The 69,948-nt window shown below is 41.3% G+C and overlaps 3 protein-coding genes across 11 annotated transcripts; 2 read left to right on the top strand and 1 right to left on the bottom strand.

Moving 5' to 3' along the window:
* The first annotated feature begins 4,052 nt into the window (after positions 1-4,052).
* PRDX1 (peroxiredoxin 1) lies at positions 4,053-18,655 on the top strand. 3 transcript variants are annotated; one of them, XM_029946970.1, is made up of 6 exons: positions 4,053-4,157; positions 6,287-6,403; positions 9,198-9,351; positions 9,713-9,835; positions 11,182-11,312; positions 18,302-18,655. In XM_029946970.1, the coding sequence occupies exons 2-6, from the start codon at positions 6,298-6,300 to the stop codon at positions 18,385-18,387; spliced, it is 600 nt and encodes a 199-aa protein (XP_029802830.1). In that variant the 5' UTR covers positions 4,053-4,157; positions 6,287-6,297; the 3' UTR covers positions 18,388-18,655. The 3 variants fall into 3 exon arrangements, with proteins under 3 accessions (XP_029802830.1, XP_029802831.1, XP_029802832.1); XM_029946971.1 differs by lacking the exon at positions 4,053-4,157 and adding an exon at positions 4,187-4,290; XM_029946972.1 differs by lacking the exon at positions 4,053-4,157 and adding an exon at positions 4,521-4,542.
* A 783-nt stretch (positions 18,656-19,438) lies between these two features.
* MMACHC (metabolism of cobalamin associated C) lies at positions 19,439-24,442 on the bottom strand. 4 transcript variants are annotated; one of them, XM_029946967.1, is made up of 4 exons: positions 24,271-24,442; positions 21,902-22,096; positions 20,959-21,000; positions 19,439-20,350 (listed from the first exon to the last, which is right to left on the bottom strand). In XM_029946967.1, the coding sequence occupies exons 1-4, from the start codon at positions 24,349-24,351 to the stop codon at positions 19,931-19,933; spliced, it is 738 nt and encodes a 245-aa protein (XP_029802827.1). In that variant the 5' UTR covers positions 24,352-24,442; the 3' UTR covers positions 19,439-19,930. The 4 variants fall into 4 exon arrangements, with proteins under 4 accessions (XP_029802827.1, XP_029802826.1, XP_029802829.1 ...); XM_029946966.1 differs by having other exon boundaries at positions 20,848-21,000; positions 24,271-24,440; XM_029946969.1 differs by lacking the exon at positions 24,271-24,442 and adding an exon at positions 24,112-24,264 and having other exon boundaries at positions 20,848-21,000.
* On the top strand, positions 24,194-28,366 carry CCDC163 (coiled-coil domain containing 163). Of its 4 annotated transcripts, XM_029946964.1 has the most exons (10): positions 24,194-24,279; positions 24,445-24,601; positions 24,955-25,114; positions 25,279-25,312; positions 25,493-25,680; positions 25,793-25,874; positions 26,038-26,224; positions 26,345-26,412; positions 27,710-27,827; positions 28,081-28,366. In XM_029946964.1, exons 2-10 carry the CDS (start codon positions 24,582-24,584, stop codon positions 28,202-28,204), a joined length of 981 nt encoding a protein of 326 aa, XP_029802824.1. In that variant the 5' UTR covers positions 24,194-24,279; positions 24,445-24,581; the 3' UTR covers positions 28,205-28,366. The 4 variants fall into 4 exon arrangements, with proteins under 4 accessions (XP_029802824.1, XP_029802821.1, XP_029802822.1 ...); XM_029946961.1 differs by lacking the exon at positions 24,194-24,279 and having other exon boundaries at positions 24,600-24,689; positions 24,990-25,114; positions 27,710-27,847; positions 28,091-28,366; XM_029946962.1 differs by lacking the exons at positions 24,194-24,279; positions 24,445-24,601 and adding an exon at positions 24,622-24,689 and having other exon boundaries at positions 27,710-27,847; positions 28,091-28,366.
* Positions 28,367-69,948: the final 41,582 nt, after the last annotated feature.

Consider the following 69,948-nt stretch of genomic DNA (forward strand, 5'->3'; position numbering starts at 1 on the left):
CAAATCCACATCTCCGATGGTGACCTCTGGACACCTCTACTTGGATGTCTGAAGAGCATCTTAGTGTTGTTTACCTCAAACCAAACTGCTTACCTTATCCATTGAGAAAAGAGTCAATGAATCACTAAATTCTACTCCTGATGCCATTATTATCCTATATGTTAACTAACTTGGATTTAAATAAAATTTAAAAAGTAATAAAATGAAATAAAAATAAAATAAAATAAAGAAGGGAGTCAGTATAGTAATAGAGTGGACTCCAGAGTCATAAAGCCTGGCCAGACCACAGTAAGGTACAACTCCAGAGGGCACCATTTATATTATAGTCTATATAAGTGTCACATTTGCATATTGTGCAACAAGATGGTTCTGCTGCCTAGGATGGTATCTGGCCCAACACTTCTTAGCTATGACTTCGGACAATTAAATTCTTTAGGCATCAGGCATTTTGTCTGTAAAACAATACTCAGTAAATGTCATTATTATTTTTTTAAGTTGTATTTATTTTTTGAGAGGGAGAGTGCACAAGCAGGGGAGGGGCAGAGAGGGAGGAGGACAAAGGATCCTAAGAGGGCTCTGCCCGATGGGCTCAGGCTGACAGCAGACAGCAGGGAGTCTGATATGGGGCTCAAACTCACAAACTGCAAAATCATGACCTGAGTTGAAGTTGGATGCTTAACCAACTGAGCCACACAGGCACCCTTGTTTGTCATTTTTAATTTTTTTAATGTTTTATTTATTTTTGAGAGAGAGAGGAAGCATTAGCAAGGGAGGGTCAGGGAGAGAGGGAGACATAGATTCCGAAGACAGGTTCCAGGCTCTGAGCTAGCTGTCAGCACAGAGCCCAATGCTGGGCTTGAACTCATGAGCTGCAAGATCATGACCTGAGCCCAAGCTGGACATTTAACCGACTGAGCCACCCAGGCGCCCCTGTTTGTCATTATTATTTTTTAAATAATTTTTTAATGTTTTATTTATTTTTGATACAGAGAGAGACAGAGCATGAGATGGGGAGGGGCAGAGAGAGAAAGAGACACAGAACCAAAAGCAGCCTCCAGGCTCTGAGCTAGCTGTCAGCACAGAGCCTGACGCGGGGCTCGAACCCACAAACGTGACATCTGACCTGAGCCGAAGCCAGAGGCTTAACGGACTGAGCCACCCAGGTGCCCCTGTTTGTCATTATTTTTAACCTCAAACCTGCTTCTCCTATAGTATCTCCTATGTCACTGGTAAATGACATTACTCCTTTGAAATTTTTTTAAATGTTTATTTTTGAGCGAGACAGAGCTTGGGGGGGCGGGGCAGAGAGAGAGAGAGAGAGACAGACAGACAGACAGACAGACAGAATCTGAGGCAGGCTCCAGTTTCTGAGCTATCAGCACAGAGCCTGACACAGGGCTTGAACTCCTGAACCATGAGATCATGACCTGAGCTGAAGTCAGATGCTTAACTGACTAAGCTACCCAGCCACCCCATGACATTACTCTTTTGTCACCAAGATAAGAAACTAAGGAATCGGATTGAAGGATTAAACTTCTTTCTTCTCACCCTAATTCCAATACAAGGCCTGTAGAAATATTTTTTCTTTCCTTCATCCCATCCTGCTGCCAATGTCATATTACAGTTCTGAGACTTCTCTTGTGGGTCTCTGCTTCTTGTTTCCCAGTCATTATTTTACATATCACATAGCTGCTAGAGTCATCTTCCTAAAACATAGTTCAAATAAGTTAACTTCACATCTCAAAAATCTTTAGTACATTCCAAAATTAATTAAGCATTCCTCCTAGGTCTGTTACTGTGCCAGGTTCTGGTTCTACAAAGATAAGTAAAAAGGTAAAATCCTCCCCAGACCAATGCTAAATAAGGAAGGACAAAACAATGATATATGTATAAACCTAGAGATAGAGGTATATATACTAGGTACTGTAGGAGGATAAAGAAGAAAGACCTTTTGCTCTCATTTCTAAGTCTTTGCTGTTCTGAGGAAAGAGATTCCATAATCACTTAGACAAGTGTTCAAAAGATTTTTTCTCTTTTCAGAACCATCTTGTTGCACAATATGCAAATGTGACACTTATATAGACTATAATATAAATGGTGCCCTCTGGAGTTGTACCTTACTGTGGTCTGGCCAGGCTTATGACTCTGGAGTCCACTCTATTACTATACTGACTCCCTTCTTTATTTTATTTTATTTTTATTTCATTTTATTACTTTTTAAATTTTATTTAAATCCAAGTTAGTTAACATATAGGATAATAATGGCATCAGGAGTAGAATTTAGTGATTTTTATTTTTTATATATATTTTTAAAAGTTTATTTATTTTTGAGAGAGAGAGAGACAGTGTGAGCCGGGGAAGGGAAAAGAGAGGGAGAGGGGTAATCCCAAGGAGGCTTTACACTGTCAGCACGGAGCCCCATCTAGGACTCAAACTCACAAACCCTGAGATCATAATCTGAGCTGATACCCAAGAGCCAGATGCACTGAGCCACTTAGGTGTTCCTTAGTTTTTTTATTTCCATGGGGCTAGGCTGTTAAGATTACTTGGGCCAAGAGAACTCTTTTGGTTCTTGAATGAGCCAAGTAAGCCCAAGTGCCTAGCCCAGGGCTAGATACAATAAGTAGTCTTTTTTTTTTTTTTTGGCTGAAGTAGGACTGTGTGTTGTTGGTTTACCTGCACACAGGAATAACTATCCACTATTAAGCTCTGAACTTCTATATCTTCCCTGCACCTCTGGAAGGAAATGAATAATGGCCAAGTAATTGTTCAGCCTCAGGCTAAGAAGTGAAAAAAACAATTTAAAAAATCACTATTGTTGCAAGGTAGGATAAATGCCAAAACATTTTGAGATGCTCAACCAGCATGACACAGCACATTTCCATTTCCATTTCTTATCCTGCTATAATATCCAAGGGAATTAATAGGGTGGGAGAGTGGAGATGGGAGCATGGGAGCAGAAAGGGGACTTAATATGTTTATCACACACTCCTATTTTATATCAGGTGCACTGATGTGTCTTGGGGACACAGACATGGAAGTAACCCAAACCTTACTTTCCAGAAAGTCTAGCAAGTAGGGGCAGGCATGTAAACCTGTAAAATAGCTTAAGAGATCCTATGTATAGCTCAGGATATTGTTTGGGCAGAAAGGAGGGAATGGTAAATTCCAGGAATTTGCAAAAAGGCCAGAACAGCTTCAGAGGAATTCTGGGGATGAGTCGAAGTCAGGAACAGTTTCAGAGGAAGTCATGCTTCAGCTGAATCTTTAAAGTCATTTTCTCTAGGCCAGCTAGGAGAGAAGAGAGTCTTCATACTTGAACAAAAGCCTTAAGTCTTGAAACAGCCACTCATTGTTCTGGGTATTACAATCAATTTAGGAGCAAGGAAGAATTATAGGAATAATAGCTGACACTAGGAACTGTGCTAAGTAAGCTACGAAGATGACCTCAAAGAATAAATTGTATTCTTATTTTATAGGTGAGGAAAGTACGGTTCTTGCCTGAAGGCCACACATAAAATGACTACGGGTTTTAACTGAGGAAAGTGACTACAGAGCCCCAGTTTTTAAAACCACAAACCAGAGGAGTGAAACAATCAGATTTCAAAAAGATTCCCTCCAGTAGTTGTGGAAGGAGTGGATGGGAGAAGGAAAGCAGCAATCCTGTAATCAGAATAATTAAGGAGGTTGGCTAAATACCGAGGATCAGCAATAGGGCAGAGGCTTTGGGGATCGGGGTGGTATTTTTGAGAAGTATTTGGATAGTTTTCAGTGCTTGGTATGGATCAGACGTGATCTGACGTGGACGGCAACAGAACGGGGGCCCCTCACTGAGATCCAGACTAACCGGGGAATTTGAATTTGAAGACAGTCGCAGTTGGCACTCCGACCCCAACCCCAACCGTCGGTAACAGGGAGGGGTATTGTACTCTCCGCGCCCTAGCCCGCCCACAACCAGGGATAGTGCTGAGTCATTCTGGCGGGGCGCGTTCGGTCGGGGCGGGGCTCGGACCAGATCCCCCTCCTCTCTCCCCCTCCGGCACCCCCGGCCCGCTCTGACTCTCGCGAGAGCCCTACAGGCTATAAAGGCAGCACCTCCCGCGTGCTTCACGCGTCTTCTTCCTGTCTGGCGTTTAGTTTGTTCTGCTTCAGATCTGGTAAGACGCCCTCCCACCCCGCCCCGTTGTCGCCCTTTCCTCATCCTCCCGGGGACCTACCCTACTCAGTTTGGGTTGCTGCGACGCGAGAGGCGGCTGGGCGAAGCGTGACGCGCTCGAGAGTGGTTAGGCGGTACGTGCACCCTCCAGTGGGGCTTCCTTATGGGGGGGGAGACCCGTTTAAACCCCGAAGCCACGTCGGCTCGAATTTCTTCTTCCCCCGACAACCCGAGCAGAGTGCGCTCATTGGCTTGGCCTGGCGACGGGGCGGACTCGTGGTAGTGGTGGGCTCTCCTCAGCAGCCTCCTTCCGGGCGCGGCGGGTTCCGGAAGCTTCTAGAATAGACCTGGAAACTGACCTGAGGCCCGCCCGTTGTGTGGTAAAGGTAAAGGCTGTTCCTGGTCCTCAGCTGTGACCAGATGTGGAGTTTCAGTTATGAAGATTCCCTTCCTTGTTTCTATTTTTTTCATTTACGGAATAGGGTTTGTGGTGGTCCCAAATCCCTCTGTGAAGATTGCACTTTATTTTTTTTGCTGGTGCTTTCCGAAGTGTTACATTGCGGGTGATGATGGGAGTGGCAGCGTACCAGAAGTGGAGTTTGGGAGTGTGGCTTTCACCAGCCACACTTCTTGGAGGAGGAGGCCCTCAAAGGGTTTGAGGTCCAACAACGTTTCCCCGGCTGAGTTGGACTTTAGCGGACGTGGGGCCGCCTGGAAAAGCAGATTTGGACGAGAAGGTCCTTTATGTTAGGGTCACACCCTATATATTTTGTCGCCAAATTGGAGCGTGCCTTAACTAGTTTGTCATTAAGAAAAAACTTTTTTAATGCTTATTTTTGAGAGAGAGAGACAGAGACAGCGACAGCGTGAGCGGGAGAAGGGCAGAGAGAGGGAGAGGGAGAGAGCCAGAATCTGAAACAGGCTCCAGGCTCTGGGCTGTCAGCACAGAGTCCGTCCGAAGCGGGGCTTGAACTCCGGATGGGTGAGATCATGACCCGTTCCAAAGCAGATCGGAAGCTTAACCGCCTGGGCCACACAGGCGCCCCTTTCTTGTTAAGGGTGTTAAGCAGTAAAAAGTTGGCAGTGACTGGGGCACCTAGGTGTCTCAGTAGATTGAGCGTCCGACTTAGGCTCAGGTCGTGAATCTTGTTAGTGCATTTGAGCCCCGCATCGGGTTTCTGCCCCTCCCTCGCTCATGCTCTCTTAAAAATAAACATTAATTTTTTTTTTTTCAGTGCTAGATGCTCGCAGCGTTTCTTTTGGTTGTGGTACTATGCACCAAAAAAAACTTTGGGACTTGGAAAATTAGCTTCTTCTGGCTTTCAAACTGATGGCTTACTGGTTAACTAATCTTTGTTGACCTAGGTGAATGCAATGCAGCCTTGCTTTTTAGCAATAGGTAATTGTCCTGGCCCGAGGTCAGAAACCCATTTTTGAAAGGACTTCAAGCTGGAAAAGAGGTGGTGGTGATGGAGGGGGCACTTGTGGGGAAGAGCACTGGGTGTTTGTTGTATGGAAACCAATTTGACAATAAACTATTAAAAAAAAAAAAAAGGACTTCAAGTGCTTAAACACAAATCCTACTAAAGGTTTAGAATTTAGTAGATGCCAGAATCCTGGTCTTGCATCTTAAAAAATTGGATTGGCGTTAGGGTGTGTGCTCTCTTGGGCAAATACACTGGAGAAAGGTCCAGCATACTTCCTGAATTATGAAGGCAGATGAAGGTGCAGTCCAGGGAAAGGGGAGCAACATGACCACTTGTAGGAATCACATTCTGTGGCATGGTTATTTGGGCTCAGGTTTGGGACTGAACTTAGTTTCTTTTTGCATAATGAAAATACAGAGTAAAATTGCCTTTGCACAAATCCTGTTTCAGAAAAAGTAATAGACGTTACTTCAGTTTATAATGAAATTGTTTTATTTAAGTGAAAATGATATTCAGAGATATGTATCTGGTTTTGTTTCAAAAGATGGAAAGCTCTTACTAATGTAAAAACTAACGTATATATTCAGGACCACTGGACAATTAATTTTATCATTATACAGCTAAGTTTCTAAGTAGATGAAATGTGCTGGTTATCTAAAAAAATAAGGCTTGTTTCTAATTCATTTCCTCTTTCCTTTTTCAGCTGATAGTAAGATGTCTTCAGGAAATGCCAAAATTGGGTATCCCGCCCCTAATTTCAAAGCCACGGCTGTTATGCCAGATGGCCAGTTCAAAGACATCAGCCTATCTGACTACAAAGGTAAGAGTAATTACTTTAGATTCATTAAAATTGAATTATTTTAGAGGAACCTGGGTGGCTCAGTTGGTTGAGCATCCAACTTTGGCTCAGGTCATGATCTCATGGTTTAGGAGTTCAAGCCGCACATTGGGCTCTGTTGACAACTCAGAGCATGGAGCCTGCCTTGGATTCTGTGTCTCCCTCTGTCTCTGCCCCTCCCCTGCCTGTGCTCACTTGCTCTCAAAACAAAACAAAACACTAAAATTGAATTATTTTACAATTTGTGATGGCTCATTAGGTTTTTGTATCTGTTACATTTGATTGTAAAATATTTATATATTCTAGGTCACTATCTTTAGGGTTAGGAGGCTGTTTACCTCCATGTTGAAGGGAAATAGTGATTACCAACCATGATCATGGGTAGATATTTTAGGTTCAGACTGCTATGGAAAAAGCCCATGCTTTAATTATGTCTGGACTTTTTTTTTTTAATGTTTTTATTTATTTTTTGAGACACAGATCATGAGCGGGGAGGGTCAGAGAGAGAGGGAGACACAGAATTGGAAGCAGGCTCCAGGCTGCTCAGAGCCCAACGCGGGGCTTGAACCCACGACTGTGAGATCATGACCTGAGCTGAAGTCAGAGGCTTAACTGACTGAGCCACCCAGGCGCCCCTGGACATGTTGTTAGCTTAGTTATCTTCTCAGTACTCTGTTGTATGGTCTTAGAGATCTTCTCGGTATTTCATTGAAAGGTCAAGTTTTTGCTTGTTAAGTTTACGAAATACGTATATCACAGCTGCTATATTATTAGGCAGAAGGCTTAGGTACATTCCCTTGACTGTTTTGCCCCAAGAGAAGAGTTGATGGTACAGTTGGAACAACTTTTCATGTTACAGTTTCACATAAACACTCGGCAATTTCTACTTTTTTTTTTTAAACCTTATAGTCTTGGAACAGTTTAACAGTTGAGTTTTCTGGATAGTTGATACAAATTCCTTGAACTGGAAGCCCGAAATCAGATGTAACCTTTCTTAGTGGTATAGTAATTAGTTCCTAGACTCAGCTTTTGCTTGGAACATGTGACTAAGGTTTCCTAACCCAGCACACTTGTTTGGAATGAGAAGCAGGTAAGAGGGGCCCTATGGAGGGAAGCTCCTCTGGCAAACAGGATAAGTAGCACCATAGGGAGGTGACCCTGGCCCAAGGGTTTAGAAAGAGCTGCTCTCTGTCCTCCAGGGCTTGACCTGCTGAGGTTTCACAGTGCTTGTTAGGCAAAGCCCTGGAGAAGTTGTTTAGATGAGTGAGTTTCTACGGATTTTGATTTTCAGGGTAAATGTCAAAAGGAGCAGCTTATTTTGATTTTCAGACATTGCTGCTACCTAGAAACACGTGAATATTTGGAACTGTTTCAGTAACTCAGCCTATTAGGTTTTCACTTTACAAGTCAAAAGGCTGCTTGTCCAGTTGAAGATCTATCTACTTCTGTTGGTAACCTGAGTGACCTCAGTAAATTTACACTAGAGATCCTGTTACTATCAGGACTTTTGGAACTTTTGCTTCAAGAAAATTTTCTTTTCCTATTAGTACTGTTAGGAACCTGTTTGTGCTGATTCAGGTGATCACTTTAAACCTTACCTGTCCCCTTGATGTGGTTTATTTTGGAAGAAAAATACAAAAGGCTTTGTTTTGTTTTGATTTTGTCTTTTTATTGCCCTGTAGCACAGAATCCAGTAATGGAGATTCTCCGGTGCATTAATTGTAAGCATTGGCATTTAGGCTGTCTAGTGGGTAATTGCATCCTTGGTTTTGCTTTACTTCATTGGAGAACTTGGTGTATGTACTAAATTAAAAAAAAATATATTTAATGTTTATTTTTGAGAAAGAGTGTGAGTTGGGGAGTGGAGAGAGAGAGGGAGACACAATCTGAAACGGGCTCCAGGCTCTGAGCTGTTAGCACAGAGCCCAACATGGGGCTCCAACTTAGGAATGGGGAGATCATGACCTAGGCTGAAGTCACTTAACCGACTGAGCCAACCAGGTGCTCTGTGCTAATTTCAACTACGTAGAGATGAAAATCAGACTGAACATTGTTTATCTTACAATTGGCAGCTAATGAGGAGGCAGGAAAATAAAGCATAGAACTGAAAGGAACTTTTTTAAATGGAGGCTTTCCTGCCACAAGATGTTTTGAAAGTAATTGCTAGGAGACGTCTGTTGAGTGTTGGCATTTAGCAGTTGTTTTCTATAAAAAGGCATTTTTTTCATAGAAAAATGTCTTTAGGGTTTTACTTTTAAAAAATACTCTGTGGGCGCCTGAGTAGCTCAGTTGGTTGAGCGTCCGATTTCGGCTCAGGTCATGATCTCGCTCTGTTGACAGCTAGGGGCCTGGAGCCTGCTTTGGATTCTGTGTCTCCCTTTCTCTCTGACCCTCCCCCACTCATGCTCTGTTTCTGTCTCAATAATAAACATAAAAAGTCATTCTAACAAAAAATATTTGGAGAGAAAGAGAGGGCATAAGTGAGTGAGAGGCAGAGAGAGGGAGGGAGAGAGAATTCCAGGAGGGCCAGGGAGAGAAAGAAGTGGGGCTTACTCGAAGTGGGGCTTGCACTCTTGAACCTTGAGATCATGACCTGAGCCAGAGTGAGATGCTTAACAACTGAGCCACCCAGGTGGCCCAAGATTTTATGTTTAAGTAATGTCTGCACCCAACATGGGGGACCAAGAGTCTACACACACCACTGAGTCAGCCAGATGTCCTTTTTAAAGCAAGGAAATAGGTTTCAAAGGTAAACCTGTGGCTTTTTCCTCCCTAGGAAAATATGTTGTGTTCTTCTTTTACCCTCTTGACTTCACCTTTGTGTGTCCCACGGAGATCATTGCTTTCAGTGACAGAGCAGAAGAATTTAAGAAACTCAACTGCCAAGTGATTGGTGCTTCTGTGGATTCTCATTTCTGTCACCTGGCATGGTAAATCTCTTGGTCAGCTTTTGCATATGAACTTTGAACTAAGCTGCAGGTGGGATTGGGGGCTTTGATAATAGACTTATTCAAGTATTGCCTTCTGGCTTCTGATGGAAGGAGTGTAAAGGCGGTAACTTCCTCTTGTTGCTCTTTTATTACCTGGCAGCAAAGGAGAAGCAGCCTGGGTTGCAGCCCAGTGTACCCTGGTGACCTTAACTGTCTTCAGGCACTGACTTTACTGCTTGAGAAAGTTTGAAGTCTTTTGGGTATTAGATTAATGTTGAGAAAAGGAAGGAGTAGATAACAATTAGTGCTTTTACTACATGAGTTAAAATGAATGTGATCAAATGTGTGCCTTTTGCTGTAGGATCAACACACCCAAGAAACAAGGAGGACTGGGACCCATGAACATTCCCTTGGTATCAGACCCCAAGCGTACCATTGCTCAGGACTATGGAGTTCTAAAGGCCGATGAAGGCATCTCATTCAGGTATATACCTACCAGAGGGTTCTCATCAAAATTAAGATTGACTTGAGGGCCTTTTTTATTTGGAGAAAGGTAGGGCCCTGATCTATAGACTCCTTTCTTGTTGTTAACTGTCCCCCCCCCACCCCCCAGTTAATTTATTGAGAAATATTGATCTCCATGACTAAGTTTATTTTTTAGCTTTTTCAATTTTACTTATTTATATTTCATTTTTCAAATTTATTTATTTTTGAGAGAGAGCATGAGTGAGGGGAGTACAGAAAGAGGGGGAGAGAGGATCTTAAGCATGCTCAGTTTGAGGGGGAGAGAGAGGATCTCAAGCATGCTCAGTTTGTAGAGCCTGATGAGGCGCTCTGTCTCCTGAACAATGAGAGCAGAACCTGAGCCGACATCAAGAGTGGGATCCTTAACCAACTAAGCCACCTAGGCACCCCTATTTAGATTTTATTTATTTATTTTAAATGTTTGTTTATTCTTGAGAGAGAGAGAGAGACTGAGCATGGGGGTAGGGGCAGAGAGATAGGGACATACAGAATCTGAAGCAGGCTCCAGGCCTCCGAGTTGTCAGCACAGATCCTGACATGGGGTTTGAACTCACAAACTGCAAGATCATGAACTGAGCTAAAGTCAGACACTTAACTGACTGAGCCACTCAGGTGCCCCTAGATTTTATTTTTAAGTAATCTTTATGTTGAATGTGGGGTTCAAACTCCCAGTGTTGAGATTAAGAGTCACATGCTTCACCAATTGAGCCATCTAGGCACCCCTATCACTATGTAAATTTAAAGTTTAATGGGGTGCCTGGGTGACTCACTTGGTTAAGCGTCCAAGTTCGGCTCAGGTCATGATCTCACTGTTTGTGAGTTCGAGCCCTGTGTTGGGCTCTGTGCTGACAGCTCAGAGCCTGGAGCCTGCTTCAGATTCTGTATCTCCCTTTCTCTCTGACCCTCCCACGTTCGTACTTTTTCGGGCTGTCAAAAATAAATATGTTTTTTTTTTTAATTTATTTTTAATTTTTAAAATTAATCTAATCTCCCTCCCTTTCTTCGTCTCTCTTTCTCCTTCTCTTTTTCTCTGTTGTTCCTTCTTTCCTTCATTATGTCTGTACCTAACATGGGGCTCAAACCCACAACCCCAGGGTTAAGAGTCACATGCTCTTCTGGCTGAGCCAGGCAGGTGCCCCTCATTTTGTTTTATGCTAGGGTGGGGGCGGCTGGGTTCATTAGAGGCAAAGCCAGTGCAAGTCTGGGAGGCCAGCACTTTTTCATTTCCATTGTTATCACTGTTCTAACAAAGCTGTTTCTAAACTGATATGCATCTCTCTCAGACCTTCAATCTCTTTTTCCCAGGGGCCTGTTTATCATTGATGATAAAGGTATCCTTCGACAGATCACTGTAAATGACCTTCCTGTTGGGCGTTCTGTGGATGAGACTCTGAGACTAGTTCAGGCCTTCCAGTTTACTGACAAGCATGGGGAAGGTAAGTCAGTTTACCTGGTGACTTGATAATAGAATGGTGGTAGGATAGGAAAGATGGCAGGAACAAGGTCTGTCTATCAAATGAGAAAAATCTGTGTCTCCGTGAAATTGAAGTCTCTGCATTATACTGAGTTGTGGGGGTAAGGTAATAGAAAAGCTTGGAGAGGAATATAAAAGGTTTTTTTGATCCAGTTCCACATTCTAGCTTCTGCCCTGCTCATTTAGAATCACTGCCGCAGCCCTTTAAGTTATTGAAAGGGTGCAGGAGGATTTCCTAGGTGTAGAAGGGCAAAACAAAAGGCTTGAGCATTATACCTAGAGATAAAGCATGCCATTCTTGACAGGTGTTTATTGGGAGAGGAGCTTAATCCTTGTGGTCCATATTTGTTATATTTGTGTTAAAAAAATTGTAAAAGACAAGGTTTGTATTTTGGAAAATAAAAGTAGGACTAAAATAACCTGCTCAAGGACAATGGACAGATACAACTAATGCATTTCTCTCTTAAAATACTTTTTTTGAAAAAATTTTTTTAAATACTTTCTAAAAAATACATATAAAACATTCTGTTGTATAGCGTGGTTGTCATGTCTGTAAGAATTAAAATCTGCAATTAATCAAATTATGTAAATGTTTATGTAAGATCTTTTTTTAGGAAGGTTAGGGATAGAAGGTTTCAAATGAAATATCGAGGTTCTTCATTAGACATTTGAGGATAAAAGAGAATTTTTTTAAGATTTTTTTTTTTTTTATTTAGTTTTGAGAGAGCGCGTGAGTTAGGGGAGGGTCAGAGATAGAGGGAGACACAGAATCCGAAGACAGGTTCTAGGCTCTGGGCTAGCTGTCAGCACAGAGCCTGATGCAGGGTTCTAATCCACGAACTGTGAGATCATGACCTGAGCTAAAGTTGGATGCTCAACCAACTGAGCCATCCAGGAGTCCCAAAAGAGGATTTTTTTTAATTAAAAATTTTTTTAGGGAGTGTGTGAGTGGGGCAGGGGACAGAGAGAGATGTGAAGCATGTTAAGCATGGAGCCTGTTGCAGGGCTCATTTCCATGACCTGAACCTGGGCTCATGACCTGAACCAAAATCAAGAGCAGACACAACTGAGCTTATAGAATCCATACATCACTAAGCAGATTCAAATCTAGGGTTTTTACCTAGCATTTTATAGAGTATAGGCTTCCTCCCCCTATTTTTCCAGCATTAGTACTTTTCTCCTTATATTCTCATGGCGGTGTTGTGATAAGTACTCAACTACTTGATGCCAGCTTTTGAGTTTGTAAGGCTGTAGCTTTTTTTTTTTTTTAAAGTTTATTTTTGAGAGAGTGGGAGGGAGAGAAAATCCCAAGGAAGCTCCAAACTGTCTTTGCAGAGCCTGATGGAGAGCTCAAATTCACAAACTGGGGGCGCCTGGGTGGCTCAATTGTTTAGGCGTCCGACTTCAGCTCAGGTCATGATCTCCCGGTTTGTGAGTTTGAGCCCTATGTCGGGCTCTGTGCCGACAGCTCAGAGCCTGGAGCCTGCTTTGGATTCTGTGTCTCCCTCTGTCTCTGCCTCTCCCCTGATCACACTCTCAAAAAAATAAATGTTAAAAAAAATTAAAAAACAAAACCCCAAAACTGACATGACCTAAGCCAAAGTTGGATGTTTAACCGACTGAGCCACCCAGATGCCCCTAGATTTTGTTTTTTTTTTTTTAAGTTTTATTTTTGAGAGAGAGCATGAGAGCATGTGCACAAGCAGGAAGTGGCAGAGAGAGAGAGCCTGTTTGGGATTCTAGTAGGCTCCATGCTGTCAGCAAAGAGCCTGATGCAGGCTCGATCTCAGACCTTAAAGACTATGACCTCAGTTGAAATCAAGAGTAGAAAGCTTAACTGAGCCACCTGGGTGCTGCAGGGCTGTAGCTTTTTTTTTACTTATTTGCCCTCACTGGAGTATAGTTGTTGCTGGAATGAAAAAGCCTTATGCTAAGAGTTAGTTTAGTTTTTAAGGACTTATCGCCTGAGGCTGCAAGTGCTGGGTATGTGGGGAATGGAGATCTTAAACTTCACACTTTTCCAAGTTTAATGTAATTGAGGATTAGAAAGACAAAGACAGTTACTGTTTGTCTTTTAAAAAAATTTTTTTTAATGTTTATTTTTGAGAGTGAGCACGAGCAGGGGAGGGACAGAGGTGGAGGGAGACATAGAATCCAAAGCAGGTTTCACACCCGGAGCTGTCAGCACAGAGCCAGACATGGAGCTTCAACCCATGAACTGTGAGACCATGACCTGAGCTCAAGTAGGCTGCTTAACCAACTGAGCCACCCAGGTGCCCTGAGGACAAGATAGTTGTGATCAAATGCTACTGATGTCAGATCAAGTACACAGTGTACTTCAATAGATTTGTCTTAATAACATTCCATTTTCTTTCTCTAAATAATAAATAGTTCAGACTAGTTTTCTAAGGCCCATTTCAGCTCTGATCCTGTGATGAAGAATGCTGAAGTTGTTAAAAAGAGTTGGATGCAGGGTCGGCTTTAGCTCAAGCGGTTACTTCACGTCTGGTTGTTCAAAAAAAGAGTTGGATGCGGAAGTTGTTAAAGAGTTGGAATTAGTGGTGTGTCTCTTAGAGGGACCCAAAAGTGGTAGTTTGGGTGAGCACTGATACCCAAAGGCACCATTTGCAGAAGCTTGTGTGGATTTGAAGAGGCTGATGGCTGCTGAGACTGCCTCCTGGTGGGGGATGAGATTCAGCTCAAAGACAAGTTTGTTGAGTGAGGCAAAGCCCTTTGCTAGCACATTGCATATAGGCGAGACTTGAACTCAAGCTTTCATAACTGAAAGTTGCTTCTTCAGACTCTTGGTCTCTTCTTCCGATCCCACTAGAGCAGGATAAGCTTTTTGTGTGTAGCCTTTATGATTTATAAGATAGTGACCTTTTGAGAGCCTATGAATACCAAAAATTCATGGTGGTACTTTGTGTGTGTTATTTGGCATATAGGCTTACGTTTCTATTTTTTGTTGAGATGTAATTGACCTGTACCATCAGTTTTTATTTTTAATGTTTTTTTTTTTAAATTTATTTTTGAGAGACAGAGTGTGTGAGCAGGGGAGGTCAGAGAGAGAGGGAGATACAAAATCCAAAGACAGGCTCCAGGCTCTGAGCCTTGAGCAAGGCTTGAACCCATGAACCGTGAGATCATGACCTGAGCCTACGTCAGATGCTTAACTAACTCAGCCACCCAGGTGCTCTCTTTACCATCAGTTTTAAACGTTCAATGTAATTCAATTTTATTTGTATTTATATATCCCATATTCCTATTTTTTTTAGGTTTTTATTTAAGTTTCAGGTAACATAGTGTAACATTAGTTTCAGGAGTAGAAATTAATGATTTGTCACTTATATACAACACTCAGTGCTCTTCACAAGTGCCCTCCTTCATACCCATCAGCCATTTAACCCGTATCCTACCCCTCTTTTCACATTTCCTTCAGTAACCCTGCTTGTTTTCTATAGTTAAGAACCTACATTGTTACTATTTTTTAAATTTTCTAATGTTTTTATTTTTGAGAGATAGCGTATGAGCAGGGGAGGGTCAGAGAGCGAGGGAGACACAGAATTAGAAGGCAGGCTCCAGGCTCTGAGCTAGCTGTCACCACAGAGCCCAACGCGGGGCTTGAACCCACAGACCGCAAGATCATGACCTGAGCTGAAGTCGTATCCTCAATTGACCGAGCCACCCACGTGCCCCTTAGACTTAAGTGCCATGAGAACTTACTGCCAATGAGAAAAAGTTGGCAAGGGTTTTCTGGTTCATTATTCTTATCTTTGTGTCATGATCTATAATTGGGCTGTTCTTTTAAAGATTACCTGTTTTCTAAGACCCAAATTTTTTTGGTTTCCTGTTCATACTACTGTCAAATTTCTGGCTGGCTCTCAATCTGGTCTTTGCTTATTTGCTGCTCTTTGTTCTTTGTAGCTTTTTTATGTTTAGGGACCTGTATTTTAACCTATTGGTGCTACTAAAGTTAACTGTAACAGTCAAGTGTAGATTTCAGGAAAGTAATGGCAGCTGGGTCCATATTATTTTGTTCCCAGGCACTTAGTTCCTGAGTGACGTCTAAGGCTGTCATCCCTGGACTAAAAAGGGTTCCCCCCCCTCTCCCTTAAGCATGTGAGACTTCTTTATTACTGGACTTTGATGATTACATGTCTCCTAGAAGATGGAATAGCAGATGGAAGTGAAAAATCAGAGATTGGTTCCCTTGCTTTTTGTCTCCTCAGTTTAGCCCAAGGAGCATTGTTGGCTCAGGATTATAGGAAAAAGTTGAAAGCTATGCCGTCTGCATAAATGTATGAAAGATTCAAACTCAGACCTTTGTTTACCATGGGTAGAAGGTAGTCACTTAGTGAAACAAGTAGGGCCTTCTATGGGGGTCCTGCCCCTTTGTATTTCAGGCTGTCCCATTTGGCAGAGTTAAAGAACACTAAGGAGGCCAACGTTGCTATCTTCAGAGCCTTAACTGTTGTACCCAGTTCTAGCTTTGTTTATTTATTTAGCTTATTTCTTGGTATGTGGACAAACCATGAAATTAAAAAAAAATTTTTTTTTTAAGAGCATATAAGCTGGGGAGAGGAGCAGAGGGAGAGAGAATCTTAGGCTCCACGCAGAGCCCAACACAGGGCTCAACCCCACGACCCTGGGATTATGACCTTAGCCAAAATAAAGAGTTGGATGATTAACCAAGCCATCCATCTAAGTTTTAGACTTTTAATGTAATACAATGTGGCATGATTTGATATTTTAAGTATACAGTTTAGTGACATTAATTACATTCACGGTGTTGTAGATCTATCAGCAATGTTTTCTGGATGTTTTTATCATCCCAAATAGGTATAACCACTAAGCAATAACTCCATTCCCCTTTCCTTCCGGCCCTCGGTAGCTTCTAGTTTGTGTCTGTGAGTTTGCCTATTCTAGATATTTCATGTATGTGAAATAAAACAATACTTGTCTATTTATATTTGGTTTCTTTCACTTAGCATAATATGTTTGAGGTTCTCAAGGTTCATGTTGCAGTGGGTATCAAAATGTCATTTTTTTTTGAGGCTGAGTAACACTCCATTTTATGTACATATATTGTGTATTCATTCATCTCTTGATGGACACAGGTTTTTAAACTTTTGGCTGTTGTGAAGAATACTGCTAGTAATGGTGAATGGGTGTCTGGAGCTTTGTATTTTAGGTATATATATTAGAAGTGTAATTGCTGGGTCATGTAGTTCTGTTTAGCTTTTTCAGGAACTTGCTAAACTCTTTTCTATGGCAGCTGCACCATTTTACATTCCCACCAACAATATTAAGGGTTCTTTACAAACTTGCCAACATGTAGTATTTTCTTTTTTTTTAAATACTATATAGCCTGGTGGGTGTGAAGAGGTGTCATTGTGCTTTTGATATGCATGTCTCTAATGATTAGTGATACTATCAAGCATATTTTCATGTGCTTATAGACCATTTGCGTATCTTTGGAGAAATGTCTGCTCAAGTCCTTTGCCCATTTTGAACTGGGTGTCTTTTATTGAGTTGTGGGAGTTCTTTGAAGTTTATTTTGAGAAAGAGTGAGTGGGGGAGGGACAGAGAGAGAAAGAAAAAGAATTGCAAGTAGGCTCCGTACTGTCAGCATAGAGCCTGACATGGGTCTTAACTCAGGGACCATGAGATCATGACCTGAGCTGAAACCAAGAGTCAGATGCTTAACTGACTGAGTCACCCAGGTGAGTTGACTGGGTGTCTTGAATTGTTGGAATTCTTTATAGATACATTTTGTATATTAATCCCTCATCAGATACGTGATGGGTAAATATTTTTTCATATTCTGTGTTAACTCTTAAAAATGTCCTTTTTGGGGTGCCTGTGTGGCTTCAGTTGGTGAAGCATCTGACTCGATTTTGGCTCAGGTCATGATCTTACGGTTTTGGAGTTCCACCTCACATCAGCTCTGTGTAGACACCACAGATCCTACTTGGGATTCTGACTCCCTCTCTCTGCTCCTGCCCTTGCTCTCTCTCAGAATAAATGAGAATAAACTTAAAAAAAAGTCCTTTGTACAAAAGTTCTTAATTTTAATCAAGTCCTGTTTATTTGTTTATTGTTGCATCTGCTTTTATAATCCTGTCTAAGAATGCATTTCCAAATCCAAGGTCATGAAGTTCTCGGTTTTCTCCAGAGTTTGATTTTAGCCCTTATCTTTAGGTTGATCCATTATTGAGTTGAATTTTTTATGTAGTGTAAAGTAGGGATCCACCTTCATTTTTTTTTTTTTTAATATTTTTTTATTTATTTTTGAGAGACAGAGAGATACAGTGCGAGCAGGGGAGGGTCAGAGAGAGAGGGAGACACAGAATCCAAAGCAGGCTCCAGGCTCTGAGCTAGCTGTCAGCACAGAGCCCAATGTGGGGCTCGAACCCATGAACCCTGAGATCATGACCTGAGCTGAAGCTGGTCGCTTAACCGACTGAGCCACTCAGGCGCCCCTCCACCTTCATTCTTTTGCATGTGAAGTCTAGCTGGTCCCAGCACCATTAATTGAAGAGCATTTAAGATTTTTGAAAAGGTATACACGAAGCATACATAAAACAATTTAGGAAATACAAATACCGATTCATCCACTCTCTACTGTTAACAACTTTTTTCCCTGTATGTGCTTTAGGCAGATTATTTCTAGACCAAAGCATTCAATTGAAAATTTTTTAAATTTCAGGTTGCATGAATATTATAGTATTAGGGTTATGGTGAAGATTATATTTCTAGTTAGCCTTGTACTAAAAGGCTTGAGTGATCTCAGTCTGTAGCATAGCATCCTGGTTTCCTGAGTGTTCACCTCTTAAGGTGCCAGATTCGGTTTTGAGCCTTTTGTCCATTTGTCACCCATTTGTCCATGGGAGGAGGGTGGAACTCAACCACTGAGCAGGTTATTAATTGATAGTACTTTTCTCTTGGCAGTGTGCCCAGCTGGCTGGAAGCCTGGCAGTGATACCATCAAGCCTGATGTCCAGAAGAGCAAAGAATATTTCTCTAAGCAGAAGTGAGCACTGGGCCATTTTAGGGCCAGGCTGCATTGGGTGGCGATGAAAACAGAATCTCTTTGTACTCTTGTCATGCTTAAAACACAAGACTTTAGATTCAGTGCAGATGTGGTATGGATAAGACAGGCCTTTCCTGCAGGGGTTGGGGAGGCCAGCCTTTCTTCCTCTGAAGAGATTGGCCTACGCCGTGCTACGGAGCAAGCCAACTGATGTGTACAGTAGTGGGGCATCACTTTTGATCTTTGTTGTTTCTATTAAACTTGAACTGAGACCTTGTTGAGTCTTCATTTTAGCGGGCACTAGCTTTGATTTTTAGAGGAATTTACTCTTTGCTTTCCCTTTATAGGGCCATATGAGAGTGATAGCTGCCTCAGAATCAGAAAGTTATACTGGGTGGGGGCATATGCAAGTAGACACAGGAAAGAAACTGAACCAAGGTGTTAACATTTTCACTACATTTGGGGGAGAAGAGCAAGACCTGTTAGAATATTGGTCAGAGCACTACAGTTTGTCTTTTAGGTGAAGCATAAGTTGCACGTTGCAGATGGAGGCCCCAGTGAGATTACTTGGACATTTCCCTTTATGCTGAGGGCTGCATGAGAACTTGAAGCTTGGCCTCTTACACTAAATACCTGGTACTGACTCTGTAAAAGATCAGAATAAGAGGCTCTGAAACTAAAAGGGGGAGGGAGGGACAAACTGTCCTGGTGTTTGTAGGGGAAGGCTTTCTGTATCAAAAGCACAGTGCTGAGCACTTCCTGGCTTCCTTGGGTCCTAGCTTTTTGATTGGAGTGTAGTCCTATTTTGGCCCTCATTCATCTCCTTGTTCTGAGGAGGGAGGGATGTAAGGGGGATGGAGGTGGGTTTCTCCTGAGTGCTTGTAACTAGGGAAGATGCAAAACAGTCTGGTGTATTGTGTACTCTTCCAGACATAAGCTAGTCCAGTCTACCCCATGCTTCCATGCAAGACCTAAGAGCAGTAGTACAGGATGTCCAGGGGTTTCAATGACCGCTCACACACCTCTTAATATAAATAAGTGAATTGTTCCAGAAATGCTTTGCATGTTTTTATTTACTCCTCACAACAAGCCTATGAGGCAGGTGCCATTAGTTTGGGGATGATTGCCCTTTAGGGTCTGTAACAAATAGATCTTGGAGTACTGCAGAGAAAGTTTAAGAGGAGTAATCCCATATCCTAAGCCAGTTGGGGATCCTGGATCTGTCTTTTTGACTTACTATTTTGACTAAATTTCTCTAAGCTTTGTTATCTTCATTGAAGATTTCTATTATAGTCCTTTTTGTCAAAAATAATATTGTGCTCCAGGCACCTGGCTCATTAGTTAACCATCCAACTCTTCGATCTCAGCTCAGGTCTTGATCTCAGGATCATGAGTTCTAGCCCATGTTGGGCTCCAAGCTGGGCCATTGAAGCCTGATTAAACAAAAATATTGTACCCAAAATAAAATCTCTTGTTTTGCCAAAGCCAAAGGTGTCCTGGAGCAAGTACCACTTATAAATAGGGATCCCAGGGGAGGAGGGAGGATATCAAGGGCTGGGGGATGCAGGTGGTGAGATACTGGGGCTGAGCCAGCCTTGGGCTCTGCTGGGATTCTGGGGCTTCTTGGGTGGGAGTGTGGTAAAAGGAAGTTCAGAAGATGCAGAACTAGGATTCTCTGAGGGCTGGGCCAAGCCCAACAAAGCTAAACGTTGGGCAGGTGGAGTAGAAAAGTAGGTTTTCTGTTCTTCTGAGTAGCGCTCCTGTGGTGTCACAGCATCCCGGTATGTCCAGTCACGCCAATGGAAATTAAAGCCTTCAAGCAGGGTGATTCGGTCAGCTCTTGTGGGTACACAGTCCAGGGGCTTTATGGGTGGCAGATCTGGCACCTCTATTCCTGGCAGCAACATTACTCCTCGGATGGCAAACCAGCCTCCATATCGGGGGTGTATGCACACACCTGATATGTGCTGAGGAGAAGGTAAAGCAAGGTTATGGAGGTCACCTTGACACTAAGTCCAACTATCCTCACGGCAAGCTAGGCTTGTTCATTTATTCTCAAGGGACACAGATTCCACATGTGAACCCAGCCTATGGCCGGGCTCCCCTATTTCCTCTCCTAGACAACCCTTTTCATGCGTTTACTTTGGCCATGAGAAACCTATAAGGGTTCCTTAAGCTGAGTCTCTGTCACTTTCCCAGTCTCACTGTTGGTTTCCTGATCACTGCTCTGCCCCCTTCATCCCATAATCAGATTTTAAGAATAGACCAAGTTCTCTGACCTGATGTATTCTCAGGCCAACTCCAGAAAGCATGTGTGGTTAGGCTCCTGACTAGGGTACCCCTTTCCCTTGGATTCTGTCTACAAAATCCTTTACCCAGGGTAGGTGGAAGAATGTGAATTGGTATCTTGAGGAGACTTCACCATTTTCTCCCAGTCCCTACTCATTCACCCTTGCCCTCTGACCTGGGTTCCCCAGGGATCAGCCTCCACATCCTTTCGTTGATAGTAGTAAGCAGCCCCTGCCACATGGGCTGCAGTCTGAGCCAGAATCTTGGGGCGCCGATTGGGGTGTACCTCATAGTCAGCGATGACTTCCATTTGCAACTCTGGGAGGTTCTGAGATAAGAGATGGAAGCTCATTTCAGCATAAGAGGAATCATGACTTTGTCCTATAGTCTTAATTTGTGTTAGTTTGGTTCTGTCCTCAGAAGCTGTTTAAAGGGAAAACGGTGCCTGGGTGGCTCAGTCGGTTGAGCTTCCGACTTCAGCTCAGGTCATGATCACATGTGTGGGTTCGAGCCCCGCGTTGGGCTCTGTGCTGACAGCTCAGAGCCTGGAGCCTGCTTCCAGTTCTGTGCTTCCCTCTCTGCTTCTCCTCGCTCATGCTCTGAATCTCTTTGTCTCAAAAATAAATGAAACATTAAAAAAAAAGCTAAACAGACCTTCAACTTGGGGGTGGGGGTGGGGAGCTCCACTGTGAAGAAAATGATATTCTGTCCAGGAGGGCCCATGTTTGAAGGGAAATAAGGTCTGACTTACAAACGCCTATTATGAGGGGTTACTTAGCTCAGCCCTCCAGAATCTCAGTGTGGAGGAAGACATGACCCAGCTTTGGGGATACCCAATGTATGTGTATTTATGTATGTGTACCTGTGTGGTGGGGGGTATATTCTACCCTCAAAAGGCCCCAAAACAGCACAAAATGTCCAGGTCTAGGGCAGACAGGTGAAGGGACTTCCAAGGGAAGTCTAGTTTGAGGTTCATATTATTAACTGCCCATAAGAGTAAGGTAAGTGAGTTTGATTCTAGACCTGGGGGGCTGCTAGAAGAAGGTGGCTGAAACTGGGCTAAGAATGCAGAATGGGGAGAGATCACAATGTCAAAGACAGCTCTAGCATAGCTCATCTGGGAAGTGGCTCATAACCCTAAGTAGGTCTAGATCCTGTACTAAGCTTAGAAAAGCTGGAAGCAGCTACTACAGGTTTGAAACCTGGGGGAATGTGTGAACTTTGCTCACCTTTCTAACACGGCCCAAGTGGTAGGCCACACACTGGTCCACAGGGTCAGTCATTGGTCGGAGATGGCAGCTTTGCAGGAAGGGTTTGAGGGCCCGGTCAAACATGGCAGGTGTGCTGAGTACCAGGAAGGCCAGGGTAGGTCCTGGGAGGGGTAGGTGGAAGGCTGGAGGCAGAAGTGCATTATACCATGCCACCTGGAACAGAGAGAAAATTCAGGCCATACAGGAGGGCCAATTTAGGCCTTTGCTAGACCCATACTTCGGCCTGGCATTCAAGGCCTCATAAATTTTGGCCTCAGTATCTAATTCATTTGGTGAATGGATTTCTACTGATGCTGCAAGATGTATATTTATGGGGGAATCCTCCATAGGGGACTCTGACAGGGAAGTTTGGGATAAAGAGCCAGAGAATTCATGAGCAACTAAGAACCAAAAGAAGTCTACTGTGATTAGTGCAATGATGGCCAGATGAGGATCCTGTGAATTAGAAAAGGCTTCTTGGAAGCTGTTTTGAAGGCTAGGAAGGAAACTGACAAAATGATGTGGGGAGGGAAAATCTGCTGTTTATTCTAAATAAAGGTCACAGCATTAACAAAGACATGCAAAAAGGACATATTTTGGAAAACAGCAAATTGTCTAGTTTGATAGAAGCGAAGGGTCTGTAAAGGGGACAGGAGAGAAGTGGAGAGATCAGTAAGTGTGAGATTATGACTGGCCTAGATACTAATTTAAGGAATATAGGTCTAATTTGGTGACAGTGAGGGGCTAGCCATTGAAAATTTAAGGAGGAGGGGTGCCTGGGTGGCTCAGTCGGTTAAGCTTCCGACTCCAGCTCAGGTCATGATCTCACAGTCCGTGGGTTCGGGCCCCGCGTTGGGCTCTGTGCTGACTCAGGGCCTAGAGCCTGCTTCAGACTCTGTGTCTTCCTCTCGCTCTCTGCCCCTCCCTGGCTCACACTGTCTCATTCTCTCTCTCAAAAATAAATAATAAAACATTAAGAAAATAAAAAAAATAAACTTAAAAAAATAAAATTTAAGGAGGAAACTGACATGATCAGTTTTAGAAAGATCCAGTTGCAGTGTGAAAATGGATTGAATGCAAAATGATAGCAAGCAGATTATTGCAATAATCCAAGCATGGAGGGGTTGGATAGAAGGAAATGGATTTGGGAGATTCAGGTGACAGATCCCTAAAGGTCTTGGTGTCTAACTGTATGTGGGGGAGGGAAAGGGTGAGAAGTAAAAGCCACGATGACTGGCTGTGTTCAGTACAGTAACTCTTTACTACCCACCCAGTTCTACCTGACCCACCGAACATTTCCACTCTCTCCATACCTGCCATCCACCACTACTTCCACACCTTTACGTAAGCTGTTTCTGATACATAATACTCTTTCCTTCTTTTCATATATAGCTCAACTCTTTTTTTTCTGGGAAGTCCTTCTCAACCTAGACCGAGCCTGCTTTCACTATATTCTTTCCCAGCACTGCTGTGTGCCACTCAGTGGAAGGGGTGGGAGTAGGTGGTCTCTTAAGCATCAGGCAAAAGGCTCAAGCTGAGTTGATTTAGCTTTGTGTCCAAGCACACAGCTCAGTACAGGGCACTGGATAAGGGGGGTGGATCTATGTAAACAAGGGTCGATAGTGGTGCCAGACTTCTGTGACAAGCAAGTGCACAGTTTCTGTACCCAGCCCAGCACTGGTGATTGGCAACATCGTGAATTGGCCTTCTGTTGGTAGATGGTACAAACCAGCCAATTGTTTGCTTGTTCAACAATAGGAACGCCCTTCCCCCTCAGATAACCTAAATCTTAGCTACACAAACCTACCAGGCCTTGCCCTATCCTAACTCCTTAAGGAAGCTTTTTTTTTTTAATGTTTATTTTTGAGAGAAAGAGAGAGGGAAAGAGCGTGAGCTAGGGAGGGTCAGAGAGAGAGGGACACAGAATCCGAAGCAGGCTCCACGCTCTGAGCTGTCAGCACAGAGCTAAAGGCAGGGCTCAAACTCACAAACCAGGCTTAACCGGCTGAGCCACCCAGGCACCCCTCCTTTTGGACGCTTCTAAACTGACTCTGACCTTACTTGTCACTTTCTTCCTGTAAATTAGGCAGGTGGCAGAGTCACAAGATCACTGGGTTATGTGGTGTCTCTCATTCATCAATATGGCATTATATGGGGTTAAAAGGACAAACGTGCGGCCGTTACTCTACCTTTTTAACCAAGTCCCCATTGACACCTTGTCCCCGTACGTCAGATGGACATGGGGCCAGAAGAGCTCGGGAAAGATCAGAAGGCTCTCAAGCTTCACGCCAATAGCACCGAGGCCAATCATACACTTCGCCCCAGCACCGCAGAAAGGATGAACCAACCTGGAATGGGTAAACCTCGAAGCCAAAAGGGCACAACGTGTCCTCGATCTTCTGCTTCAGTTCTGCGACTTGCGGCTCCATAGCGCACGCTAGGCGCAGAGCTTTCTGGGGAATAGAGTCTCAAGGACAACCTGGGTCGTTAAGTTTCAAGGTAGCTTGGACTTCACTTCCCAGGAACTATCGGGATCAGCAGCGGGACGGCCTTGGCTCTGCAATGCATCTTGGGATATGTAGTGCATTTTGTCCTGGGTCCAACAACTACGGAATCAGAAAGCCTCGGTTTCCCGGCAAGCTTCACGGGGGCGGTGTGAATGCTCGAGCCGCTACCAGGGTAACGTAGTTCCACGGCCTCCATCGCCAGTCGTCTCCGCGAGAGACGAACTCAGTTTCCCAAATGGCGTTGCGGCAGCCAGTCCGAGGTTGGATGGACTTTCCCGTCTAGAGAAGGGTTTGAAAGGGGCCGCGGCACTAGAAGCTGTCACAGGTTCCGAGTGTGTCTTGGATCTGAGAATGTTTCGACCAAGATTCGGCACTCTTAATTCCCATTTGATATCTGAGTATCAGAGTATCCCGCTTTCCCCCTAGATCTCCCCAAGCACCACTCCCCTAACCAGTCCCAGTTTGGCTTGATACTGCATCCCTACCGTTAGTATTACATCCCCACTTCCCACTTTCAATCTAAAGTGTAGCTTTACTGGGCTGTGCCTCTGGTGTCCCAGGCTGGGAGAGCAAAGCCACAAGACGTCAGGGAGCCTTGCGGAAGGTTATGAGTAGGAGCCTGAGCTGGTCTGAGCATCTCGACGTGCTTCTCAAAGCTACTGATGGAAATGTCGCCAGGATTAAGGTGAGAGGGCACCTGAGGGCCCCCGTTGGAGGTTTGGGTTTAGGGACACTCAGAGCTTATAGGCCTGTGAACTTGTTTTGTTGTTGTTGTTGTTGTTGTTGTTTGGTATTTTTTGGTGTGGGTTTTTGTTGTTGTTGTTGTTTTATTTATTTTTTTTTTTTTAGCAGCGGCTGTTTCCTCTTGGAGTCTCCACAGCGGGTAAGTTTATCTCTTTTCTACCCCTAGTCTTTTCTTTTTCAAGGATCTGCTTTTTTCCCCAGTGCCTGTACCATCCACCATCCACTCTTTCAAATTCCAACTGTTTTCTTTCCTGAACAAACATCTGTTTTCCCCCCAAAGATATGCCTCACAATTGTCTCTTGCTTATTCCCTCAACAGGAGATTTGGGTGGGACCTGGATTTCCCATTATCACTTGCCTCCCCAGTCTGGAGTCCAAGCTCAACAGTTTTGGGCTCTAGAGACTCTCTGTCACCCAGAGAGACTGAGTTGGGGTAAGACCCATGGCACATCTTCTCTCTGGGATGAAGTTACTATTCTCCAATCCCAGCTTCAATCCCAGGCTCAGGTAAAGTGTGGAATCCCAAGTGTGTATGTCTTGTGTTTGTGTGAGATGAGGATACCAGGGGTTGGGGATGCCCCTTACATGGTAGTTCATGTGGTTTTTCTTGCCTGGGTAGGTGACTGAGACACTAAGGCCGGCTGTGCAGGGGTTGCTGGAAGAGCAAAAGCAGCAGAAGTACAAGATCTGTGCCATGGAAGGTATCTGGCCAGTTCTTTTTTCCCATGCACACAGCTCATTATGTATGTACACGATTTTGTTACATACATCCTGTGTGTGTAGTTGTGTCTTGATTTGCAAGTGGAGTCTAGGCTCATGTGTAAAGGTCTCAGAAGGACTGACCCTCAGTTTGTCCCACTACAGCATCACTAAGGTTGCTGCAGGGGGGCCCAGAGCAGAGGGTCCTTTTCCTGGAGCAACAGCTGGAGGGGTTGAGAAGGGAACTTCAGGGCCTTCGAAGCCAGATACAGGAACAGGCCCAAGCCCCAATACAAACAGGACCACGAAAGTGCAGTGCTACTGGTGACCTTCACCAAGAGCTTCAGAATGAGTAAGTAATGGGCAAGACTTCTCCTTCTTTGGGCCTCTGAATTCCTGGTACTCTGTACTCTGGTAGTGTCCTCAGGGCTTGTTGATTGGCTTTAGAATGCCACTACTTCCATCTGTCCAGGCGTCAACTCCTGTGGGAGGAATCAGAGATTCTTCAGGAGGAATTGAAGTTGCTGCAGGACCAGCTGAGTGAGTAAAAGATTGGGGGTGGGTATGAGTTCACCTATCCCTTTTCCTGGAAAGCCTTTTTGCTATCCCAGTAAGTGGTCATAACTCTGATTTCTTGAGCTGCTCAGAAGTCTGGCCAGGTGTTTTGTCTTGCCTTCATGGTGTGAGTCTAGTCTCCTTAGTCAGCTTGGAGGGTTCCCAGCAGCTAGACCAGAATGTTCTGTCTCAGTTTTCAGCACCAGGCTGGGCACAAGACAGGGAGGGGAAGAGAAAGAAGTTGGAGAACAGCTCTCTTACATTTTTTTCTCATTGAAGGCCAGCACCAGGAGCTGCTGCTGAAACAGATGGCTGAAGGGCAAGCTCAGGCCCACAGCTGAAAGGTAGACCTATCTCTTCATATCTCCTGTGGAGGCTCCTTCCTTTCTGTCTTTTCTGTTGTGCAGGCAGGCCAGGATACACTCTCCCACTCCTATCTTTTTCTCTCTTCCCTGTGCTGACTCTACCTCCCTCCAAAGCTTTTCTTCCCAAGCCCTCTTCTCCAGGTTGATAGACTGTCATTGCCCACATGAGAGTTCCATGTGCTGAAGATGCCTGTGGTGGGGTGGGGGATTCCTCCTGGAGAGGGAGAGGAATGGTCCTTCCTGGTGCTACCTGGGCCCATGGTCTGGCAGATGTTGGAGCAGCTGCAAAGGGGCCAGAAGGGCAAGAGTCACACCCAGGAGGCTGCCAGGACAGAGACCCAGGATTCCTGGCAGGAGTACAATCTCCTTAGGTCAGGGAGTGTGGATGCTTGTGGCAGTGGAAGGGATTTGTCTCAGAGGCCAGGCATTGGGGACCAAAGTTCAGCTATCCTAGATTTGACATGAGCTGGTAGGAGTGGTATGATTATCTGGGTTACAGCCTGTAAAGGCAGTACTGGACATTATTTACTTGATACATAGTCACTGAGGTATCTTTATATGTTTGAAGGATAAAGGGAGAGGAGGGGTGCCTGGGTGGCTTAGTCGGTTAAGCCTCCGACTTCGGCTCAGGTCAGACCTCACGCTTGTGGGTTCGAGCCCCGCATCAGGCTCTGTGCTGACAGCTAGCTCAGAGCCTGGAGCCTGCTTCCGGTTCTGTGTCTCCTTCTCTCTCTGACCCTTACCCCTCTCATACTCTGTCTCTGTATCAAAAATAAATAAAACATTAAAAAAAATTAAAAAATAAAAGGGAGAGGAGACTGGGGTCCTCACCTCATGAAGGAGAACAGTTCTATGGTAGAAGGATCATCTGAACCCACTGTCACCGTCTCTGCCTCTGATTCTGTTCCCCTTTCCAGGACCTCCATTCATATCCTCCAATCTAAGCTGCCCCTGGCTGCCACCTTCTCCATGTCTCTTTCTTCATCTAGCTCTGAAGTCAGTTTTCTGGACAGCAACAGTAGCTGGGAACTTTTAAGGAAACAAGGAAGGTGGCGGTAAGTGCAGGGATCCCAGGTCTGGGAGGATGAATCTGAATGGTGCTTGTGTGTCCATTGCCTGATTATTTAGCACTGGGTATAATAGAGTCTCTGCCTCTTTTTTGGTGAATCCATCATTCTCTGTTATTACTTATCCCAGGTCAGGCTTGTTTGTTCCTCCCCATCAGACGGGCCTAGAGCCTAGTACTGTGTGTATCATAGTGTGTTGATGTGTTTTCTTTACCCTTTCTTTCCCCTCAGATCTCCAGAGGAGCATACTTTCTGACCTGGAGCTCAGTAGCTTTCAGCTTTCGAACCAGAGCCTTGAGCAGGAGCAGGAGAACCTATTCTTTAAGAGCCCCACAATGTTCCTGAGTGACCCATAAGAACTTGTAAGAGTAGCCTTGCTCACCTTACCCACCAAGGCCCTGTTTCTGGGCCCCCTGGCCCTCCTCTCTTGATGTAGCTGGCATCTGCCCTCCTTACTGAGGCTCGTCACTGCCTGCCCACCAATTGCAATAAACGTTTTAACTCTTCCTTATGTCTTCTGTGAATCAGCACCCACATGGGATAGACTCAACTGTACCTTTTCTTCCTCCTGTCTCTGAAATCCAAGTTCATAGACACTTACAGCTTTCTGCCATCCCTGTCTCTGAAATCCAAGTTCATTGACACTTATAGCTAAACTTTCTGAGTGCAAGCCCTGTGCTCAGTGGAATTTGGAAGGAAATAGGAGTTCCCATTCTGGTGGGTGGAATGAAGTAGGACAGTGCTCTGGGGCAGTATTGCTGTGGGGATATAGAGGAGGGCAAGACATTTAGATAGGCCTGGACCTGAGCAATAAGAGGCTTCCTCTGCTCACCTCCAGCTTCTACCTCTTAAGGCTTACTCTAGTCCCTCCACATTTCTTCATCCTCAGTAGTTCAGCCCTGCTTGCATTTCTGCAACAGTCTCCTGGTCTCCTTTCTTTCAGTCTCTGCCTCTAATCCAGTGGCTTTAGAATTTTTTGAGTATAACCTCTGTATATAAGAGATACAGTTTACATTGTGGCCTAGTAAATACACATGTATATATTTATTAAATGAAACAAATTTCATAACTTAATATTCATTGAATCATTAGGGGTGATGTACTCTGATATTTCTTGTTACATTAAAAAAATGTCTTGTGGTTATTAGTTCTAATCCTTCCATCACAAGTTTGCTCTCTGGAAAGTAGATCTTCCTATGTAGACTAAGGGCAGCTTTACTTGCTTCTTACTTGGATTTTGTATTCTAGACCATGCAGTCCAAAGTTTCTTAGAAGCAGCAGCATCCCACTAAGGTCTCATGAGATCTCTTCCACCACTAAATATAGACAAAAGATAATGCCATTCATCCACTCAGTTGATGTTAATTGAGCATAATACATACCAGCCCTGGTATGTATTCGCCCTGAGCTAAGATGTGCACGGGCTTGTAAGGTTCCCAGCTTTTAGCTCCATCTAGATGGGAAGAGGAGACCATTCTGGAATAAAAGCATAATAAAAGGCTGAGCAGGTTATATGGTGCATAGGCCTGGCTTAACTAGCAGACAGATCATGGCCCTGTCTTAACTAGCAGACAGATCATGAAGAGTGGCCTTTGGCATTCAAATAACTATAAGGCAATCCTAGGTTCTTTCCCCTCAGTATAAAGGAAATTGCTGACAGTGGAATGGGAGAGATCAGACTTGGGCCAAACATAACTTGTTGAAAAACCTAAAAACTTGCCTTCAAGGCTCATCATCCTACTGAAGGTATAAGTAGCCCCTGTCTTTTACATCTTTCACTGGGCAAGTGATACATATGGTATGATGGCATTATTCAATTCTACTTGCTACCATTGATGTGCCTATTTATCAAATACTTTGCATCAGGCTTTGTGGGGGTCAGGTTTAAAAGGTGCCAGGGCTGGGGCACCTGGGTGGCTCAGTCGGTTAAGCGTCTGACTTCGGCTCAGGTCGCAATCTCAAGGTTTGTGGGTTGGAGCCCCGCATCGGGTTGTGTGTTGACAGCTAGCTCATAGCCTGGAGCCTCCATCAGATCTGTGTCTCCCTCTCTCTCTGACCCTCCCCTGCTCACAGCTGTCTCTCTTTCAAAAACTAAATAAAAACATTAAAAAAAAAAAAAGGTGCCAGGGCTTTAACAACAGAAAATTAAATAGCAATGGGGAACAATGGTATTTGAGCTGTCACCAGGTGGCAGCACATCATGTGTTGCCAGAAGAATGATACAGAAAAGGCTTTGGACCAAGGGTACTGGGCTGGGTGATTTCTTTTCTCCTTTTGGACATACTGTGAACTACTTATTAATCTAACTAAAACGTGTCCTGTTGAGGCTACTCTGCTCAAGAACTTTTGAAAACTCTCACAGGATAAAAAAGGGCAAATTTGGCATTTAAGCTCAATCCACATTTAACTTCCATTCTTATCTCCCAGCACACATCTTTCTTTTTAAAGCTTTTTTAATTTAAGTGTAGTTGTAGTTGACATACAATGTTACATTAGTTTCAGGTGTGCAACATAGTAATTGGACAAATTTATACATTATGGTATGCTCACAGTGTAGCTATTATCTGTCACCATACAATACTATCTTCCGACTATATTCCTTGTGCTGTGCCTTTTATTCTTGTAACTTATTCATTCCAAAACTGAAAGCCTGTATCTCCCACTTTGCTTCACCCATTTTGTTCTCTGTCCTTTCCAGCAACCATCAGTTTGTTCTCTGTATTTATAGGTCTGATTCTGTTTTTTGTTTGTTTATTCATTTTTTGTTTTTTAGATTCCACATATGAGTGAAATCATACACACATCTTTCTTAAATTTTATTGCCACTAGGAATGCACACCATCTGTACTCCAAATATTCAAATCCTTCTTATCTGTCAAGACTTTTCCAGTAGCAGGCAAGTTTACAGATGTCTGAAAGGTGGTCTAATCCAAGGGAATACTGGTGAAAGAAGGCCCATACTCTAGTGTTTCTTTGCCTGCTCCAGCCCTGGAAATCCTGTCCAGTCTGCTCAGGCGTGAGATTGTGAGCACCTCAAGTCCAGGCATATGAGAAGCATAAGGAAGGGAATATGTGCATGGTGAACAATTGAATAGAATTCTTATTCCCTACCCAGATCTTTCAAAATCTTCAGTTTTCAAGTCAGCTCAAGTGTTCTCTCTTCCAAGAAGCCTTCACCGAATCGAATCTCTTAGTCTAGATGAATTATTGCTTCGGGATTTTAACCCAACTCATTGCTCTTACTATCTCAAGTAGCTAATAATAGTTATGTATCAGTTTTTCCTCTACAGTATACCGAGATCCTGCAGGACTCTACGTTATATGCCTTTTTCTTCTTCAAGATAGTCCTTATTCAGCTATTCCCTCACCAACCGCAAAGTCGTGCCAGTCGAACCCATTTTCTCTTAGTTTTACGAATTACCAGCCGTTTATATGTTTGGCATTTTAATTGTTCCCTCTCGTGTTTACAGTCCCGCCCTCTGGAGGTTCCAGAAACTTGAGTTTCCCCTAGGTGTATTCCCCCCACTTTTGTTCCGCCTTTCCAACACACTGCCTCTTCTGTTTTTAACCTCCTCTTCCTTTCTATTGGTTCTCTTCGTCCTCCAGAGTTGGCGCCCAGAGCTGTTGATTGGCTTTCCCGGACGCCTATTGAGGCCACCCTCATACCACGTGGCATTCCTAACGCTAATTGGGCAGTTCCACTAGCTGGTTTAGTAAGGATCGACGATTGATTGGCTGCTCGGAGGCTTGAGGAGAGGGGGGGTGGTCCGATGAAGCCCCGCCCCCAGACCCCCAGCCTAGATGGGCAGGCGTTTCAGTGGCTCGCGGCCGCGGAGCTCGAGCGGAGCTTTCAGCTACCCTTTCTGGCTCGCCGTTGGGATCTTCCTCCTGGCCCCGCCAAACAGACGGGGGGAACGGTCCCGACTGCGGGGCCATGGCAGTAGCCTCCTTGCCCTTCGCCGCCGCCAACTCCGCTGAATCTCCGGCTTCTGCTCAAGGGACCCCCACCGCCTCCGCAGGCTAAGAGCCTTTGCCGCCTCAGAGCTGTGAGGGCTACTATGCTCCTACTTTGCTGCTGCCTCCGCCTCCCGCCTGCGCAGGCAGCCCTCTGGCTGTTCAGTCCCGCCTCAGGTAACGCGGAGAGAGCGCACAGGGCACAAACCTGGGGCGCCACGGCCCGCGCACGCCGCTGCTACACTGCCGTGGCTCCGGAGCATTGGCGCTCAGGTCTCGCAGCACCGACAGGACCCCGTTCGCTTCCCAAGGCCCTCCTCTGAGCGGCTGGGGACACTTCTCGACCCCTTCCCCTTCTCTTTTCACTTCCCTCAAGGTCCCGGGACAACCCTCACCCCTATCCCCGCTTTCTCGCCTCAGAGGCCGGGAATCCATTAGAAGTTCCTTCGTATCAGGGACCTTCCTTGACTCCTCTCAGGGGCTTTTCTCACTTCACACTCAGGAATCCTTTATTTTCTCGGAGAGCTCCCTGATGTTTCAGAGACCTCCAACTCCACACTGAGCGCCTCCCTCATCTCCGTAATCCCTTCAACCTCAGAGCTCTGCTCTCCCTCACTTTACTTCCCTCAAACATACTCTTCTCTGGAAACTTTGTCCACTTCTAAACTTGAAAATACTCCGTCCCTCCCCCGCCTCAGACACTACTTTCTCCCCCTTTTCTCTATTCCTGTCATCCCTCGTTCTCCCTCCTCTGCGTCTTACCTTTCACAGGGAAGACTCTGGACTAAGCCAGTGTTTAGATTTAGCTAGAAATGAAACCCATGGTTGGTTTGTTTGTTTTGTTTTTGTTTGTGAAACCCATGTTTGTCTGATCCAAAGACCTTTCCGTTTATAACTCTGAGAAAACATTGCTGAAGAATTTGGACTCTATTCTGTAGGTATGGGGGGCCATTGAAGGTTTTGTGAGCAGGAATTTGGTATGATTGATTATGTATGGTGAAAATGTGGAGGAAGAGTTGAAAGTGAAGACAGTGTGGAGGTAGATAAAACCTACGCAGGCAGGAAACCAGTGTGCTACTCTAGGTTGGAGGGGATGAACTGGAACAGTGGTAGGAAAATGAAGACCATGGCATGCAGTTCCAGGAGGTTTCAATTCCATGATGTTTCCAGAGTTGAGAGGGAAGTTTCTGATTTCGTTGGCAGGATGCATTGGTTGTGTTAATTGTAATAGGGAAGGAACATAAAGAAGCAATTTTGAGGGAAGGTAATGTTCCTTTTGGACATGTTTAATTTTAGGTGTTTTTCAGGTATTACTGTGGGGGTCTGAAAATTGGGAGAAAGGTTGGAACGGAATACATAAATTTGAGGGTCAACAGAGAATATAACAGGGATATTTGAAGACTTAGTATGAGATGATAATACTGAAGGAATAGAAGAAAAGGGCTGTGGACCAGAAGGAACATCATTATTTGAAGGGCAATAGACACCAAGATAGAGAGGTTAAAGGAGTGGGATAAGAACTAGAACAGAACGGCATTATAATAGAAACCAAAGGTAGAAGGGTTTCAAGATGGAAGGGGGTGACCATCACTGTTGATGCTGCAGAGGTCAAGTAGAATGAGAATTAGAAAGAAACCACTGAATTTAGCAATTAGGAGATTGCTTGTTTCCTCTGAAAGACACTTCAGATAGTGCAGTGGTGGCAACGATAGCAATAGTCAGGTCATAATGGATTGAGGAATAAATGGGAGGCAGTGAGTAAAATAAATTACTCTTCAACAGTGGTTGTGAAAGAGATGATAGTGGTGAAACATCCCTATTGAGATGAGAATATGCTTAGGGGCGCCTGGCTGGCTCAGTTGCTGGAGCATCAGACTCTTGATCTTGGAGGGTGGGATCGAGCCCCACGTTGGGTGTAGAGATTGCTTAGAGATAAAATCTTTAAAAAAAAAAGAGAGAATATACTCTGCCAGATACCATAAAGATGCTTTATAGATCACAACAGCTTTGTGGTTTAGGTATCAGTATCCCTTTTTTACAACTGGGAAGACTATAGGCAAGAATTTGAACAAAGTCTATCTAGCTCTGAAACCTGTGTTGTTTCCACTATAGTACATGCATGTTTTTCTTTTTAGTATGAATGAAAGAATTTTGTAGGTTGAGTGGAATATTTACCTAGGAAATCTGTTGGGTATTTCATTCTTTGACAATAGTAGAAGTCAAGATGGATAATGATGTGGTAGAACGAAAAGGTGAGGGAGTTTGACAGATGGCCTTGTTTTCTTGATGAGATTAGTTGTCTGTAGAGAAGTCAATTATTTCTGGACACTGAAGGAACTATGGTAAATATGGGGGCCATGGAAATCTTCAATGGAAAATGAAAGAATTGATTAAGGATATAAAAAAAAAAAGATTGCTGACCACAGTGAGGACCTAATAAAAGTTGGAAATAATGTATTTGTAATGGGTATAAAAAATGGATTTTAGGGGCACCTGGGTGGCTCAGTCGTTTAAGCGTCCGACTTTGGCTCAGGTCATGATCTCACAGTTCATGGGTTCGAACCCCGTGTCAGGCTCTATGCTGACAGCTCAGAGCCTGGAGCCTGTCTTCCGAGTCTTTGTCTCCCTCTCACTCTGACCCTCCCCTGCTCACATTGTCTCTCTCTCAAAAATAAACAAAACATTAAAAAATTAAAAAATAAGGATTTTATACTTCTCCAGTAGCCTAAGAGCAGGAGAGCAAAAAAGATAGTTGGGTTGATCTAGAATTGGAATATACAAGAAAGAAAGATAAAATGGAGAGTAACTTTACACTGCTAGTAATAATGTGTGAGATATGATGGAATCTGAGAGTCCAATTTGGGATTGTAAGTAACAGCTTGGAGAATAAGGACACAATCAGAAATATAGTTTAAGACCGGGTTCTTTATAAATACACAATGGGAAAGCAGAGAGTTCAATATTTCAAGGTTAAACAAACAAACCCAAAAACCAAGGTGTAACTGTCATAGTGCTGTTGAAGGAGGCAGCAGTACAGCCTGTGAAGTAGTGGGAGGTTATAGAGCTGTGAAGTATGTTGGACATGTCATTAGTATGGAAGTCATCATTGCCCGGGATGATAGCAGGGAATGGTACACAGGAGATACTGGGTTCTGTAGGTGGGGCTGCTCAGAACTGAGGGACTGAGGATTGAGTTGGAGGTTCTTTGTTACTTGGTAGAAGTAATACTAGGTGATACAGGTGTTTGTGTGAATTACTGTTGAGATCCTCTGATACTTAGTGCCCTGGATATTTGATGTATTCTCTTATACAGATATGTATTTGGGATGGTCTCAAACACAGATCCTTTGAGATTTGGCATATGGTGGGCCTGTTTAAAAAATTTTTTTAATGGTTATTTTTGAGAGACAGAGAGAGAGTGAGGAGGGAAAGGGCAGAGGGAGAGGGAGATACAGAATCAGAAGCAAGCTTCAGTTTCTGAGCTATCAGCACAGAGCCTGATGTGGGGCACGAACCTATGAACGGTGAGATCATGACGTGAGCCGAAGTCAGAAGCTTAACTGACTGAGCCACCCAGGTGCCCCTGTTTAATTCTGTTTAAAAGTATATGTTTTGGGGCACCTGGGTGGCTTACTTGGTTGAGCATCCGACTTTGGCAAAGGTCATGATCTCCCGGTTGTTGTGTTCAAACCCTATGTTGGACTTGCTGCTGTGACCACGGAACCTGATTTGAATCTGTTTTCTTCTCTCTCTGCCCCTCCCCCACTCACCCTTGCTCTCTCAAAAATGCATAAACATTAAAAAAAATTAAAAATAAAAGTATTGGAAGACTAGGTTAGGGACTTTCCACCCCAGGATCCCCAGTAACATTTTGTGCTTATTTTATTTGTAAAAAGAAAATTACATATTTATATGTACTCATTCTTGGCTTATTGCTAGTAGAAAGCTTACTTGCTTTTGTTTTTTTTTCCTTATGTGAAAGTGTATATAGAGATATTCTTAGTGTTGTACCCTTCGTTGTTCTGCAAAATGAATGTTGTGTTGGAATTTGAAACCTGTGATAAGTGCTTTTATGAGAATTTCATCTCCTTCCAGTAAATGAGGCCCAATTATTACAGTGTACAGTGTGGGTGATGGTGAATGTTTTGGACCAACAATGGGTATTATACTATTTTCCAAGTCATCATACAGAGATTATTTCAGTGTGGTGTCACTAGTATTATTTTTGCTGAGCACTCAGAGTAGGTGGATGTTTCAGAGAAAAGCTCACTTATGGTAATTTTTTAAAAAAGTAAGCTCTAGCCCCAGTGTGGGGCTTGAACTCATGACCGCGAGATCAAGAGTCATATACTCCACCAACTGAGCTGGACAGGTGCCCTTTAAAAATTTTTTTTTAAAAACTTTTTGTGATAAAAATTTTAAAGTTTATTTTAATTTTCTTCAATGTTTATTTCTGAGAGACTGAGAGAAATAGAGAATGAGTAGGGGAGGGGCAGAGAGAGGGGAGACACAGAATCTGAAGCAGGCTCCAGGCTCTGAGCTGTTAGCACAGAGCCTGACATGAGGCTTGAACTCACAAACCATGAGATCACGTCCTGAGCTAAAGTCGGATGCTTAACCAACTGAGCTACCCAGGTGCCTCATATTTTTATTCATATTGAGAGAGCATTAGAGAGTAAGCAGGGGGAGGGGACAAGAGAGAGAGACAGAATCCCAAGCAGGGATCAATGCAGGGCTTGAACTCAGGAACCATGAGATCATGACCTGAGCTGAAGTCAAGAGATGGATACTCAACTGACTGAGCTGCCCAGGCGTCCCTCTTTGTGATAATTTTAAAGTCTTATATTCCTGGGGTGCTTGGGTGGCTCAGTCGGTTAAGGGTCCGGCTTTGGCTCAGGTCATGATCTCACAGTTCGTGGGTTCGAACCCCGCATCGGGCTCTGTGCCAACAGCTCAGAGCTTATAGCTTGCTTCGGATTCTGTATCTCTCTCTCTCTCTGACCCTCCCCTGCTTGAGCTGTCTCTCTCTGTCTCTCAAAAATAAATAAAAAACATGAATAAAAAAATCTTCCATTCCTGAAAATTTCAGAAAGGCAGTATGGCATAAGGAAAACAATGGATGTCCTAACTGTAATCAACCTTGTTATTATTAGCTATATGATGGTAGGCAAATTTCTTATCCTCTGTGAGATTCAGGTTTTTCAAAAAATTTAATCTTTTAGGGCACTTGGGTGGCTCAGTTGGTTAAGCTTCCAACTGTTGATTTTGGCTCAGATCATGTCTCACTGTTCATGGAATTGAGCCCAGCATCGGCTCTATGCTGATAGCGTGGAGCCTGCTTGGGATTCTCTCTCTCTCTCTCTCTCTCTCTCTCTCTCTCTCTCTCTCTCTCTCTCTCTCTCTCTCTCTCTGTCTCTGCCCTTCCCCTGCTCTTTCTCTTAAAATAAACATTAAAAAATTAATCTATGAAGAGATACTATATTCAAATGATAAAATAAATGTTTGCATATTTATGTATTTAATGTAAATGGTGAAAGTCTCACCACTGTGCATATCCCCCGTATACCCAGTTCCATACCTCCTCCCAACTACTTTTACTAGTTTGTTTAACTAGGCTCCATGACCAATATGGGGCTTGAACTCAGCACCCTGAGATTAGGAGTTGTATGCTGTACTGATTGAGGCTAGGTGCCCCTACTAGTTTCTTTATATTCTTTTACACTTTAGGCAAATGCATATAAATATGAATATAAAATCTTATTTTTCCCAGGTAAACAATTTTTTTAAATGTTTATTTTTGAGAGAGAGTGAGAGTGGGGGAAGGGGAGGGGGAGAGAGAGCAAGGGGGACACAGAATCTGAAGCTGGCTCCAGGCTCTGAGCTGTCAGCACAGAGCCTGACACAGAACCCAAACTCACCAACTGCCAAATCATGACCTGAGTTGAAGTTGGATGCTTAACTGACTGAGCCACCAAGGTGCCCCCAGCTTTTTTTAAAGTAAGCTGTGCGTGGGGCCCCTGGGTGGCTTAGTCCGTTAAGCGTCCAACTTCAGCTCAGGTCATAATCTCACAGTTCATGAGTTCAAGCCCTCTGTCGGGCTCTGTGCTGACAGTTCAAAGCCTGGAGCCTTCTTCAGATTCTGTGCCTCCCTCTCTCTCTGCTCCTCCCCTGTTCATACTCTGTCTCTCTCTCAAAATTAAATAATAAACATTAAAAAAGTTAGAAAAAAAAAGTAAGCTCTATGTGCAACATGGGGCTCAACCTCACGACCTTGAGATCAAGAGTCCCACACTCCATTGACTGAGCCCGTCAGTCATCCCTGTTTTTCCCATTTTTAATGCAAAAGTTAGCACATGGTTCCCCATTCTTCTGTACTCCCCACCCACCTTATACTGCTTTTGCACATACTGTATCTTGGAAGCCTTTTTAGATCAGTATGTAGAGAGCTTCTGCTTTTTTTCTTTTTTTCTTTAAATGATTACAAAATTTTTCTTTAAGTAGTCTCTACACCTAATGTGGGGCTTGAACTTAACCACAAGATCAAGAGTCACATGTTCCACTGACTGAGCTAGCCAGGTGCTCCTCTTTCATTCTTTTTTAAAAAAACCACCTGCATAGTATTTCATTGAGTGGCTCTATCATAATTTATTTAACTAGTTCCTTATTGTTGGACATTTGTATTACTTCCAAGTTTTTTTATACTGTAAGCATTTCTGTAAGGAAGCCCCTTGAACATGTCATTTTATATGTATATAATGGTAGTTATAGGATAAAGTGGGATTTCTAAATCAAAGGATATTTGCATTTATAACTATGAAATACCGCCAAATTGCTTTCCTTAGGGCTTGTTCTAATACACATTGCTTGATCACTCACCAACATTAGCCATTATCTTAGCTTATACTTATAAGGCAGTTATTATGTGCCAGATAAATTTGAAGTTCTTTATATGTATTACTTCCTTTAATCTTACTAACATCCCCTTGAGATAGGTACTATTATTATCTCTCTTTTTCAGGTGAAAAAATTGAGAAATAGAAAATTTAAGTGACTTGTCCAAATCATACAGCTCTTGTGGCAGAAATTCAAATTATGCACTCTGGCTCTAGGATCAGATTTGTTAATATTATGCTTTGCTGTTATCAAAGTTGAATTTTTGCCAGTCTGATAGAGAAAAATGGTACCTAGTTTTAAAAAATTGTGGTAAAAGTTAAACATCTATTTATATTGTTTGAATTATTCATATTTCATTTTCTATAACCTACCTGTTTAAATTCTTATTTTTCTGTTGATTTCTAGGTCTCTCTATTTCTATATACATCACACACACATACTTTATATAATTCATGTATATGCATTATAGATTTTTTTTCCTGTGGTATGTGTTCCCATTTTGGTATTTGTTTTCTGACTTCTTTTATTTTACTCCCATGCAGAACTTTTAGATTTTTATGTAGGCAAATTTTTTTTTATGTAGACAAACTTCTTAATCTCTTTTATGGCTTTTGGATTTTGAGTCATATTTAGAAAGGCCTCCTTTTTAATCCTTGTTCTAGTGGGAACAAGAAAACAGAATTACTGTGAGGGTCAAAGTGCTTTGTGAACCATAAACTGTAAATCATTATACAGATGAAATATAGTTGTTATTTATTAATTTGTCTTCTGAATAAAATTGTATAGAGGCTATTATCTTTTCTGCATTAAGTGGAATACAAAGACAATTTTCTTTTTGCAATGTGGAAAAAACTGGTGGTATGGATGTTGTGGTCAGTTTTCCTTGGGCAATTTGCATGGGATCTTTTTCAATAGTAGATACTGTGGAAATCCTGAAGTATTTTGGCATACATTAGTTTTGTTCTTTTCATTTAAGTTTTTTTATGTTTTTATTTATTTTTGAGAGACAGAGAGAGGCAGAGCATGAATCGGGGAGGGGCAGAGAGAGAGAAACAAAGAATCTGAAGCAGGCTCCAGGTTCTGAGCTGTTAGCACAGAGCCTGCCATGGACCTCCAACTCACGAACCATGAGATCATGACCCCAATTGAAGCCAGACACTTAGCTGACCGAGCCACCCAGGTGCCCTAGTTTTGTTCTTTATATTAGAAATTTATAATTAGAATCTAAAAGTTCTAAAAAATTGTTTTGCGGGGCACCTGGGTGGCTCAGTCGGTTAAGGCTCCAACTTCGGCTCAGGTCAGATCTCACGTTCCTGGGTTCGAGCCCCACATCGGGCTCTGTGCTGACAGCTGGCTCAGAGCCTGGAGCCTGCTTCAGATTCTGTGTCTCTTTCTCTCTGTGCTTCTCCCCCTCTCATGCTCTGTATCAAAAATAAATAAAATATTAAAAAAATTGTTTTGCTTTCATATTAGCTCTGATACACAGATTTATACATTGTTTACTTTGGGTATTATATTCCTACTGATTTGTAGGATTTTGTAATTTGGGAGGATACCTCACATATATATTTGTGTGTGTTTATGTGTATTTATAAAATTAATGCATTTTCATTAAGGAAGAATGGGGAAATAGAGGTAATTTTATTTTATTTATTTTCTTTTTTTTAATGTTTTATTTATTTTTGATACAGAGAGAGACAGAGCATGAGGGGGGAGGGGCAGAGAGAGAAGGAGATACAGAACCGGAAGCAGGCTCCAGGCTCTGAGCTTTCAGCACAGAGCCTGACACGGGGCTCGAACCCACGAACGTGAGATCTGACCTGAGCTGAAGTCAGAGGCTTAACCGACTGAGCCACCCAGGTGCCCCTAGAGGTAATTTTAAAGGAAAAGATGGAAATAACTCAAATCTTTCCTAGATTCAAAAAGTTGATAGACAATGCTAACAGTTTGGACTGTATCCTCTCAGAATTATTTTTGTGTATATCTCTGTATTATCATCACCAACTCTCGAGGGCTTGACATAGTGCTTGGCTTGCATAGTAGGTACTAAATAAATATTTGTTGATTGAATGAATGAAAGAATGAATATGCTTTTACATAGAAAGTATGGAATCTTGGGGTGCCTGGGTGGCTCAGTTGGTTAAGCATCCAACTCTTGATTTCAGCTCAGGTCATGATCTCACGGTTTGTGAGATTGAGCCCTGCATCAGACTCTGCACTGTGAGTGTAGAGCCTCCTTGGGATTCTCTCTCTCCCTCTCTCTTCTCTGTTCTCCCTCTCTCTCTCTCTCTCTCTCTCTCTCTAAATAAATAAACATTAAAAATTTTTTAAAACATATGGAATCTCAATGGCCTATTTTCTTTTTTTCTCCACTGTAAATTTTGATTCATATAGTAGTATTGAAATTTGTATGCCACAATTCATTTGGAGTTAAGTTTGAGTCTAAGTCCTCACAGAGCTCATAGTCCAGTGACAGAGATAAACAACAATTAAAATTCTATGTAATTACTGTAATAGCAAAGATTTGTGCAAGGCATTATCAAAGCACACACACACACACAAAAAGATTTAAAGGTCAGATTCCCATGTGAGGTAATTATTGAGAGAGCTGTTTGAAGACGTCATGAAGAACATACCAGGGAGAAGGAATATTACCTGTCCAGGCACTGAAGTATGAGAAGGGCTCTACAAATAGTTCTCTATGTCTGGAATAGATTGTGTCTGTGAGTAAAGAATAGAGATAGATGAGGGTAGAGGCCAAATAAGAAAGAGGCATTGTATCACACATGAAGAGTTCTCAGATAGAGAACTTGGAGAATAGATTGGAAGAGGTACAAGAATAGACATAGGAAGACCCAAGAAGACATTAATTGAGTACAACTAGCCAGAATGAGGTGAATATCACTTCAACTGGGATAGGAAGGGAAGACTAGGTTTAAGGTGGGTATGATTAGGCCAGTTTTAGTAGAGCACAGTCTTTGAAAGCCAGAGTAAGGAATTATAGATGCAACAAGTGTCATTGAAGATTGTTTGTCATGTTATATGAACTGTGACAGGTTGTAGTTTGCTTCCTTCGGGCTGGTCTCAAATGATGTTGAAATCTTTCATGCCTGTAAGATAGTAGAAATATTTCACAGGAGTGAAATTTTGGACTGAAAATCACCCTTTATTTGAAAGTAAACCTTTGTGTCTGTATAATAAAGACCCATGAAAATAGGCATTGAGAGGAAATACTTCTATTTTTAATTTTTTTAGTGTTTATTTATTTTGAAAAAAATTTTTTAATGTTTTTTTTAAATTTATTTTTGAGAAACAGAGAGAGAGTGAGCAGGGGAGGGTCAGAGAGAGAGGGAGATACAGAGTCTGAAGCAGGCTCCAGGCTCTGAGCTAGCTGTCAGCACAGAGCCCGATGTGGGGCTCGAACCCATGAACTGTGAGATCATGACCTGAGCCGAAGCCGGATGGCTTAACCGACTGAGCCACCCAGGCGCCCCAGTGTTTTTTTATTTTGAAAGAGAGTGAGCAAGTGGGGGGAGAGAGTTCCAACAAGGCTCTGAACCATCGGCACAGAGCCCAGTGTGGGGCTTGATCCCATGAACCATGAGATCATGACCTGAGCCGAAACCAAGAGTCAGACACTTAACTCACTGAGCCACCCAGGTGCCCCAGAAAAACATTTTTAAATGGTTGTGTGCTGTTTCCTTTGGATTCTTAAGACCAGATTACTCCTCTGGAATGGTAAAGTTCTGGTCATGGTGGGGCTTCATAACAAATTTAAGGAAATCACATTGAAATCCCTCTTAAAGCACCATAATTATATCAGAGAATACATTTTATTTTACTTTTACATATTTATTTATTTTTGAAAGAGACAGAGGAGGAGGGGCAGACAGGGAGAGAGAGAATCTCTGTGCTGACAACACCGAGCCTGATGCAGGACTCACAAATTGTGAGCTGAAACCAAGTGTTGGATGCTTAACTGATTGAGCCACTCACGCAGCCCCAGAGAATACATTTTAAACTGCAATTGAAAATTTTTTCCTAAATTTAAATCAGAAAAAATTTTTTGAGGAAGCAAACCCCTATCAGAAAATTAAAGAAATGCCAGGTAATATGCTGCAGTTAATATGAATTCAGTTTAATGACTATATCTTTTATAGTTGTTATTTCAATACATTCATAATTAAATGTTTTAAGAGATTCAAGTTTATTATAGATTGATTTTGAAATGTGAACTTTGCCACATTTATTATGTCAAATTGATACTTTGTTTTATAATTACTAGAAGCTATATACCATTTTAGACAGTTTAGAATAAGACTAAAGAACAAATCATAATCTTTTTACCCCAAAATAACGTTATCACTTGGTGGTATTCCCTTATTTTTTCCAGTGCATAATTTTATATAATTATAATCACCAGTTATTCAACTTTTACATTCTTTGTCCTTCCTTCTTCCCATTTCACATATATCATATATTTGGTCTAAGCTGTTGTAGGAGGAATGAAAGGATAGTTTTTAGTTCTACCTTTTTACTTCATTATTTAAACAAAAGTAATGCCTGATCATTGTAAGAAGCAACTATACAGAATGTATTCTGTAAAAAATCGAGTGTCTCTTTTTTATAAGCCAGCAGCCTCTTTTTATTATTTTTTTTACATTTATTTATTTTTGAGAGACAGAGCACAAGTAGGGGAGGTCTTGAGAGAGGAGACACAGAATCTGAAGCAGGCTTCAGGCTCTGAGCTGTCAGCACAGAGCCCTGCGTGGGGCTCCAACTCACAAAATGAGATCGTGACCTGAGCTGAAGTTAGACACCCAACTGACTGAGCCACTCAGGCGCCCCTTCAGTATCTCTGATAATCACTCCTCTACCAAAATGACAGTTTAGTGTATATATTCCTCTAAATGGTTTTCTAGGCTTATATTCATTTAATTCTCTTAAAATTTCAGTGAGATATAGTTAATATTTATCTCTATAGATGGGAGGCTATAATGTTCACTATTATAGTAAAAAAACAAGATCCCATTTTTCATTCTATTTTGCAACTTGCTATTGTCACTTAACAGTGAAACTTAGACATCTTTCCATGTTAGTATGTATAAAATTGACCTCATTCTTTTAATGACTATATAATATTAAATTATATGGATTTACTATAATTTTTTAACCTATTCCTATTGATGGACATTTGGATTATCTTTTTTTTTTTTATAAGGAGATGTAAGTTAATATTCTTGTACATATATCTTTGTGTACTTGTCTTTTTTTTTTAAAGTCATTTTTAACATTTATTTATTTTTGAGAGACAGAGCATGAGTTGGGGAGAGACAGAGAGAGAGGGAGACACAAAATCTGAAGCAGGCTCCAGGCTCTGAGCTGTCAGCACAGAGCCTGAAGCAGGGCTCGAACTCATGGACTATGAGATCATGACCTGAACTGAAGTCAGATGCTTAACCAACTGAGCCACCCAGGTGCCCCTCTGTGTGCTTGTCTTAACTGTCATTTTTAATGCCTATAAAAATATTCCTTTTAGTGGAAAGAATACATTTGAGAAACAAAATTGAATAAAAATATTTTTGGTGAATATTTTTTGATAATCATGTTATTAATTTTCCCTTTTATCAGATTCCTCCTTTGACCTTTGCGATATAAACTATAGAATAGTCTAACTCTAACCCCAGAACCAACTTCCTCTTTCCTCTTGATTGCTTTTATTTGTACAGTCTCTGAAATAGCCTTCTGACTTACTTTATCAGAACAGATGAGTTGCCTATCTGATGATCTACGTGGTCATGTTTAGGTCTTCTTAAAATAAAAATAGGCACATTTATCAGAAGAGGTATTATTCTGGAAACTCACACATTCTCCTAGTACTGTTGTATTTCAGCTTATTTGAATGGTTTCTACTATCAGTTTACCTTGTGTCAAGTTTCATGTTCTAGCATACAAAGTTAAAGATACATTAGTGTACTTAGAAGATTAGAAACTATGTTTTTATTGTCCAGATTATGGGAAATAATAGTTCTATTCAATTTTGTCCTTGTCAGATTATATATTTAATATTGTGTACTTTTTTTTGCTATTGTGTTTTAGCAGGGCTTTCACAGTTTAGAGGGCAATCAAGGCTAAACTATATAGAAGGTAATCAGGAAGATCGTGATGCGGTGTTCCATGGGAAACCCGAAAGGCTTGTGTATATTTTCCCTGGGGAAGACCTGGTAACTGAAAAGCTATCATAAAGAAGAAGAAAAAAAGTCTTAATTTGTTGTATTCTTATAGCATTTAAAACTAGGATTAAGGGTAGAGCAGAGAAGGGAGAGGAAAGGGAATTCGTATTTAGTAAATGCTTACTGTGTGACAGGCACTTCGCCTAGTACTTCATATATGCATTTTTATCCTTTAACTCCTTAGTATGTTCTCATTTAATTCTTATAATAACTCAATGAGATGTAGTTAATATTTCCTATTTTATAGATAAGGACAGAATTTAAGTAACATGCCCAAGATCATTAAGTTCTAAATTGGAATCAAATTTTTAGAAAAAATTTTTATTAAAATGTTTTATTTACTTTTGAGAGAGACAGTGTGAGCAGGGGAGGGTCAGAGAGAGAGGGAGACCCAGAATCAGAAGACAGGCTCCAGGCTCTGAACTGTTAGCACAGAACTGTGAGATCATGACCTGAGCTGAAGTCGGATACTTAACCAACTGAGCCACCCAGGTGCCCCATGGAAGTCTTACCAAAAAGACAGACAGTTGATTAACACATACTTTATGTATATATTATGTTCTGTGTTCTTAGAATAAGGCAAGCTAGAGAAAAAATGTTTTTTTTTTGTTTTGAAATGGAAAAATTACTAAGAAAGTCATGAGGAGAAAATGTATTTATAGCACTGTACTATATTTATCAAAAACTCATTTATAAGTGGACCCATGTAGTTCAAACATGTGTTGTTTGAGACTCAACTGTACTGTATTGCTTAAAAATGGTAACCATCATCCCAGCTTTCAGTGAGTCATAATCTTTTGCTGGTGGAGAGTCTTGCCTGGATGTTGATGGCTGCTGCCTGATCAGCATGGTGGTTGCTGGATGTTGAGGCAGCTATAGCAATTTCTTAAAATAAGTCAACAATGTGAAGTTTGCCACATTGATTTTTTTACTTCCATGAACAATTCCTCTGTAGCATGTGATGCTGTTTGATAGCATTTTACTCATAGCAGAACTTCTTTCCAAATTGGAGTCAATCCTTTCAAACCCTGCAGCTGCTTTATCAACTAAGTTTATGTAATGCTCTAAAGCTTTTGTTGTCATTTCAACAATCTTCATTCACAGTATCTTCAGGAGTAGATTCCACCCCAAGAAACCACTTTCTTTGCTCATCCATAAAAAGCAAGTTTTATCATGAGATTTTAACAATTAACTCACATCTTTGGGTTCCACTTCTAATTTTGATGCTATTTTCATTCACTGAAGTCTTGAATTTCCAACGTCATGTGTGAGAATTGGATTCATTCTTCCAAACTTGTTACTGTTGCTATTTTGACCTCTTCCCATGAATCGCAAATGTTCTTAATGGAATCTAGAATGGTGAATCCTTTACAGATTTTCAGTTTATTTTGCCCAGATTCATCGGAGGATTCCTTTCCTATAGCAGCTGTAGCCTTATGAAATGTGTTTCTTTTTCTTTTTTTTCTTTTTTAAATTTATTTATTTTGAGAGAGAGAGATTGAGAATACACAAGTCGGGTGGGGCAGGGGCAGAGAGAGGGAGAGCGAATTCCTGGCAGGCTCTGCATTATCCGTGCAGAGTCTGATGCCTGCCAGGCTCCAACTCACAAACCGTGAGATTGTGACCTGAGCTGAAGTCGGACACTTAGCTGACTGAGCCACCCAGGTGCCCCTGAAATGTGTTTTGTAAGTAATAAGACTTGAAAGTAAAAATTAACTGGCCTAAGTTCAATATTGTGTCTCAGGGACTAGGGAAGCCCTAGGAGAGGGTGAGAGAAGAGGGAAAAGCTGGTTGATGAGGCAGTTAGAACATACACAACATTCATCTGTTCAGTTCTCCATCTTATATGGTGCAGTTTGTGGCATCCTCAGATAATTAGTAACATCACAGAGCACCATAACAAATATAATAATAATGAAAAGTTTGCCATATTGCAAGAATTACCAAAATGAGAGAGAGATGAGATTTGAGGAAATGCTGTTGGAAAATGGTTTCAATAGACTTAATCAATGCAGGGTTGCCATAAACCTTCAGTCTGTAAAAAAATGCAATATCTATGAAGCACAGTAATTTATGCAGAATATTGATTTGCTGGATTTTTTTGACAAAATGTTTATCTTTTGTTTCTGAGGCCTTTTTGTTTTTGTTATTATGAGCAAAATGTAAGTAACACCCATTTACCCATCTCCTATATATAACAATTATTAACATTTTGTAAAATTTGCTACATTTTTTCTGAGATATTTTAATGCAAATACAGACATTCTATTTCACTTTTGTCCCAAAATAAGTATTATGTAGTTTTAATGACATTGTTATATTTAACAAAATTAATAATCATTTTTTATTATCATTGGGGTGCATGGCTGGCTCAGGTGGAAGAGCATGTGACTTTTTAAAAATCTTTATTTATTTTTGAAAAAGAAGCAGACAGAGGGTGAGCAGGGAAGGGCAGAGAGAGAGAGGGAGACACAGAATCTGAAGTGGGCTACAGGCTCTGAGCTATTGGCACAGAGCCTGACATGGGGTCTCGAACACACAAATGGTGAGATTATGACGTGAGCAAAGTTGGACATTTAGCCAGCTGAGCCACCCAGGTGGTCCTGAGCGTGTGACTCTTGATCTCATGGTTGTGAGTCTGAGCTCCAGGTTGAGTACTGTAGAGATTACCAAAAAAAAAAAAAGATAAACTTAAAATAATTTTCTACTATCATCTAGTAGAAATCCTTATTAAAATTTCCTGTTATCTTTTATATCTGGTTTGTTCAAATCAGGATTCAATCAAGTATCATTACTGTATTTAAGTCATAACTCTTAATTCTCCTTCAGAGTCAGAATTTGAATAGAATACTGTTTTTCTATGCTTTTATTTCTTCAGGAAGAAAAACTTTGTAACAATTAGAACTTTCTAATTAATTGGGGTACCTGGATGGCTCAGTCAGTTAAGCATCTGACTTCTGCTCAGGTCATGATCTCAACAGTTTGTGAGTTCGAGCCCTGCATTGGACTCTGTGCTGACAGCTTGGAGCCTAGAGCCTGCTTCAGATTCTGTGTCTCCCTTTCTCTCTCTGCCCCTCCCGCACTCATGCTCTGTCTCTCTCTCTCAAAAGTAAATAAACATTAAAAAAAAAAAGAACTTTCCAATAATAGAACAAGCTGCTGGAGGAATTAGTGGGCTCTTTCTTAGTGGTATTTTTTTTTCAGAGGGTGAGCTGACTCTTGCTTCTGTAGTGTTTAATCCATTGGCCAGTATTTTTCATATTATTTGACTACCTTGGGGCATTTGATAAGCATCTTTTCCACCTTTGGCTTGTGTGACATACTTTCTCCTGGTTTTATTTTTTACCTTTGTTGTTTCCATTTTGTCCTGTTTATAATGGTGTTCCCTTGGTCTCTGATCTCACTTAAGGACATCAAGATGGAGACTGGGCTGTGGCACATAATAGCAACTCAGTAAATATTAGCTCTTACTCATATTCTCTACTTTGAGAAACTCTGTAGAATATTTGGAAGTGCTAATAACTTTCAAGTCTGCATCTCCAGGCTAGTCCTCTTTATTGACTCCAGTGTGGTGTCTCTAGCTGCTTCCTGAATATTGTCACTTGGTATTCTTTTAGGCATCTCAAACTTTGTAAGATCAGAAGAGAATTTTAATCAGTTCACAAATATTTTCCTTTTGGTAAATGCCTCCTCATTCCCCACATCATCCAAACTTGAAACATGGGAAAGATTCTAGTTAAACTTGGAGTTATTCTAAGTACCATTCATACCTCCTATTTCCATTTGTTCTTCTTTTTATTATTTATTTATTTATTTATTTTTTAAATTTTTTTAATGTTTTTAATTTATATTTTGATACAGAGAGAGACAGAGCATGAGAGGGGGAGGGGCAGAGAGAGAGAAGGAGACACAGACATAGAAGCAGGCTCCAGGCTCTGAGCTAGCTGTCAGCACAGAGCCTGATGCGGGGCTCGAACCCACAAACGTGAGATCTGACCTGAGCCGAAGTCGGAGGCCCAACCGACTGAGCCACCCAGGCGCCCCCATTTGTTCTTCTTTTTAAAGTCACTTATCACTTATCTCCTTTCCTAATTCTCTGTCCTCACTGCTAGTGCCTTAATTAAGTCCTTATATCATTAGGAATTATCACACTGTATTGTACTCATTGAATTACAGGTGTCTTTCCAAGGGGAGACTAAGCTTCTGGAGGGGTTGAATCATGTTTTATTTGGATTTTGATATGCTTATCGAAGAGAGGAAGTAGTATAATGATTAAGAGTACAAGCTCTGGATTTGAATTGTGGCTGTACAGCTTCTTGGCTGTAGGAGCTTAGACCAGTTAACTAATTCCTTCATGTCTTTGTTTCTACATTTAAAAAACAAGAATAATAATAGTGTCTATTTTATCAGGCTATTATGCATGTTAAATATAAAGCACTTGGAGGATTCTTTGGATGATAGTAACTAATTAAATTTTATTATAATGTCTTGTACCTAGTTACCCAATTAACATTTGAGTAAGTTAATGGAGGGGATTCCTGAATTGATCGAAAGATTGGATTAGTTAATCTAAATGCCTTTACAATTTTAAACCTAATTTTCTATTTTATGTCATGAGCAGGGCCTGGTACATTATAATTAAAAGAGCAGATAAGATGTTTATCCAAAAGAGATAATACAGTTTTAAGAACTGGCTTTTGATCTGTCTGACACCAATACATGCCATTGTGTAATTCATGGTTAATTAAATAGGGGCTGGCAGTTTCTATGTTAGATTGCTTTTGGTTTGAATGGAAACTGCAACTCATTATTTCACAGTAGGATGGCAAGTTCAGCAGTATTGCTTTTATTTGTAATTGGGCAGTCATCCTGAAATATGTCTGTATTTGCTATGTTGGGTTGTAGAAAGGATAGCAGCTGAGCAGATCTGTCGTGTAGATTTGCCATGTGGTTGGTCTTGATACACAGCTAATGCACTTGTCAGTATTCATGTTCTGGAAAATGGCCAGTTTTTTGGGTTACATCTTAACCATAACAAATCCTTGTGTTGTTTTGACTTTGGAAGTTTTTATGATATAATAGAAAGCAATATATGATTAGGATATTATTTGCCTTCTTTTTCTACTCTATACTCAGTTTATAAAAGTCCACTGAAATCTCAGCAAACCTTTCTAATCACTTTGTGGCACTTCATTACCAATTTTGTACACACATGATTCTATATTTGGATGGATATTGGAAATTTTTGGTTGCTGGCTGACACTGACCCTGCCATGTCCTGCCTGCTACCCGATGGTTGATTAACTGTCAATACATTGCGGGATTTTATTTGCATCTCCACTCTTGTGAAGTTTACTCTACTTTGTTTCTGTTAAATGAGAGGGTAAGAAACAATAAATACTATGTATCAGAATGGAAAAGAAATATGATTGGGAGTTGGCCTATCTTTCCTGTCAGCTTGCAGCTTGGCATCCATTCTTTAGACAGTCTATTTAAACCAATGCTAATTTTTATGTCTGTGGAATGTGGTTGAATGACTAAAGGCTTTTGTTCCAGAGGCTGGTGGAGCTATCATCATATACTCCTTAGCCTATGTTATCAAGGTAGGGTGGGGAATAATAGTAGCTTGCTACCTAGCTTAATATGCAAATAATTTTTCACAGAAATTTAGTTGTTTTTCTGGAAGGAACATATCATGGTGGGAAGTGTTTCAATTTGGAACTACTGAATTTGAATCCTAGATCTGTCACTAGTTTGAGTTTGGTCAAGTCTTTTAATCTTAGTGTCTTAATTTCATCCTCTTTAAATTGGAGATAATATCTAATTTGCAGAGTTGTCATAAATACTAGAGATAGCATATGCAAAACACTTGGTAAGAGTGCCTGGATGGCTTAGTTGGTTAAGCGTCTGACTTTAGCTCAGGTCATGATCTCGCCTCGCCACCGTTGGTGAGTTCAGGCCCCCTGTCAGGCTATGTGTTGACAGCTCAGAACCTGGAGCCTGCTTCAGATTCTGTGTCTCCTTCTCCTTTCTGCCCCTTCCCTGCTTTCTCTCTCTCTCTCTCTCTCTCTCTCTCAAAAACTAAATAAACAGGGGCACTTTGGTGGTTCAGTCGGATAAGCTTCTGATTCCTGATCTTTGCTCAGGTCACAATCTCATGTTTTGTGAGTTCGAGCCCCACTTCAGGCTTTGCACTGATGGCTCAGAGCCTTCTTGGGATTCTGTCTCTCCTCTCTGCCCCTGACCTGCCTGTGCTTCCTCTCTCAGAATAAATAAACTTTAAAAACAAAGAAACAAACATACATTAAAAAACAAAACAAGGGGCACCTGGGTGGCTCAGTCAGTCAAATATCTGAGTTAGTTGAGTTCAGGTCGTGATCTCATGGTTAATGGGTTTGAGCCTCACATCAGGCTCTGTGCTAACAGCTCAGAGTCTGGACCCTACTTTGGATTCTGTGTCTCCCTCTCTCTCTGCGCTCCCCTGCTTGCACTCTGTCTCTCTCTCAAAAATAAACATTAAAAAAATTAAAAACAAAACAAAAATAAACCCACTTGGTAGAATGCATGGTCCATAGTAAACGGTAACTGCAGTTATTATTTCTAGAAACATTTTAGATGGAAGTATGATCTAACTGTGAGTCCTAGAAAAGTTTCCTTGATCCTCTGGAAAATCATTTGTAGAGTTCCTTCTTTGAAGCATAATGTATATAATATTGGATATAGAGTATTTAGTTCACAAGCTAATTTATTTTGATAGCTTTTCAGTTTACTTTCCCCAAAGCTTTTAATTGTACCTTCTTTGTGAAAAATAAATCAATCCCAATATAAGTGAAAAGTAGCCTTTTTTCTTTTTTTAAATTTCTTTACATTTATTTATTTTTGACAGAGCGTGAACAAGGGAGGGGCAGAGAGAGAAAGAGACACAGAATCTGAAGCAGGCTCCGGGCTCTGAGCTAGCGGTCAGCACAGAGCCCAATGCTGGGCTCAAACCCACGACTGTGAGATCATGACCTGAGCCAAAGTTGGACGCTCAACCGACTGAGCCACCCAGGACCCAGGCGCCCCGAAAAGTAGCCTTTGAAAAGCAATACTTGCCTATGTAAAAAAGAAAGCCAACAGTTTGAATTTCCAAGTTTATAAGTGTTGAAATTGAGAATAAAATTACTAAAAAATGATTTGTGTCCTTGTTAGCAACATAATTTTGGAATTTTTGAAAGACTGCTAACGGCTATTTCCTAGTTTAAAGTACCAAACTGATGTAGCTTTTCTAACATTTCTCAACAAGGGCACTGTTGGCATTTAGGGCAGGACAGTTCTTTGTTGTGCACTGTTCTGTGCCTTGTGGACATTTAGCTTTCCTGGCCTCTGCCCACTAAAATGCCAGGAGTGACCGCCCACCTTCACACCCTCACCACTGTGACAGTAACTCTTCCCTGACAAGGACTTTCCTCCCCCTAAATTTTCACATATCCCTAAATGAGAACCAGTGGGACTCCAGCTGAAATATTTTTAGTGAAGCAGATCATACTATCACCAGTTTTCATTTAAGAATTCCAACTTTGGGGCACTTGGGTGGCTCAGTTGGTTGAGCGTCTGACTCTTGATTTCAGCTCAGGTCATGATCTCAGGATCATGAGATTGAGCCCCGTGTTGGGCTCCATGCTGACAATGCAGGACCTGTTTAGGATTTTCCTTTTCTCTCTTTCTCTGCCCCTCCCTTGTTTGCATGCACGCTCACTCTCCCTCTCTCTAAAAAAAATAAAAATTAGCACTTTAAAAAATAAAAACTTATTATAAAAGGAAATCTTGTGTTATAGAATTTCAGTAGCACTTAGATATAGAAGTTATTCAAATGATTAATATAATAGCAATTTTTAATTTATTAACAATATTTAGGAAAACCACATGATGGCATCCATATAAGGCAATAAAACCATACATTTATAATAAGGAGTAAATTTATTTCATTAATATTTCCATGCTAAAATTGTTTTCAAAGACGTGAACTTCATTGTTAACATTTCCTTTTTATTTAAAAAAATTTTTTTAATGTTTTATTTATTTTTTTATACAGAGAGAGACAGAGCATGAGAGGAGGAAGGGCAGACAGAGAAGGAGACACGGAACCAGAAGCAGGCTCCAAGCTCTGAGCTGTCAGCACAGAGCCCAATGCGGGGCTTGAACCCACGAACGTGAGATCTGACCTGAGTCAAAGTCGGAGGCTTAACCAACTGAGCCACCCAGGCACCCCTCCTTTTTATTTTTTAATGTTTATTTTTGAGAGAGAGAGAGCAGGGGAGGGGCAGAGAGAGAGGGAAACAGAAGATCCAAAGCAGGCTCTGCTGACAGCAGATAGTGGGATGCAGGGCTCGAACCCACGAACCGTGAGATCATGACCTGAGCTGAAGTCGGAGGCTCAACAAGTGAGCCACTGAGGCGCCCCGTCAACATTTCCAACACAGATATTCATCTTCTGACTCTGATGGACACCAATTTTGCATTTTTTTCTGGATAAAAGACTTCAAACATGTACCAGTTTTCATATCATAAAGTGGTAGTTTGGGTATCCCAGCTGTGCCATCTTTAGAAATAATGTGAGGTTGCCACATTGCCAAGATCATGTTTTTGGGTGAGAACTCAAGGCAGACTGTCTTTGTGAGGTCAAAGGAGTGTAGTAGTCCCTTGTTAGTGACATTGATAATATTTATTTTCCTCCATTGCCCCAGGCAATGTGTACCATCCTTACTAAATTTGTAGACTTTGCAGTTTTCCCCCACATTCCCTTGGAAACAATGTACTTTCTGTAAAATATGGTGGTCCATTTACCATGTGCAGTTGTTCTGATCCTCAGACTATCAGGAGCAGCATGAATGGTGATGTCTTGTCCCAGGAAAATTAATTATTATTTTTTTAGAAGCTGTCACTCAGATCATGTCTTGGAAAGTCTTTTTTTTTTTTTTTTAAGTTTTTAAATGTTTTATTTATTTTTGAGAGGGAGAGAGACAGCGTGAGCAGGGGTGGGTCAGAGAGAGAGGGAGACACAGAATCTGAAGACAGGCTCCAGGCTCTGAGCTAGCTGTCAGCACAGAGCCTGACGCGGGGTTCGAACCCACGAACCATGAGATCATGACCTGAGCCGAAGTCAGATGCTCAACCTACTAAGATACCCAGGTGTCCTGAAGTTTAATTATACTTTTTTTTTAAACATTTATTTATTTTTGAGAAAACGTGAGTGGGGAAGAGGCAGAGAGAAATGGAGAGAGGGACAATCCCAAGCAGGCGCCACACTGGGAGCCCAATGTGGGGCTTGAACCCACAGACCATGAGATTACAACCTGAGCTTCAGTCAAGAGGCCACTGCTTAACTGGCTGAGCCACACAGGTGCCCCTCAAGTAGTCTCTTTAATGTGAAACCTGGAGTGCCTGGGTGGCTCAGTCGGTTAAGTGTCTGACTTCAGATCGGGTCATGCTCTCGCAGTTTGGTTCATGGGTTTGAGCCCCACGTCAGGCTCTGGGCTGACAGCTAGCTCAGAGCCTGGAGCCTCCTTCAGTTTCTGTGTCTCTCTCTCTCTCTGACCCTCCCTTGCTTGTGCTGTCTCTGTCTCTCAAAAAAAAATTTTTTTTTTTTATAAAGCAAAACGTACATTTTTTCAATCATTGAATCTTTCTAGTAAATGTGAGAGTAATTGCAGTTGTCTCTGTTCTCCAAAATAGTATACTTTCAGGGATACTATTAGTATAAAAAAATAATATTCCATAAATAAGACTAAGGGAGGTAATTGAGAGGCTGAAAATGTAAAATATCATACATTTCAAATAATTTGTTACTTTTAATTTTAAAATTAATTAATCATTTTCAGGGGCACCTGGGTAGCTCAGTCAATTGAGCATCTGACTTCGGCTCAGGTCATGATCACACAGTTTGGGGGTTCAAGCCCTGTGTTGGGCTCTAAGCTGAGAGCTCAGAGCCTTTAGCCTGCTTCAGATTTTGTGTCTCCCTCTCTCTCTGCCCTTCCCCTTCTCTGTCTCTCTCTCAAAAATAAAATAAACATTACAGTTTTTTCTTAATCATTTTCAGGCTTTAAAAAATAGGGTGTGGTTTTAGAGTCTCTTTATTCATACGTTTGTTGTCTTTCATGGCTAATTAAAATTTGTCAGATTATATTGAAAGTCATTTGTAGTTTGGTTGATTTCATTTAAAATGTGGTCATTTAGGGGGCATCTGGTGGCTCAGACAGGTGTCCGAGTTTTGGTTTCTTCTCAAGTCATGATCTCACAGTTCATGAGTTCAAGCCCTGCATCAGGCTCTATGTTGACAGTGCAGAGCCTGCTTGGGATTCTCTCTCTCCCTCTCTCTGCTCCTCCCCTCCTCGCCTGCTCTCTGTCTCTCTCAAAATAAATGAAACATTATTTTATTATTATTTTTTTTAACATTTATTTGTTTTTGAGAAAGAGAGAGACAGAGACAGAGTGCAACCAGGAGAGGCGAAGAGAGGAGGGGAGACACACAATCCACAGCAGGCTCCAGGCTCTAAGCTATTAGCCCAGAGCCCAGTGCAGGGCTCAGACTCATGAACCACAAGATCATGGCCTGAGCTCAAGTTGGATGCTCAACCGAGTGAGCCACCCAGGTGCCCCAATAAGTAAAACTTAAAAAAAAATTTAAAACAATAAAAAATAAAATGTGGTCATTTACTATGCAGGCCAAGAGAGCATAGGCATGTTTTAGAAGTTACCCCATGTTCAGCACGTCTCCAAAATGGATCTTACTCTCATGAGCGGACTGTACTTTTTACTATTCATCTCAACTGTCTAGTAATTAATATTACTTTAGCATATAATATGAGCTGTACAACTCAATACACGTGTTCCTCATCAGTGTTTTATATTTTAAGTTTGTGAACATGAATAAGCTATGTTATCCAAAAATTCAATGCTTTTAGGTTTTTAGTTTAAGATAATAAATATTCCCTGAACCAAAACCTGTAGTGGAACCGTTACAGACTAAAAGTTTGAGAATTTGGAGACTTGACTTGCACATTGGGGTTCTATTTTTTGCCAAATTACTTTCCATTTTCTTGAGAGTAAGCATACTACATAGCTGTTGTATTGGCAATAAACTTTTTTTTTCTTTTATAGTTTATTGTCAAGTAGGTTTCCTTATAACACCCAGTGCTCATCCCCACAAGTGCCCTCCTCCAAGCCCACCACTCCCCTTCCCTTCTCCCGCTCTCGCATCAGCCCTCAGTTTGTTCTCAGTATCCAAGAATCTCTCATGGTTTGCCTCCCTCCCTCTCCCCAACTATTTTTCCCTCTCCTCTCCCCCATGGTCCTCTGTTAAGTTTCTCCTGTTTCACTTATAAGTGAAAACATATGGTTTCTGTCCTTCTCTCCCTGTCTTATTTCACTTAGCATGACACTCTCGAGGTCCATCCACGTTGCTACAAATGGCCAGATTTCATTTTTTCTCAGTGCCATGTAGTATTCCATTGTATATATAAACCACATCTTCTTGATCCATTCATCAGCTGATGGACATTTAGGCTCTTTCCATGATTTGGCATTTGTTGAAAGTACCGCTGTGAACATTGGGGTACATGTGTCCCCATGCATCAGCACTTCTGTATCCCTGTATCCCTGTAAATCCCTTGCAGTGCTATTGCTGGGTCATAGGGGATTTCTGTTGTTAATTTTTTGAGGAACCTCCACACTGTTTTCCAGAGCAGCTGCACCAGTTTACATTCCTACCAACAATGTAGGAAGGTGCCCTTTCTCCACATCTTCACCAGTATCTGTAGTCTCCTGATTTGTTCATTTGAGCCACCCTGACTGGTGTGAGATGGTATCTCAGTGTGGTCTGGGTTTGTATTTCCCTGATAATGAGTGATGCTGAGCATCATTTCATGTGTCTGTTGGCTGTCTGGATGTCCTCCTTGGAGAATTGTCTGTTCATGTCTCCTGCTGGAGACAAATAATCACTGGATTATTTGTTTTTCGGGTGTGGTGTTTGGTGAGTTCTTTGTAGATTTTGGATACTAGCCCTTTATTTGATCTGTCATTTGCAACTATCTTTTCTCATTCCGTCGGTTGCCTGTTGGTTTTCTTGATTGTTTCCTTTGCTGTGCAGAAGCTTTGTATCTTGATGAGGTCCCAGTAGTTCATTTTTGCTCTTGATTCCCTTGCCTTTGGGGATGTGTCTCGAGTAGGAAATTGCTGCGGTTGAGGTCAAGGAGGCTGTTTCCTGCTTTCTCCTCTAGGGTTTTGATGATTTCCTGTCTGACGTTGAGGTTCTTCATCCATTTTGAGTTTCTTTTTGTGTATGGCGTAAGAAAGTAGTCTAGTTTCATTCTTCTGCATGTTGCTGTACAGTTCTCCCAGCACCATATGTTAAAGAGGCTGTCTTTTTTCCATGGGATACTCTTTCCTGCTTAGTCAGAGATTAGTTGGCCATACATTTGTGGGTTCAGTTCTGGGTTCTCTCTCTATTCCATTGGTCTATGTGTCTGTTTTTGTGCCAATACCATACTGTCTTGATGATGACAGCTTTGTAGTAGAGGCTAAAGTCTGGGATTGCAATAGACTTTAAAAAATTGTTTAATTTCTTTTTGTTTAAATTTCAAAAGAAATTAAATGTAGATGAGAACATAATACCACAATATTAGCTAACAAGAAAATTCAAAATTAACAGATATAATTTTGTGTTGTTTTCCCTTAAATTTATCTTTATTTATTATTATTTTTAAATGTTTATTTATTTTTGAGAGAGAGGGGCGGGAGAGGCAGAGAGAAAGGGAGACACAGAATCTGAAGCAGGCTCCAGGCTTTAAGCTGTCAGCATAGAGTCTGACACGGGGCTTGAAGCCACAAACCGTGATATCATGACCTGAGCAGAATTCAGATCCTTAACTGACTGAGCCACCCAGTCGCCCTGTATTTATTTATTTTTAAATGTTTTATTTGGTTTTGAAAGAGAGCACAAGTGGGTGAGGGGCAGAAAGAGGGGAGGACAGAGGATCAAGAGCGGGCTCCATGCTGACAGCAGCCAGCCCAATGTGGGGCTTGAACTCAGGAACTGCAAGATCATGATGTGTGCCAAAGTCAGACTCAGACTGACCCACCCAGGGGCCCCCTCTTAAGTTTATTTTTTTAATAAAAGGAAACAAAACTTTGTTGCTATAGTGGAAGTCTCCTTTGTTTCCTTTCCATATCTCATTGTCTTCTTTCCCACCAAGGCAATTACTATAAATTTAGTGTCTTTCTCATTCATTCATTCAGACATTTACTATAAATATGTAACTTTAAATAATGATTATAATAGGGGTGCCTGGGTGGCTCAGTTGGGTATGCATCTCACTCTTGATTTCAGCTCAGGTCATGATCTCATGGTTTGTGAAATTGGGCACACCCTGTCCAAGCTCTGTGCTGATGGCTCAAAGCCTGCTTGGGATTCTCTCTTTCCTTCTCTTTCTGCCCCTCCCCTGCTCATGCTTGCTGTCTCTCAAAATAAATAAACTAAAAAGATTTATAGGATTTGAATGCTTACTGTTTGCCATCCACTGTTCATTGATTCAGTAACCCCGTGGTTGTTGTAAGGATTAATCAAAGTTAATACATATATAATATTATAATATAAATTTTTTATTTCCATATTACAAATGGGGAGCTAGAGATATAGAGAGATTTTAAAATGACTTGACCAGGGGCACCTGGGTGGCTCAGTCGGTTAAGCCTCCAACTTCGGCTCAGGTCAGATCTCATGTTCGTGGGTTCGAGCCCCGCATCAGGCTCTGTGCTGACAACTAGCTCAGAGCCTGGAGCCTGCTTCTGGTTCTGTGTCTCCTTCTCTCTCTGTCCCTCCCCCTCTCATGCTCTGTATCAAAAATAACGAAAACATTAAAAAAAAAATAAAATGACTTGACCAGGTTCTGGGGCACCTGGGTGGCTCAGTTGGTTAAGCGTCTGACTTGGCTCAGGTCATGATCTCATGGTTCATGAGTTTGAGGCCTTCATCGGGCTCTCTGCTATCAGCTATCTCCTTCTCTCTGTTCCTCCCACACTCTCAAAAATAAACAAACATTAAAAAAAAATAAATAACTTGACCAGGTTCAAGCCCCTATAGTTTATGGAGCAAGGATTTGAACCCGATTGGCTATAGAGGGTATACGTTTAGTCAATATGCTATCTTGCTGTCTATAATAGGTATTATTTTACGTTTTAAAAGATACATTTTTAAATTAAAATAGTATCATAGGGACCTGCATTCTTTTTTTGGGGGGTAACTTTTTATTTTCTTTTTTATAAATTCAACTATAATTAACATACAGTGTTATGTTGGTTTCAAGTGTACAATCTAATAATGATTCAATAATTCTGTACATTTCTCAGTGCTCATCAAGATAAGTTTACTCTTCATCCCTTTTATTTCACCCATCCCTCCCACCCATTTCCTCTCTGGCAAGTACCAGTTTGTTTACTGGATTTAAAAGTCTGTTGTTTTGGGCATTTGCAGTAGTTTAGTTAAGTGTCTGACTTTTGATTTTGGCCTAGGTCTTGATCTCCCTGAGTTGGGGTTCTGTGCTGGTTGTGGAACCTACTTAAGATTCTCCCTCTCCTTCTTCCTCTTCCTCTCTCTCCTCTAAAAAATGTCTGTTGTTTTGTCTCTTTTTTTTCCTTTGTTTTTTTCTTTTGTTTCTTAATTCCACATATGAATGAAATCACATGGTATTTGTCTTCTAAGTAACTTATTTCACTTAGCATTTTACCCTCTATATCTATCCATGTGGTTGCAATTTCATACTTTTTTATGCTGAGTAATATTCCATTGTATGTATGTGTATACACACACACATATCACCTCTTCTTTATCCATTTGTGTAATGATGGACATTTGGGTTGATTCCACAATTTGGCTGTTGTAAATAATGCTTCAATAAACATAGGGGTACATATATCTTTGAATTAATATCTTCATATTCTTTAGGTAAATACCCAGTAGCAAAATTACTAGATCATATGGTAATTCTATTTTTAATTTTCTTGAGGAACATCCATGCTGTTTTCCACAGTGGCTGCATCAGTTTGCATTCTCACTAACAGTGCACGAGGGTCCCTTTTTCTCCACATCCTCCCCAACGCTTGCTTCTTGTGTTTTGATTTTAGGCATTCTGACAGGTGTGAGGTGATAGCTCATTGTGGTTTTTGATTCGCATTTCCCTGATGATGAGGATGTTGAGCATCTTTTCATGTGTCTGTTGACCATCTGTACATCTCCTTTGGAAAAATATTTACACAGATCCTCTGTCCATTTAAAAAGTTTTGTTAATGTTTATTTATTTTTGAGAGAGGGAGGGAGGGGCAGAAAGAGCGAGACAGAGGATCCAAAGCAGTCTCCATGCTATGAGCACAGAGTCCAGTGCATGGCTTAAACCCATGAACCATAAGACCATGACCTGAGCTAAAATCAAGAGTTGGCCACTTAATCTACTGAGCCACCCAAGTGCCCCTCTGTTCCTTTTTTTAAAGTTTATTTACTTTGAGGGAGGGAGAGAGAGAGAGAGAGAGAGAAAATGAGTGGGGAAGGGACAGAGGGAGAGGGGGAGAGAATTCCAAGCATGCTCCATGCTGTCAGTACAGAGCCCGATGTGGGGCTTGAACCCATGAACCGCGAGATCGTGACATGAGCTGAACTCAAGAATTGGATGCTTAGCCGACTCAGTCACCCAGGAGCCCATCCATTTTTTAAAATATTTATTTTTTGCGAGAGCATGCACCTGAGTGGGGTAGGTGCACAGAGGGGGTGGGGGGACAGACAATCCAAAGTGGGCTCTATGCTAACAGCAGACAGCCCGAAGTGGGGCTTGATCTTACAGACTGCAAGATCATGGCCTGGGCCAAAGTCAGATGCTTAACTTATAAACTCAACTAACTGAGCTACCCAGGTACCTCTCCTCTCTGTACATTTTTAATTGGATTATTTATTTTCTTGGATTTGAATTGTATAAGATCTTTATATATTTTGGATATTAATCCCTTGTCAGATACATTGTTTGTAAATATCTTCTCCCATTCAGTAGGTTACTTTCTGTTTTGTTGTTGGTTTCCCTCACTGTCCAAAAGCTTTTTATTTTGAGGTAGTCTCAGTAGTTTAATCTTGCTCTTGTTTCCCTTGCCTCAGAAGACCTATCTAGAAAAATGTTTCTATGGCTCATGTCAAAGAAATTAATGCCTATGTTTTCTTCTAGGAATTTTGTGATTTCAGGCCCCACATTTAGGCCTTTAATCTATTTTGAGTTTGTTTTTGTGTGTATAATAAAAAATTGATGTTCTTCTTTTGCATGTTGCTGTCTAGTTTTCCCAACTCTATTTGTTAAAGAGACTATCTTTTTTCCATTGTATATTCTTGCCTCTTTTGTTGTAGATTAATTGACCATAAAATCATGGGTTTATTTCTGAATTCTTTGTTCTGTTGATGTGTGTGTCTATTTTGTGCCAGTCCTATACTGTTTTGATTACTACAGCTTTGTAGTATATCTTGAAATCTGGGATCGTTGTACCACTAGCTTTGTCATTCTTTTTCAAGATTGCTTTGGCTATTCAGGGTCTTTTGTGGTTCCCTACAAATTTTAGGATTATTTGTTGTAGTTCTGTGAATAATGTTTGTATTTTGATAGGAATTGCATAAAATCTGTAGATTGCTTTGGGTAGTATGGACATTTTAACAGTATTCTTCCAGTCTGTGATCGTGGTGTATTTTTCTATTTGTATTGTCTTCATTTTCTTTTATCAAATTTTATGGTTTTCAGAATACAGATCTTTCACCTCTTTGGTTAAATTTATTGCTAGATATTGTATTCTTTTTGATGCAATTGTAAATGGGATTGTTTTCTTAATTTCTCTTTCTGCTACTTCATTTTTAGTGTATAGAAATGCAACAGATCTCTATGTATTAATTTTGTATCCTGCAACTTCATTGAGTTAATTTACCAGTACTAGTAGTTTGTTGGTGGAGTCTTTAGGGTTTTCTTTATATAGTATCATGTCATCTGCAAATATTTAAAAGTTTTACTTCTTCCTTACCACTTTTGATGCCTTATATTTCTTTTTCTTATCTAATTGCTATGGCTAGGACTTCTAGTACTGTGTTGAATAAAAGTATTGAGAGGATATCCTTTTCTTGTTCCTGATCTTAGAGGAAAAGCTCTCAGTTTGTCACCATTGGGTGTGATGTTAGCTTTGGGTTTTTCATATATGGCCATTATTATGTTGAGGTATATTTCCTCTAATGCTGCTGCTCCTCTTCCTCCTTTTCCTCACCCCCCCTTTTTTGTAATATCTTTGTGTAATCTTGTCTCATAGATGAATTTGGAAGCTTTCTTTCTTCTTTGATTTTTTAGAATAGTTTGAGTAGAACATTCTTTAAAATGTTCGATAGAATTCACCTATGAAGCCATCTGGTCCTGAACTTTGGTTTTTGGAAGTTTTTTGATTACTGATTCAATTTCATTACAAGTCCTCTGTTTAAGTTTTCTTATTTTCTTAGTATATTTTTTATGTTTTTTATTTAGTTTTGAAAGACAGTGAGAGATAGTGCAAGCAGGGGAGGGTCAGAGAGAGAGGGAGATACAGAATCTGAAGCAGTCTCCAGGCTCTGAGATAGCTGTCAGCACAGAGCCCGATGTGGGGCTCAAACCCACAAATTGTGAGATCATGACCTGAGCTGAACCTAGACGCTTAACCAACTGAGCTACCCAGGCGCCCCTAAATTTTCTTATTTCTTTCTGATTCAATTTTGAATCAGAATAGGTTATGTTTGTAAGAATGTATCCATTTCTTGTAGGTTATCCAATTTGTTAGCATATAACTTTTCATAATATTCTCTTATAATCCTTTGTATTTCTTGGTGTTGGTTTTTATTTCTCCTTCATTTCTGATTTTGAGTTCTCTCTTTTCTTTTTTTGATGCATCTGGCTAAAGGCTTATTAATTTTGTTGCTCTCTTCAGAGAACTAGCTCCTGGTTTCATTGATCTGTTTTTTTTTTAAGTTTCTGTTTCACTTATTTTTGCTCTAGTCTTTATTATTGTCTTCCTTCTACTAGCTTTAGGTTTTGTTACTCTTTTTCTATCTCCTTTAGGTGTAAAGGTAGGCTGTTTATTGAAATTCTTTTTGTTTCTTGAGATAGGCCTGCGTTGTTATAATCTTCTCTTTTAGAATAGCTTTTGCTTTATCCCAAAGATTTTGGACAGTTATGTTTTCTTTTTCATTTGTCTCCATGTATTTTAAATTTCTTCTTTAATTTCTTGGTTGAACCATTTATTGTTTACTAGCAAGTTATTTAGCCTCTGTATATTTGTGTTCTTTCCAGATTTTATCTTGTGATTGATTTCTAATTTCATACTACTATCCTCAGAAAAGGTACATGATATGATTGCATGCTTTTTCAATTTATTGAGACTTGTTTGGTGGCCTAACATGTGATATGTTCTGGAGAATGTTCTGTATGCACTTGAAAAGAATGTGTATTCCACTGTTTTGGGATATTCTGAATATATCTGTTAGATCCACTTGGTCTACTGTGTCATTCAAAGCTACTGTTTCCTTGTTGATTTTCTGTCTGGTCTGTTTATCGATATAAATGGGGTGTCAGAGTCCCCTACTATTATTGTATTATTGTCAGTTTTTTCTTTATGCCTGTTAATACTTTATGTATTTAGAGGTGTTATATTATCTTGTTGAATTGTTCCCTTTATCATTATGTAGTGTCCTCCTTTATTTCTTTTTATCATCTTGGTTTGTTTTAAAGTCCGTATAAGTATTGCTAGCCCAGGTTTCTTTTCATTTCCATTTTTTTTTGTAACTTAAAAAAATTTTTTGAATTAAATTTTGATGATGCCACTTAACTACAACTTGCTTCTTTCCCACCATCCCCCACTTAGTATTGCTTTTGAAATACATCTACATTGCTAGATGAGTTCATTCATTGTAAGTGCTGTATATTTTATTGAAATAACAGTTTCTTATTGTTCCTACAGATTAACTTTGGGTTGTTTCCTGACTGCTCTCCCGCTCCACTGATTACAAACAATGCTAAAATGAAATGAATATTCTTTTTTTTTTTTAATTTTTTTAAATTTATTTTTGGGAGACAGAGAGAGACAGTGCGAGCAGGGGAGGGTCAGAGAGAGAGGGAGACACAGAATACCAAGCAGGCTCCAGGCTCTGAGCTAGCTGTCAGCACAGAGCCGGATGCGGGGTTCAAACCCACGAACCGTGAGATCATGACCCGAGCCGAAGCCGGTCGCTTAACCTACTGAGCCACCCAGGTGCCCCTGAAATGAATATTCTTGTTCACATCTCCTGTCCTTCTCTGCATAAGTTTGTATTAGCATGTACCTTTTATTTTTTTTTAACTTTCTTTAAAGTTTTATGTATTTATTTATTAGAGAGAGAAAATGAGCAGGGGAGGGGCAGAGACAGAGAGGGAGACAGAGGATCTGAAGTGGGCTCTGTGCTGACAGCGAGGTTTGAACTCACAAACCATGAGATCATGCATGACCTGAGCAAAGTCAAATAGATACTTAACTAATGGAGCCACCCAAGGACCCCAGCATATACCTTTTAAATAAGTATTTTTCCCCCTTCTCTTAAAATGTGCCATGAGCCCAGATACAAAGTTACTTGTTTTTCAGAATAAAAATATCAAACATTTCAGCCCAGGGGCACCTGGGTGGCTTATTTTGTTGAGCAATCAACTCTTGATCTCAGCTCAGGTCTTCATCTCACGATCATGAGTTCAAGCCCAGTGTTGGGCTCCATGCTGGGTGTGGAGCCTACTTTAAAAAAAAAAAAAATTTCAGCGTATTGTGCTATTATGAAACTTGTAACAACTCCAACCAAACCAGTTCAGTTGCTGTTAGGTATTCCTTACCTCCTCTCAGACCTGTTGAGCTGCAATGAGCAATTCTGTCTTCAAGTCTTTGTATAGAGAACAGAATCTGCTACCCTCCAGAAAAATTGAGGGCATTGTGGAAGTTAACAATATATTTCATTCAAAATGTATGTTATGTAATTTTAACTTCAGTATCTCGTATTTTCTTTCTCTTTTTAAAAAAATATTTTTAATGTTTATTTTTATTTTTGAGAGAGAGAGAGAGAGAGAGAGAGAGAGAGAGAGAGAGAGAGAGAAAGAGCGCGAGCGAGCACAAACAGGAGAGGCCAGAGAGACAGGGAGACAGAAGCAGGCTCTAAGCTCTGAACTGTCGGCATGGAGCCTGACTTGGGGCTTGGATCCATTAACTGTGAGATCATGACCTGAGCTGAAGTCAGAAGCTTTACCAACTGAGCCACCCAGGTGCCCAATTGTATTTTATTTTTCTAAAGTGAAGTTTCTTTTCTTTTTTTAAAAAATTTTTAATAGTTTATTTTTGAGACAGAGACAGACAGAGCACGAGTGGGGGAGGGGCAAGAGTGAGGGAGACACAATCTGAAACAGGCTCGAGGTTCTGAGCTGTTGGCACAGAACCTGATGCGAGGCTTGAACCCATGAACCGTGCGATCATGCGCTGGGCGCTTAACTGATTGAGCCACCCAGGCACCCCTTCCCCTTCTTTTCTATCTCTGTCCAGATTACAGTCACCATTGTCTTCCTCTGCACTCAAGTACTGGTCCTGTTTTCTAAAGTTCATTTTTTTAAATGTTTATTTTGAGAGAGAGAGAGAGAGAGAGAGAAACCACGCATGAGGGTGCACAAGTTGGGGAGGGGTAGAAACAGAGGGAAATACAGAATCCAAAGCAGGCAGGCTCCGAGCTTCAGCGTAGAGCCCAACACAGGGCTCAAATCCACAAACTGGGATATCGTAACCTGAGTCAAAGTTGGATGCTTAACCAACTTAGCCACCCAGGTGCCCCTAAAGTTCATTTAAAAAAATTATTTGAGAGAGAGAGAGTGCATGAACAGGGGAGGGACAGAGAGAGAGGAGAGAGAATCCTAAGCTGGCTCCTCACTGTCAGCTGAGATCCCACGAACTATAATATTATGACCTGAGCTGAAATCAAGAGTGCCTACTGAGCCACCTAGGTGCCCTGGTTCTCTTTTCTATGTAGATAACTAGCTTAACTCTTTACAACTCTGTAGTGGAAAAATATTGAGTTAAATAATATGAAATGGAAAAAGCTTGAACTTTGGTGCTGGATTGGAACCAAATTGGAACCTTGGTTCCAATTCTGGTTCTACTAGCTCTGTATCCTTACAGAAGTTACTTAAGCTTCTTAGCCTACATTCCTTTTTCTGTGAAGTGGGAATCATGCCTACCTTGGTGTTATGTGTGAAGGATTAAGTGAGGAAATTTTTATAAAATCCCTGTTGATTTTTTTTTGTTATTAATAAACCCTTTCTCTAAGTAGAAGATCTTTAACTCTTAATGTACATAAGAATCACTGGGGAGCTTGGTAAAATTTCCAGACCTTTCTCCAGGAGACTCTGATTTAGTAGGTTGAGACACAATAATCTGGGTTTTAAACAAGCTCCTTGGGTAATTCTAAGGCAGATGATCAGCAGATAGACTTTTAGAAATGTACTACTTTTGGTTCCTTGGTTCTAAGTTTAGCTTTGCTAGGAAAAGCCTTATAGCTATGACAAATCATTTCCACATTCTGAGAGTTATGTTTTCTCACACATAAAATGAGTGGCTGAACTTTATGGTCTCTACTGGCTATAAAATCCTAAATTTTTGATCTTATGATCTGGAGCCACTTTTTGGCAAAGTACAGTAGAGATATTTAAATGTTTTATTCTTTGGGAACTTGGATTATTCTTCCTTCTGTGAAGACTGTGGTAAAATTAGCTTAAAGCAAAGATTATTTTAAAGATACAAGGATATCTCATGGAACTTTAGTCAGGAGGCAATGAAGCTCAGGAATTGAGGACTATAGCATATTGGGAAATTTAAGAAGTTCTCTCTGCCTCTATCTTTTTCTCTTGGCTTTTTCTTCCTTCTGGGCTGTGTGGTAGAAAATAGCCATGTCCATCAGCTCCTAAGTTTACATGGCTTTCATCTTTTATTATTATTATTTTTTAAGATTTTATTTTATTTTTTTCCTTTTTATTAAAAAAAATTTTTTTTACATTTTATTTATTTTTGAGAGGCAGAGAGAGAGACAAAGTATGAACAGGGGAGGGGCAGAGAGAGAAAGAGACACAGAATTCAAAGCAGGCTCCAGGCTTTGAGCTAGCGGTCAGCACAAAGCCTGATACGGGGGGCTCCAACCCACGAACCATGAAATCATGACCTGAGCCAAAGTCGGACCCTCAACTGACTGATTTTATTTTTAAATAGTCTCTACATCCAACATGGGGCTTAAACTCATGACCTGGAGATTAAGAGTCACATGCTCTACTGACTGAGCAAGCCAGGTGCTCCTACATGGCTTCCACTTAAGGAAGCAGCCAGACTGAGGCTGGGATATCTTAATTCCAGTTTCAAATTGCCAAGAAAGGAACTGTGATTGGTCCGTATTGAGAGCAGTGTGCCGCTGACTTTGGCTAGGGGTAGAGTCAGGGTCATATTGTAAGGATGACCCTGGGAGCTCTGCCCCTATTCTCCATGGTTGGAGGTGGTATAGGTAGTCTCAGGTATTATCACATTTAAGAAAGCATTTTACTAATTGAAAAGTCGTAATATTGTATTCTGCATATGACCCTTGTAATCTATTTTCATGGAAAAAAAGTAGAGAGAGATAGGCTAAAAGAAAAAAGTGGGTTTGTGTTTTTATTCTTTTTTTTTTTTTTGAGAGAATCCCAAGGAGGCTTCACGCTATCAGCACAAGCCGACATGGGGCTTGCACAATGAGGTCATGACCTGAGCTGAAATCAGGAGGAAGGTGCTTAACCTACTGAGTCAGGCAGGAATCCCTCATTTTTATTCTTAGTCATGTACCAGATGGGGTGGAGCCTTTTGTAGTCACTTCTGCTAGACTGTACTATTTAATCAGTAATGAATTTTTAAGTTGCTTCTGGATATGGTTTTCTTCTTTTAAAATTATATAATTTTATGGCATAAAATCTTTGTCATTGTTTTATATATTTGGACTTAATGCTTCTTTAAATGAAGAGAAAATTATGTGATGCAGGCTATGAAGGGGGATGGTAGGAACATAGGCTTTTGAATCAGAAAATCTTGCATTTAATTTTATCTCTGCCATTTATTGACAGTATGATCATTTGACCTCTCTCTGAAAATAACATAATTCTTTTTCATACATTATTTTAAATTTTTTATTATTTTAATTAAAAAATTTTTTTTTACATTTATTTATTTTTTTTGAGAGATAGAGTGAGACAGAGCATGAGCGGGGAGGGTCAGAGAGAGAAGGAGGCACAGAAACTGAAGCAGGCTCCAGGCTCTGAGCAAGCATTCAGCACAGAGCTGGATGCGGGGCTCCAACCCACGAACTGTGAGATCATGACCTGAGCCGAAGTCAGTTGACTGACTGACTGAGCCACTCAGGTGCCCCTATTTAATTTAAAAAACTTTGTTTATATCTTTATTTTATTTTGAGACAGAGAGACAGAGCACGATTGAAGGAGCCTGATCGGGGCGGGGGCTCGAACCCATGGACTGTGAGATCATGACCAGAGGTGAAGTCGGATACTTAACCGACCGAGCCACCCAGGTGCCCCTATTTTTATACATTTTTTAAATGCTTATTAATTTTTGGGAGAAAGAGAGAGAGAAAGGGACAGAGTCAGAGTGTGACCGGGGGAAGGGCAGTGAGAGGAAGACAGAATCTAAAGCAGGCTCCTGGCTTTGAACTGTTAGCACAGATCCCTATGCGGGGTCAAACTCACGAACTGTGAGATTATGATCTGAGCCGAAGTTGGATGCTTAACCAACTGAGCCACCGTTGTGCCTCAAGAACATAATAATTCTTATATCATGGATTATTATTATTAAAATATTGATTTATTATTTTTTTAATATTTTATTGTCACATTGGTTTCCATATAACACCCAGTGCTCTTCCCCATAAGTGCCCTCCTCCATCACCACCACCACCCTTTCTCCTCCCCCTCCCCTTTCAACCCTCAGTTCATTTTCAGTATTCAATGGTCTTTCAGGTTTTGCGTCCCTCTCTCTTTCCCCAACTCTCTTTCCCCCTTCCCCTCCCCATGGTCCTCCATTAGGTTTCTCCTGTTCTCCTGTTAGACCTATGAGTGCAAACATATGGTATCTGTCCTTCTCTGCCTGACTTATTTTGCTTAGCATGACACCCTCGAGGTCCATCCACTTTTGCTACAAATGGCCGTATTTCATTCTTTTGCATTGCCACGTAATACTCCATTGTATATATATATACCACATCTTTTTTTTTGTAATTTTCTTTGTTTTTTTTTTTTAAGTAGTTTATTGTCAAATTAGTTTCCATACAACATCCAATGCTCTTCCCCACAAGTGCCCTCCTCCATCACCACCACCTCTTTTCCCCCCTCCCCCTTCAACCCTGAGTTCATTTTCAGTATTCAATAGTCTCTCAAGTTTTGCGTTCCTCTCTCTCCCCTGTTCCCCTCCCCCTGGTCCTCCATTAGGTTTCTCCTGTTCATATACCACATCTTCTTGATCCATTCATCAGGTGATGGACATTTAGGCTCTTTCCATGATTTGGCTATTGTTGACAGTGCTGCTATGAACATTGGGGTACATGTGCCCCTATGTGTCAGCACTTCTGTATCCCTTGGATAAATCCTGAGCAGGCTAAAATGAACAAATCAAGAGACTATAGATGCTGGCAAGGATGTGGAGAAACGGGCACCCTCCTACACTGTTGGTGGGAATGTAAACTGGTGCAGCCATTCTGGAAAACAGTGTGGAGGTTGCTCAAAAATCTATCAGTAGAACTCCCCTATGTTTGCTTATTTTTGAGAAAGAGTGCGCGTGAGTGGGGAAGGGGCAGAGAGAGAGGGAGACAGAGAATCCCAAGCAGAGTCTGGGTTGTCAGCACAGAACCTGATGCAG

Source organism: Suricata suricatta, chromosome 8 (assembly GCF_006229205.1).
Source record: "Suricata suricatta isolate VVHF042 chromosome 8, meerkat_22Aug2017_6uvM2_HiC, whole genome shotgun sequence".
Taxonomy (NCBI): Eukaryota; Metazoa; Chordata; class Mammalia; order Carnivora; family Herpestidae; genus Suricata; species Suricata suricatta.

Bases quoted from the DNA above. Each gene is read 5' to 3' on its own strand.
- PRDX1 (XM_029946970.1), top strand. From the start codon at position 6,298: ATGTCTTCAGGAAATGCCAAAATTGGGTATCCCGCCCCTAATTTCAAA. The intron at 9,836-11,181 runs GTATATACCTAC...TCTTTTTCCCAG, and splicing joins GATGAAGGCATCTCATTCAG to GGGCCTGTTTATCATTGATG. The intron at 11,313-18,301 runs GTAAGTCAGTTT...TTCTCTTGGCAG, and splicing joins TACTGACAAGCATGGGGAAG to TGTGCCCAGCTGGCTGGAAG.
- MMACHC (XM_029946966.1), bottom strand. From the start codon at position 24,351: ATGGAGCCGCAAGTCGCAGAACTGAAGCAGAAGATCGAGGACACGTTG. The intron at 22,097-24,270 runs GTTGGTTCATCC...TCTCTGTTCCAG, and splicing joins TCGAGGTTTACCCATTCCAG to GTGGCATGGTATAATGCACT. The intron at 21,001-21,901 runs GTGAGCAAAGTT...CTCTTATCTCAG, and splicing joins ACTTGGGCCGTGTTAGAAAG to AACCTCCCAGAGTTGCAAAT.
- CCDC163 (XM_029946964.1), top strand. From the start codon at position 24,582: ATGCTCGAGCCGCTACCAGG. The intron at 25,115-25,278 runs GTGAGAGGGCAC...TTTTTTTTTTAG, and splicing joins GAAATGTCGCCAGGATTAAG to CAGCGGCTGTTTCCTCTTGG. The intron at 26,225-26,344 runs GTAAGTAATGGG...CCATCTGTCCAG, and splicing joins CACCAAGAGCTTCAGAATGA to GCGTCAACTCCTGTGGGAGG.